The sequence below is a fragment of the Amblyomma americanum genome, chromosome 3 (genome assembly GCF_052857255.1).
Source record: "Amblyomma americanum isolate KBUSLIRL-KWMA chromosome 3, ASM5285725v1, whole genome shotgun sequence".
NCBI lineage: Eukaryota > Metazoa > Arthropoda > Arachnida > Ixodida > Ixodidae > Amblyomma > Amblyomma americanum.
This window is the reverse complement of record NC_135499.1, coordinates 210,338,625-210,410,713: the sequence shown is the minus strand read 5'-3', so window position 1 is coordinate 210,410,713 and position 72,089 is coordinate 210,338,625. Positions and strand designations below refer to the sequence as shown.

General features: G+C 45.2%; 1 protein-coding gene across 1 annotated transcript; it reads right to left on the bottom strand.

The window, feature by feature from the left end:
* Positions 1–18,080: 18,080 nt before the first annotated feature.
* LOC144123627 (oxytocin receptor-like) lies at positions 18,081–43,872 on the bottom strand. The gene is made up of 3 exons (XM_077656429.1): positions 43,584–43,872; positions 22,244–23,127; positions 18,081–18,768 (listed from the first exon to the last, which is right to left on the bottom strand). The coding sequence occupies exons 2-3, from the start codon at positions 23,024–23,026 to the stop codon at positions 18,343–18,345; spliced, it is 1,209 nt and encodes a 402-aa protein (XP_077512555.1). The 5' UTR covers positions 23,027–23,127; positions 43,584–43,872; the 3' UTR covers positions 18,081–18,342.
* Between the last annotated feature and the right edge of the window lie 28,217 nt (positions 43,873–72,089).

The window sequence follows — 72,089 nt, the reverse complement described above, 5'->3', positions numbered from 1 at the left end:
AGGCATAAGGGCATTTAAGGAATGGCGGAACGCTCGAGGTTTTGAGCTAAATACAGAAGTGCTACCAGTAAAATATCACGCATGCATTTCTCGAGGAACTGCTTTTCATCACTGTACACGACATCTTGGTGCTCCTGCTGCCTTTCCTGTCTCGCTTGAAATGTGAGGAGCGCTGAGAAGTAGGAGATAAGAATATTGAGAAAATATTGGGACTTAAGAATATTAAGTGAAGTCTCAAGTTGGTGGCGCTGGTGGCTTTGCGATTTCAACAAGGAAAGTATGAAATCAGTGACAGTTCGACCATGGATGCAAAATGGCCCTCCTCAACTGAGCCGCTGATTTTCTCCGAGGCGGGGACCGTACATACCGAATGATCTTTTGTATTCTATAGAAATTTTTATCTTACGATCATCAGAAATACGTCAGTGTAGTTATGCAGGTGAACTGTAGAGTAAGGCAAACATTATGCACGTGATAAAGCTGAAATAATGGACGGTTAGTTAATTGAAATTAAGTAATCAACTTTTTATTTTCGCTTTTTAAGGTGCAATATTGTTTTGAGAAATTGATGGCCGTGAATAACGAAGGCGAGCGTTGGTTTAAGAGCGCAGGTTCTGTGAATCGGCATTGTGGTTCGAAATATCGAGCCTGAAGAATAGGCTTTCGAAAGCTCATTGAGTTGGCTTTTCCGCGGTGCCCATTTTGAAAATGGTGATGCTGCTCCTGGAATAACCACCGACACCAGGTTAATTTCTATAACTTAAAATTGGCAAACTGTGTCTCCATTTAATGCATCAGAAATTCAAGCGACGTCCTTTTATCAATGAACAACGCGGGCAAGTGCACTTAAAAAGGCGCATTTTCCCCCTTCGATATTTCGAATCACGATGCCTATTGAATAATTTAAAAATGATTTTTGCGGAAAAGAAATGGCGCAGTAATTGTCTCGCATATCTCGGTGGACACTCGAACCACGCCGGAAGAGAAGGGAGGAAGGTGGGAGTTAAAGAAGAAAGAGAAAAAGAGGTGCCGTAGTGGAGAGTTCCGGAATAATTTCGAGCACCTAGGAATTTTTAACGTGCACTGACATCGCACATCACACGGGCGTCTTTTGCGTTTAGCCTCCATCGAAACGGGGCCGCCGCGAGTTCCCGGGTTTGAACCCGGGAACTCCGAATCAATTAAAAAAAATTGAAAAATCCGCACACCTTTTAAGGTGACAGCCTCGAATTTCGCAACCTAATTTAAAAAAGTGTTTTTGGTAAACTTACTTAACTAATCGTCTTTTTATTGAGCTCTGCCACGTAGAAAATGTCCGCCTTGTACACTTCATTTGCACGGAACTAACCGACGTACGGATTAAAATAAAAAAAGAAATCTGTATATATTAACAATTATCACTCGGTCTTTATGATACTGGCGCCGTGCGAACATTACAGATGGCCCGTAAGGCAAATGTTGGAATCAGCGCGCAGAACTTTGGCTGCAAAGTGCGCCACAAATCACTGGCTGTTATTCAACATACGTCAGAAGGCCAGCTGCGGCGTGTTCGCTTCGGGGCATTCACATGTCGTATTTTGATCTGAAGCACTTGCCCAAGAACAAAATCAGCATTGCTCCTGATTGAGCCGCGATGCTGCGAAGACGGCTTCTCATTAATTTCAATGGTCTGATTCTATCTTTTACGCTTTCGGATATTATATTAGTCAATAATCGCTACATTGCTTTCGTAAGCAGGTAAAACATTTGTTCTACTTTTTTTTCAGACGTGCATATTCAGTATCTGTAAAATGAATGGCTCATAAAGGACGTTTATATATTTATTACAAGTTAGTCCCCTATTTTCTTCCGTATCATACTTCACTATCACATACCAGGCTAGGATACGTAACTGGCTTGTATAAAAGCCTTCATTTAGAACAAGCCACTAGTCATCAAGACGCAAGTAGGAATAGGCAGTCGCGCAGGCTGCTTAACTGATAACTATAAAGATCTGTAAATAATTGTAAATAACATAAAAATCTCCATACGCTCCGAAAAAAAAAACAGGAATCCTTGCAGGCTTGGCTAATTTCGACACCATGGAGGATTTCTGCTTGTAGTTGATCAAGCACAATATCGAGGTTCGCTTTTTTTTCTTCCTCAAGAAGCAGTGATGGCTGAGCTGACAAAAGAATAATGGCACTAGAAACTTGATTCCGCCGGTAGTTCAAGAAAGGCAAATTTCGCTTCACGCACACAGTTATCTGCATAATTCTCAGTTATTTCTCCGAAAGAAATAAAAAAAAGCGCACAGTGATAGATATGTAATGCCGTGAATTGACGAATTCCAGAAGCGCCTAAGTTTTTCTGGGCCTTTCATCGTTTCTTTTGTTTCTTACACGCACCGGAGTTTTTATTTGTTTATTCCGGTAGAAAGCAGTGATGCCGGTGAACAGTAGGGCTGGACCGGGGCTGCTCTAGGAATAGAATTACAGCAGCAGAAGGGTGCGGATCGAAACCCCTTGTTTGTTTACATAAGGGAGGCGTTAGTCTCAGGTTAGAAGTATCACCATGGACAGAAATATGCAAATTGAGGTACACCGTAGGCACACAGGGGAGAGCAGTTTGTAGCGCTCGCTGCATAGATCAATGCAGAACACGGTAACTCGTATCCCTCTCTTGCAGTCATGAAAGGTTTCATGATGCCGACGTCATACCGCAGTTGCTGGTGTTTATTATAGACGGTTTGTTCTTATTACCGCTGAAAAACATTGGGAAAAGGCAAAGATATAATAAAATTGCTGTACTGGCTGCAGTGGTGGAAGCTCGAAGGCTCACAGTTTACAGAACGGGCGAAAAGAGTAAGAAAAAGATCAAGAAATTTGCGCGTAGCTTTTACTCCTTGAACTCAATCGATGTCTTGTGATCCCTTAGAAAGATGCGGTAGTCATTTGTGTCACGGCCTTCAGTTCGCATTCCAGTCTGAAGCTTTTAGGAGAGAATCGCTTGAAGGCACTTTGTTGTGGCGGCTAACGTGGCAGTTTGTGCTTCTCGGTATGATATGACATGAAAATGTTTGGAGCACCATAAGACGAGAACAGCTAAGAAAAACAGACTACACACGAGCGCTAACTCGCAACATTTTATTGGAATATAAAGGCATATCATATCCAGACACCACGCATGCGCAGCAAGCAAAACGTCAGTGACATAACAACTATTGGAGCTTCTCCCGAGATAGAGAAATAGAAGCCTTTGACACATATGTATCGCCTGAAATATGTACGCAATTTTGCGTGTTCTTTCGCTGTTGCTTTTGGTGACGATGGTGCAATTTTGATAGAGTAGTCTGCACTTGTATTCTGCACTTTGGTCGACAGGTTTTAAGCTAGGATCTGCACTGTATTTACATTTTCTGCCGCGCGTATCAAAGAACCCTTCCCTAGTGTCAGTCACGTTTTTACAATGCCCATGGAGGCGATCACACAATACCTCCCACACTGATTTACATACTTTTTTTGCGCAAGTTGTATGTATTATCAAAAAGATTGATTCCGCGCATTAGATGAACTTGGCCTTATGCTTCTTTCTGCGCCCAAGCTTTTTAGAAGCGCCGGGCTTGGTAATTCTGAGGAATATAGAGCTTATGAGGTGTGGAAAAAGCGACGTAGGTGTAGTAAGAAGCAGAAGGCCAAGTTCGTCGAATGTCCGGAATCAATCATCTATAGCATACAGACATGTACAAAAAAGTATGTAAATCAAAGTGCCAGGGACATGGGCATGGTAAAAGCATGACTGACATGCGCGAAGGGTTCTTTGACGCCCACTGCAGGAAATGTAGATCCAGTGCAGATCCAAGGGCAGAATTCAGTGCTGAATCTAAGTGCAGACCACTCTATCAAGAATGCACCATCGTCATCAAAGGCAGCAGCCAACTGACGCGCGAAAGAATCGAAGCGGAGATGATAGATACTTGAGGATTTATCTTTGTGTCAATGCCTTTTTCCTTTATCTGGGAAGTAGCTGCAATATACAAGGGATGCCACTGATATTTTTTCTGACTGCGTATGCATGATGTCAGGTCACGAAAGGCTTTCAAGTTCCCCTCTGCAGTTCACAGTAAATCGCTGATAGTTAGCGTTCATGTGACTCCTGTCTTTTTTCGCAGTCCTCATCTTTCTGTGCCCTATATATATCTTCATGTTGCTGCAGCACCTCGTTGCGTTATATTTTAGTTAGTATTAGAATTCATCGCAAAGAAAAAATAGTTCCACTTATTGCGAGTCGACAAGCGTATTGAGACGTTTAACGTATAGGTGGCCACAATAATTTCTGAAACATGAAAATTACAGATTAATAACTGGACACCCCACTCCAGTTGTAGCCAAAACAGTGCTGTGCGCGTGTGCGATTTAATTCCTCTAAAATGAACTAATCACGCGCACAACCTGGACACATTTCTTATTGTGTAAATAGTTTGTACACATTACTTCTCCCCCTATCCTCTCTTCCTGCACCTTCACCTCTTTCATTTCATTTCTCCATTCTGCCTGCTGTCCTTTATTTCCGCTGCCCCAGCTCAGGTGCTTCAGTATCGATGGCAGATGCCGGGGCTAGCAAAAATCTTTTCCTTCCTTTTTACTATTATTTTAATAAAAAACCACTACCACCACCAAAATTACAGAGAAGCCTAATCGCTGAGTTACCTAAGCATACAGCCACGAACTGAAGGGTTCACTCTGTAATACCTTGCGCAGCCTGCACATTGCGCCCCTCAGTGCCTGGCTACGCTTCTGGTCGGCGAGGAAATGAATGTTTTTCGGGATTTCTGTGTTCCGAAAACTTTTGTGGGCACTTGTAAGCGATTGGAGGAGAGTTCGAAGGGACACTAATTTCTATTACCAGTGTGATAACATTAGCAGGGGTTCACGCCTTTATAGGTAGGGACCTCAGTCCAGCCAATGAGGTTGCTCCTTGCTGGTGACATCACTTCAGCCAATAGGCTTCTTTTATGACTGACGACGCATGTGACAAAAATGACAAATGTGACAAAGGTTATTCGGGATGAAAAAAAAATCCCGGTTACTTGCTGTACCCAGCAAAGAAATAGCGGCGATAGCCGATGGGCTACTGGCTTGCTGCGTGCAGATTATACAAATCACACTGCCAGAACATATCCTCCAGCATTGTTTTAAATTAATTACCACACAAACGCAAATAGCATGCTTATGATAGCTTTAGTGTGCCACTAAATTTAGACCATCGCCGTTACGAAAGTCCGCCATCGTACTTTCCAACTACTTATAATAAGCAGAGGATCTGCATGAAGGGGATCCTAGAGAAACCGATCGCTCATTGCTAGAATTCAGTGAAGGCAAACCTTTGAGGATTGACGGATACACATATACACGGTTTGCTGCGTGACAGAGATGGAATTTACCGCTTTTCACAGTGGTCCGCGGCACGCCATGCACAGCAGAAATGCACTCACGTCTGCTGTTCTTCGCTTGCTCCGTGAACAGAGCGCACACGCTTTTGTGGGTTGATCGTACATGTCACCTATATGCCCGTAGCCATTGTCCAGGAACAATCTCCGAAACTCGGAATTTGCAGCTACTTGAGCCTGCGCCATGGCAGGTCCTGCTATCCAAGCGTACGTTCTGGTTGCTTTAAAAATTTCACCGTCCGGCTTTCCCGGCGTCACGATGCGTTTCGTGTCGTTTATGGCACTAAGCACGCATTGCTGCAGCGTTCTGCTGTCTGGCTGGTTGCTGTTGGCGCATGACTCTTTTAGCCGCTGCAGCTATCTTTTCGTTAGTTTACTGCGCGCGTCGATATGCCACTTTCTGTCGTTCTGTTTTCATGGCCCACTGCATACAACTAGTTTCAGCCTGCCTGTGCATAGAGAAACATACTTGCGTAAAGAGCGGACACTCCCGTAGGGCCCTGCGGCTGAGCTACTACACTGCCGCCAGCGCCCCGGGCGGGTGGTCAGACCGCTAATTTCGTCCTTCGAGATTTTAGGCGGTGCTCCAGCTCTGTTTCACTTTCGGTTTCGATAGCAATGCTTTCGATTCTGAATTACCCTTGGCTATTAAAATATTCAACTACATCGTGTAAGTGGAGCACAAGCTTGTTTAAATATTTCGTTTCTAAGCATGCCATACATATAGACGTAATAAACGCTCGGATCGTAGAATTTTACTGGAAATACCACCAAGCTTCTCGAAGAACCTACGCAAGTTGAATTAGTTCGTGTGGGTTGGAAAAATGCAATGAGAGCTGTTCTTACTTTAATTTCTTTCCGTCATTTAGCCGCCTCTTTCAGTTGCAGGCATAGAAGGGAGTGGCTTCGCACAAAGAGTTTGTTTTTTCTTTTTTACAATTTGAACTGTACAGGAAAAAAATACTGGATCTCATACATTTTATAAAATACATTATACAAAGAGCAACAAGAAAGAAGTTATGGTAAAGCCCGTGGCACCATGTCACGAACAAAAAAATATTGCTCATACGCTCTGCGGGTTTGTCCTCTAAAACATCGTCCGTGCGAACAACACCCCAAGAGTTGTGAACAACTAGACACAAGTAAAGGGTTAAAAAGGCACGCATATACACGCTCGATTCCTGCACATCAGCAGCTTTGAGCGATAGGTTCATAGGCTGTTCAGAAATACAAGCACAACTTATTCAATGCATCATAGTAGCACAATAGTAAGTTTGCACTCTTCTTAAAAGGCGATTATTTTGATTTTTTTGATCAAGGTGTAGACAGACACCACGCAAAAAAATCCACCTTTAGCGAGCTGACAATCCCAGTATCCTATAGTCTGAACAGTAGGAATAGCCGTCTTCTTCAGCGAAGTCATCCTGTGAAGTTATCTGCGGTGAAATGGTCCCCACAGATGCGGTAGTTGGCGTACACAGCTGGGTCGGCGACTTTTCTAAGAGGTCGCCCTTCTTGGCACACTCGATCCAAGCCTCCGGCCTGAAATAATTACGACGCAGTATAACCTCTGATTATTCGCCTCACATGCTGACTAGAAAAAAACATGCCCATAGTAGCCGGTTCTAACAAGAGATTGGCAGCACTGTTTTATATTTTCATTAAAGTACACAGAAAAGGCGTCAATCACCTGCCGTCATGAGGAATGCGGAAAAACGTCGTCCCCGGCTTCCTTTGTATTCGCCCGTTGTTCCCACACCATGAAACTCAGCAGTAGCTCCCGTCATTTAATCCGCTCCGTGGCATAGTAGTGTGGGCTTGTGTACACACTGTAAAGGTTGTTGCAGTCGTAAAACGGCAAAGAGAGATATATCGCAGAAAAAAAAGAGAAATAAACTCGCTGATGGCAGTTATTTATAATATGTTTGCAGGCAAGCATGTTAACATATCGTTCATGATAAATTCTGTCTAACTAGCTTCAATTCCTTGCGGAAGCGAGCTGACGTAAGCAGATTTTCTGCCTATAAAGTATTGACTGTTGTCAATGGTTGTCTCTATGGTTTCCTTCAAGACCGTACCTATATGCGGTACGGCCCAGTTATAACCTTTAATTTTACAGTGATCGCACACTGCCGTAGTGATTGCGTAGATCGCATTATCCGCTACGATTTTCTTATATCCCTTCACGTGGACACTTCCGATCGTGATGGAGCCCTCGACCGGCATCCGACTATCAATCGCGATGGAAAATGATCGCCGATATAGCGGTCCAGGGATCGGGAGTAAGAACAACCCTAGCGCCACAGATGTCACTAAGTAGGTCCGAAAGACCAAAAAAATTTTCCAAGTTGGCAGAAGAAATTCCTTGTATATTACTTTTCCAGAAAAAAAATTCAATTTGGTATTATGGTTAAAACCTTCCTATCAATGCCGATCACCTGAAATTCTCTGAAATATATCATGTCGGCGGTATTGACACAGATATGGGAAATTATGCCTGAATAAAACGCATTATCATTTGTTGTACTGCAGTCTAAAACAACCTTTCTTGTTTATATTTTAGGCTTCTCTCTTTTGCTGTACGTTTCCTAGCGCTCTATAACACATAAAAAGCACATAGTAGGTTTTCGAACGCTATCGGGCAGCTCGATTCCGATGCTCCGATGGCAGTCAACTACTCCTGATCGCGGCTCAAAACGCAATCAGGCAGCGTGATTCCGATGCTCCGATGGCAGTCAATAATTTCTAAACGCGGCTCAAACACGATCGGGGAATATTTAAGCCCGATTCGGATTTGACCGATCACGATCAAAACTGCCCGCTTCCCGTGTGACAAAGGTATTTTCACGGGGTCGATATCAAATGTGCATTACACTGTTCGATCCACGCCATGCAAAAGGTTTGTGTTACGATACGGGTGCGCCATCGATAAATTCTGTGTTTTTAACCGAGCGTGTCGCGAGTGACTTTTGGAAATTTACGCTTTCGAAGTAATTCACATGCTCTTCCGGAAAAGACAGTACAAGAACGAGCGGATGGCTCACGGCATATTATATGCTACATGCGCAAAATACGTTCACGCAGCCTAAAAAACGACTTGCTACAATGTTCTTAGCTGAAGAAACATAAAAATTAATCCTGCAGGCAAAATGAAACAAGTGACCGAAAAAAACGAGGCGACGCGTTGAAAAGCGCGGTGAGGTGGGCGTAAACCGGCGGCACATGACCGGCGCAGCACCAACTTCTACATGGAAATGGAACGCTTGGATGTAACCCGGTGGGCGCGTGATAAGCTGTTGACCTTCGAAGTAGAGTGAAAGCAAACATAGGCCGCCTGGCGGGTGGTCAGACCCTTTTTTGCTCGGCCGCGGAACGGCCCGAGTGTCCACTCTTTACGTAAGTATGTTTCTCTATGGCCTGTGCTTACTACCATCCTTTTCCAAAGCATCAAACTTATGTTTCATTATCACCGAGGCTGCATCCCAACTGCAGTTGTCTACTCTGTCCTTACTGCACACACATGCGGATGCTACAAGAAACGAAGCGGCAAACCCGCCTCATACCCGCAGGGATCACTGCTGGTCAAGGCCAACACTACCAAGCCCTGCCAAGCACACTGGGGGGGACACCTCGTCGCTATCGCCGCTTTCCGCCGCGGCAACATTTGCTGCTTTTCAATCTGCACGTTTCATCTCCCAAAAGACCCGGGTCTCCCGAGATAGCGCAGCCGTCCACTGCCTCCTCGCCACCTGAGTGGTAGGTCATGATGCCTATGCTTTTGTTCCCCTCTTCATGAGCTTCCTCTCCGCTCCTTCTCTCCCCCTTGTAGCTAGCACCGTGGCAGCGTCTTTTGCACCCGTCCCGAACTCTTCACACCTCTACCCTTCACAAGTCCCGGATGGAGGACACACAAACACACGTGCGTCCGCTTGGCTTCCTCGCCAAAAAACGGCATCGCCTTAAAAACTGCGACCAAAAGCCGAGCTAAGAGGGCTTTAGTGTTAGAACAGTATTGCTGCTATTTATTTCCCTGCTAGTGTTTTTTTCGTCTGGGTGTCCTGGCTGCATTATAAACAACTAAAAAGGCCAAAAACACAGGCCCTAGATGGACGACAAAAAGAAAAAAGTTCGTTCTTTTATCGCGGATGAAGATTAACTGTCTCAATTTAATGGCGATTTTCGCGCTTTACTGTTTTTAATGGCAGGACTAACAACTGAAGTGGCGGAATATGCAACGCTTTAGGAGTTTACAATCATTATAGATAGGCCTTCTTCATCCCATCAACGAGTGCTGGATTATTAGAGCTGAGGACAATTTTCGATGAAGTGCTTATAAGCGACGACAAATAGAACGGTGATACTTTCTTTGATTTGATGTGAAATACAAGAAGCACAAAAAAATAAACTCGAACAATCAGCGAAAATTTGAACAAAATGGAAATCCTTGCAAAACATTTACCAATATGAGCAAAACAGTTCTGCAGATTCCGAAATCCAATTTTTCGCAAGCGTTGACCTGATCAGTTCTGACACAATGTTGGTTTCTCCAAAAGCGGACATAAACAGATCATAAAATTTAAACGCTAGTGTAAACTGCAGGCGCAGTCACAATATTTGGAATCGATGCACAGATCTGTCATGTATGCCTTACATAGATGCAGGCACAGACGCGGTCAGTCCTGCTCCCTTGAAGCCTGCGCTTACATGCATTCGAAGCGTCATCCTTGGCTTATCAGTTCTGTCAGCTCGGCAGATTCAATTTACTTCAAGTACTAGCGTTGGGTGAATCCGCCAAGGTACAGCCGCCACAGGGGAGGAAACTTCCTATTTATACCATTGTTCAGCCAGTGCAGACGCCAGCGCCAACTACTGCCATAGCAGCCAGAGGAAAACCACCTGGAGCGTCTTATTGTCATAGCAACGTCCCTACACCTGGCCGCGCTTCGCCACCCGCCACTTGCACACACGGCGCATGACAGATTTAAAGTTGAGGTTGGCGGTTATGGTGATGGCGAGACATGAACTGTGAATGACTACACGTGCACTGGTGCATTACAAGTTTTAGTATTATATGCTTATACTTCAGAAAAGAAAAGCTCATAAAAGTTGTCCCATTGCATAGGCGATTTTCGCGGCCTAGAGAGGGCCCTTCAGGTGATCCAGTATAACGGCGTTACGGAGGTCTGCTTCTGGGATCAACATAGTCAAAATCGCGTTTGTTTTAAAAAATCAGACCCGCCGCGGCGGCTCAGTGTTTAGGGCGCTCGATTACTGGTCCGGAGTTCCCGGGTTCGAACCCGACCACGGCGGCGGAATTAGGTGGAGGCGAAACGCTAAGGCGCCCGTGTGCTGTGCGATGTCTGTGCACGCTGAAGATCCCCAGGTGGTCAAAATTACTCCGGAGCCCTCCACTACGACCCCTCTTTCTTCCTTTCTTCTTTCACTCCCTCCTTTATCCCTTCCCTTACGGCGCGGTTCGGGTGTCCGCCGATATATGAGACAGATACTGCGCCATTTCCTCCCCCCCCCCAAAAAAACAATTATAAAAAACAATTTAAAAAATCACAATACATTCGTGCTTGTTTCTATATAGCGGCTAGATCATATCAGCCAAAGAGCTCAATTTTGCGGAGGTGCAAAATAATAAACGAGAGGCAAGGAAGAAATAATAATAATAATAGGTTTTTGGGGAAAGGAAATGGCGCAGTACCTGTCTCATAAATCGTTGGACACCTGAACTGTGCCGTAAGGGAAGGGATAAAGAGGGAGTGAAAGAAGAAAGGAAGAGAGAGGCGCCGTAGTGGAGGGCTCCGGAATAATTTCGACCACCTGGGGATCTTTAACGTGCGCTGACATCGCACAGCACACGGGCGCCTTAGCGTTTTTCCTCCATAAAAACGCAGCCGCCGCGGTCGGGTTCGAACCCGGGAACTCCGGATCAGTAGTCGAGCGCCCTAACCACTGAGCCACCGCGGCGGTGATTGGCGTTTGAAACCGGCCGTTATGAAAGTGGAGCAGTAGACAGTTGACGCGCGCCTGGGAGGAGAAATAAAATTGGAGGGGACACTTTAGCTCCGCCTTAAGGGTATGACGCGATAGCTTCAATGGGTTAATTCCCATATATACAGAATTGGTCATTCTCTACTTAACATTCATAGACCACTGGGAGTCCTCATCCTGGCGCAGTGGTGCAGCGGTTAAGCGATACGCCTCTGGCCTGCGATGGCAGGTGCCGTGATCGGTGGGCTTTATGCGACACGGGTTGCTCTTCCCGAGCGACCAGTCATTAATTTAACTGCCACCTGCTCACAATCCGGTGGACATGTTGTGATGGCGTCACAAAGTCATGTGAACTAGGTTGCCAACCTAGGTTGTGTCTCCGGGCATTTTTTTTAGCTAACAACGCCGACGACGAAGCCGGATTTTTGTAGACCGGGAGATTTAACGCTGTCGTGTTATAACATACACGGTGAATACTTTTTTACAAATGGTCAGTATCTGTTATTACTAGAAGTACTAATTTTGGCGTTTATCGCTAATCAAGTTCCTGAGATTAAAGGTTAGAAAAGAAAAATGAAGTTAGAAAAGCTTGGTCACCGTTGCTCGAGATTTAACTTGTAAAGCTATAAATGTGAACATAGAATTTTAATCGTGCGGAAAGCGAGAATGGGGAGGTTACGTTTTCCGACCTACTGCATGTCTTCTTGAAGCAACTAAACCGTCCTCATGTTCTGAATTTGTTCGTAAGCAGAAGGCAAATAATTAATGTCAGACCATTATGATAAATTTTACTGCGCTAACACTAAAATGTGTTCTGACAAGAACTCTGACAACAAAGTCTGAAAGTGAGGGGTACACCTCAGGGAATGGAGCAAACGACGTGGTTCCGCGCGCTCCGATCCTTCTTGGACTAGTTCGCTGCTCCGCCGCTGCGTACAGTCGATTACGCGAAAATAGCCACAATAAGACCCCCCCCCCCCCCTCCCTGCCTGAACTTTGAGAACTGCAGATTTTATTTCGTGAGAGGGACGAGGACGGAGTAAGAAATCATCTCGTCTTCGGCCTTTTTGTGTACCGAGAACAAAGTATCACAATGAAGCAATTAATCCAACAATATTTTTTTTTAATAATTAGGCAACAGTGAAAAGCACGCAGTGAAAGACAACCCGCGAATGAAAAAAAGTGAAATTTTAATGTTACGTCTTTAATGTACGTCTTGAACCTGTAGCGATAGTTAGGAACATTCTAGAGAATGTGCACTGTGCTGCACATCGAGTTAAGAATCTTCAATTGGAAGCAGGCGAGCCGAAGGTCGCAAACAGTATCATTTGTCTTGCTGCTAGAAATTGAAGATTAGTGTCTTCAACTTTCCGCTACCATTTCACAAAGCCCCCTTTGCGAGACAGTAGACACTGCAGAAAATGCGTTACTAAAAAGTGAGTTGTTGCCAAAGAGTGAAAATGACATTGAATTACGAGCCGCATCCACCTTATTAGCCTTGCTTCGTTGACTTAAAGCTTCACGAGCGGGGAACAATCTGAGAAAAACGGCAGGAAAAGGAAATATAGGCGAAGGTATGACCTCTAACGAAAGGTTACAATGCGACCTTTACTCGATTTTTTTTTCGCGTTATGTGGAAAAGGAAGGAAGCGGGGCACAAAATGTTTTACGGAAGAAGCGGAGGACCGCAATTCGCTTCGAGTTCTTCAGTTTGAGATTGAACACTTCCGCTTGGTTCCAGAGCGACGTTCTCTTTCAGAATTGACGTCCTAAACAAGAACTGATGATTCTTTCTGCCAGGAACAATTTCTCCTCGTGAGTAATGATTCCTTGCTGATTGAAGGGGTGCTTTCATCGCTCTCTAATGTTGCAGATATCTAGCTTGTATCTGGAGCGTTAGTGCGGCTTTCAGAGATCCCCAGTTCCAATAAAAACCTCAAGGCCCGTCGCGAAAACAAGATGCCGGCACAGCTGTCAAAGCTACCATGTCTTCCATGTTTATATGCGGCTCAAAATTACTATTAAAATAAATAAAAAATGATAGCCGCTAACATGCGTACTCTGAGAGACACAACGCACAATAACCTCTTGTTTAACTACGTACATAGCGGCGTCCATTAAAATCACCAAGATTTCAAGGAGTGCGTTACGGAGATAGGCAGGTGTAGACTGTTCTGGTAAAAAGGAGTTTTTCAAATAAATTTATTCTTTGCTTGGTTGGCGATAAGATTACATTTCGCCCCAGTTTCACTGGTGAAGGATGCTGCAAGTAGCAGGAAATATTCTTTTCTTATTACATTTAATTTTTTTCCTAGAGTGAGGCTTCTGACCAAAATCTAGGAATCGTATTGTTTGGGAAAAACATGACACCTAGATTGGCGATATAATGTAACCAATGTTTCGAGAAGTGTTAACTTTAGTTATGTTAGTCTTCGAAGGACCACACACAACCCATGCCAAGAAATTACCTTTATGCCGAGTCTGCTGCAGCTGTAACAGGTTTATGCAGAGCTTTTGACTTTTGCCTTTCATCTCACGTTCACAAAAGCTCTTTAAAGGTATTGTGGTATGTTTTTTACAGAGCGGCGTGCAGTGAAAAGTGCACGAGAGATGGTTCTGAGGCTTTCACGGTTACTCCTGATCGACCGTGGCAAGAAGCAGAATACGGGGCTTTTGCCGTCCACTCCCTCTGTCGTCATTACGGTCCAGGGTATGAGCATTCCGATCAAGAAAGATATCAAGATCCTGGGAGCCATCATACCCAGCGGAAACACTAACACCACTACAATCAGACAGCTCCAAGCCTATTCTGAACAAGTCTCTAGAATGCTAAGCCAGATAATTAAGAAAAGAAATGGGCCAAGAGAGAAGGAGGCCCTAAGATTAGTTCAGGCTTTCATTCTCTCTAAACTAACATACGCCACCCCGTACTTATGGCTCAGCAAAAAGGAGAAAGACCAACTAGATATTATTACTCGAAAGGCAGTTAAGGCGGCGCTGGGACTCCCTTTATGCACATCCACTAAGCTCTTATTACAGATGGGGATCCATAACACCATCGACGAACTAATAGAGACCCACCGTGTAAATCAAAATATCAGGCTCTCAACATCTAAGCCTGGCAGGAAAATATTACAGAAGCTGAGAATCAGTCCACCCCGGGAAGTCACTGACTAGATCGACATGCCCATGCAGATGAGATCACGCATCACGACTCACCCCATACCAAAACGCATGGATGAGGAATACAACAGAGGACGGAGACTAGCCAGAGCTAGACACCTCTCTAAGCGCTGGGATGGAAACAAGGACACGATCTACGTCGATGCGGCTGGACCCGTTAACGGAGTCGCGGCAATTGCAGCAGTTTCGCCCCGGGGGGATATCATTGTAAGCAGCCTTATCCAAGCGGTGGATACCACATCGGCTGAAGAAGCAGCTATCGCACTAGCGATATCAAAGAACAGCGAGGCAACGGTTATGTCCGACTCACAAGCAGCGGTACGCAATTACCTCAGAGGCCGCGTTGGCGCTCCGTGTTGGGAAATTTTGGAAAGGTCTAATCCTTCCAACATCCGGATCTTCTGGACGCCAGGGCACCTCTCAACGACGGGCAATGAGGCGGCCAACACAGCTGCTCGAGCTCTCCTCCTCCGAGCATCTGGCACGCAGCCTCCCTCTGACACAGTGACAACCCCTCACCCTTACTAAGCTACGCAGAAATTACGGAGTACTATAAGATCACAAGAAGGAAATATCCTCTTCCTCACAAAACCATAAGTAAATAGGAAGAGCACATAATCAGGCGACTACAAACTAATACTCTGCCCAGTCCTTACCTGATGAGTAAATGGTACCCAGACACCTACGATTCGTCCTGCCCCTTCTGTGGAGCAGTTGGCACACTCTTTCACGCGGTTTGGGAATGTCAAGAAAACCCAGACTTGGACAGCAATCCCGATCCGACTTATGAGCGCTGGGAGGCAACCCTTCATAGCGACAGCCCCCTCGACCAGAAATCGCTGGTTGAGAGGGGTCGGATTATGATGGCGACCAATGGGTTCTCGTACTGAACCCACCCAGTTTTTATGCTCTGAATAAATGTTTCTCCTCCTCCTCCTCAAGCGAAGCAGCTGGAAGGAATTCTGCGACTTTCGTCACGAAATGTCTTCCAGTTGACTTCGTCGGGCCATTTGCGTCGGTATCTTCCACTAGCATAGGTAACACTGTCGTGTCGCTCATATGTGAACCCTCTTGACCTGACTAGCTCATGACGCCAAGGACTCCTGCAGTTGTCGTCCGCATGTAGTTGGCGTATAGTCTTACTAGTCAAGGTTGGATACGCAAAATTAGGTTTTTGTCGCCTTCCAGGATCGCAGCAGATAAATACATTACAACAGCCTTGGAATAAATAATTTAAAATTATCAGATTTCTGGTCATTCAAAAATATCATCGGCGCTACACAATTCGCGTGTGCACGGTGTGAATTTTTGAACAGAGGAATGCACGTTTGACGAATAAACAAGTTTATGCTTTTTGCACCCAAGGCCACTCTTTGAAACTACACTTCCCGCCCAGCCTCCCAAGCTGTGATACAATTTTGTTGCTTACCCTGTGGAATCTGGTCGTATTTGCAAACCGTATTCGCATTTGGTTGGATTGACAGACACGCTTGTGTGCGACGGTTATGGATGCCCTGCGTTTCACCTTCAGGGTGACCTCAAGCCAACTAAACAGGAGATACTTTTCGGAGGCTGTCATACTTTCAGTGGTATGAGATCTTTCTTGGCCCACAGAACCATACCACCCTTGCTACAGTACCCGAAGTAAACAGGCGTCAGGGCCCGTTTGCAGACTGTGCGCGCGTCGATTTGTGTCCGCTCTATCTCTTGCACTCTTTCCCTTTCTCTCCACTCCATCTTTTCGCTACTTTGTCCCCTTTCGTATAAAGTATTTATCCTTAACCAGTGCAGAGCAGCCAACCGCACATGCGCCTGGTTAGCCTGCTTGCTCTCTCTCTCTCTCTCTCTCGAGAGAGTCGTTTTTACAAAGCTAACATACTTGTTAACAGAGCAGGGGCAAGAAGAGCCTGTGTCAGTGACAGCTCCGGGCAGCCATTGATCACTGACTATGGTTGGGCGCCGTCAGTAAACTACTCGCCGGGCTGCCTCAGACTGCTCTCAATCATATCACTCGTAATCGGGAGTTATAGTCAGTCCACAGTGCGTAAAGTACGCGAAGGTCGCTCGAAGTGGCTGTGTTTCTGTTGACAGCGGCGTCCATGATTTGTGTGTTTTCAGGTTTTGACGCCTTCCTCTTCTACGCGAATCGTCAGTTAGACAACCGCGAGTTCTACGCCCATTAAAGGAACAATGTTGATTCTAAGCAAGTGCCTAGACTTCTTTAGACAGATAACTAGACAAAGAAAGAAAGAAAAAGAAAGAACGGAAAAAAGAAGAAATAAATCAATCAATAAATCATTTATGGTTTATGATTTATGAGGGTTTAACGTCCCAAAGCAACTAGGCTATGAGGGACGCCGTAGTGAAGGGCTCCAGAGATTTCGACCGCCTCGGGGTTCTTTAACGTGCACTGACATAGCACAGTACACGGGCCTCTAGAATTTCGCCTTCATCGCAATTCGGCAACAGCGGTCGGGATAGAACCAGCGTCTTTCGCAATCAATCAATCAATCAATCAATCAATCAATCAATCAATCAATCAATCAATAAATAAATAAATAAATAAATAAATAAATAAATAGAAAACAAACAAACAAATAAATGAATGAATAAATAAATAAATAAATAAATAAATAAATAAATAAATAAATAAATAAATAAATAAATAAATAAATCAACACGTACTTGCCTTTTCCGTCACATTCTAACATGATGCTCAGAAAAAATTGCGCATGGCATAGTGCTCATGTACAACCGAAGCTTAAAAGCTGTCGTAGGTTATTGCACAAACTAAGTGAAAATAATAATGAGAAAACAAATTATTCTGCTCTTAACTGCAAAGATTATTTGAATGCGTCGCGAAACTCAAGTTATTTTGTTCAGCTGTTGCTCTACCAATTGCTGCTTTCGTCAAGATCTCCAGTGTTTGAGACAGCAGCGCACGCGACTGCTAAGATGGCATCGCTACGTCGCACCAATGCTGACAGTAACAACACTGTCTAGCCGCCGCGGTGGTTGAGTGGTTATTGCGCTCAGCTGCTGGCCCGAAAGACGCGAGTTCGATCCCGGCCGCGGCAGTGGAATTTCGATGGAGGCGAAATTCTAGAGGCCCGTGTGTTGTGCGACATCAGTTCACTTTAAAAAAACACCATGTGGTCGAAATTTCCGGTGTCCTTCACTACGGCGTCTCTCATAGCCTGAGTCGCTTTGGGACGTTAAACCCCCATAAACCAAAAACACTATCAAATGAAAGCACCCGCAGAACGGCTCTCATTTGCTAAATATTTATCAGTCAGCGACGAAACTTTTTCCACTTTATTGGTTTGTTTGCAGAGCACTGACACTTCGCGTGTAGTAGGAAAGCCCTACTTAGTGGGAATGTTTTTCCTTCTTTTTTAATCCGTTTGTAGTTCTTTTTGTGCGTAAAACTACCCTGGCAAGGGTAATACAGGGGTCGTCTCGCGAGGGAGTCTCAAATATTCCGTCCACGACGCTTCTTCTTATGACTTCTCGGCCTAGTTAACGACATTCCTTTTGACTGTCTATTCATAGAGGGCAAGAGCCAGTTATAAGGGGCTGACACCCGCACTGCTTAATCACAGCTGGTTGAGTCTTGCATGGCGTGCTTGGCACCCATTACGTCCAGTGTGGCACCGCACAAGATGTCATTTTCTTTCTGCACCACGCCTGAAACGTTCAGATGAAGAGCACTGGGCCCGAGAAGCGAACCGTCATAAGCTGGTCAGTTCTGACTGCTGCTCTGAGGACGACTTTCGGCTGTTGTCTCTGGCCGACACGGTGAACACAGCCGAGAAGCGGCCCTTCGTTAAGCCAGTGTAGTGGTCGGCACCGCCGTTGGCGCAGTAGCTGCTGGAGCGGATCTCCGGAGGCAGGCTTCCCTCCACTGCGTCCCTGCGGAAGGGCATCACGAAGCGGCGCCTGCGCCTCGAGCGGCCGCTGCTCTTCTGGAAGAGGAGGAAGATGTAGGGGTTCACGGCGCTGTTCGAGGCCGAGATGACGCCGAACAGCGCCACCAGGTTCTGGTCGAGCGAAACGCCGGATCCGGCAAAGGCCAGCACCATCTCCAGCACCATGTACGGAACGTTTGTCACCAGGAAGGCAACGAAAATGGCTGCCGTGAGCTTGACAGTTTTCACCTGTTGGGGAGAAAAAAAATAAGATTATTATGGCATTTAGAACTACACTTGAACCTCGTTATAACGAAGTTGAAGGGGCCCGGCGATTACTTCGTTATAGCCCGTGTTGACCGAGCTTCCAAGGGGAGCCGTCATTCCTTCGTTATATCCATTATTTCATTATAAACAGTTTCCTTATAATCAGGTTCGACTGTATAACCATAAAGTTGAACTGGGCTCATCATGAAGAGAGCACATATACTAGCAATGTATGCAGTAGCGGGTGCCTCCAAATACGTTTCGATCTCGAGTAGCTCAAGTTACATGCATTTAACTCTTTAAGTTGGAAGATTATGCATTTCGCTCCCTTTAATATGCGGCCGCGTGTCGATGATACGTTTAGACCTCTCGACCTGGGCAGCAGAACGCGACTCACGTCGAGCAAGCTCGAGGGTTTGTTTCTTTAACGGTATACATTACAGCTTTACGGGCAATGGTGCCTTCGTTTCATTTTATGTACAACATTTCATCGCAACTTATGTCCAAGCGATCGCCTGAAAGCACCATGTCAGTAATATTCTTTTATTCGTTTGAAATACTTATCAATTTGTGCCGGTTTCTGATATTCAGCGCAGGCAAAGAAGAAATGAAAGGCATTACACAAGCACCGAACTGTGTGGTTGAGTCCGAAACGCGAATATCTGCAGTTGCTATAAGTAGATAGCTAACAATTGGGGTGTATAAGACAAACTAACATGCACGTCTCTCTTTTTTGTGTTGTTAAAACACACGAAACAATCTGGAAACTGAGCGTTGTATTTTGAACGCTATGTTGTATGTGCACCGAACAGAAGTCACCTCAGCCGACAGCGCAGCTTTAGGTTTGATGATGGGAAAACTTTTAAAGATCATAAATGCAGTATAATGTCATAACACCTGTGAAACGTTTGCAGCAAAGACGAAGAGTTTAAAAAGCTACTAAGTGTAATGAAAGGTTCAGTACCCTTATATCACCTCTTCTCTTCTTGATTTTCAGTTTGGCAACACTTTCGTATACAGGCGTAACATCGTTGGAAAGCATATACTGGATTTTTTACTGTAAACCACAACAAATTGCGTACAGCCGTAATTTCTCAAGGCTATACCAAATGCATTGAAAGTACAAAAATGTTACCTCAATTTAGCACTTTTCTTCTGTTTTACATGCAACCCATTTTCTTTTCGCTTCCTTGAGAGCAGAGTACCAGGTTAAAGTATGTTTGCTAACAGCTACTTACGTGCCCTTCCTGTAAATAAGCTTCAGACGAACTGACAATAACGATGAGTTGAGTACATGTCAAACACTTACAGCCTCTAAGAGAGCTGTAAGTTAGCCCCAGTCCAACAACGCTCCTAGCAAGTTTCGAATGCCGCGACTTTAGAATGAGTACAGTCGAGCCCACTTAAAACGAGCCTGACGGTCGTGCGAACTTCCTTCGTGTATCCGAAGTTCGTAGTAAGTGGACTTCCCATGTTATAGCCAATAATAAAAAAGTCGGAAGGTGTGGCCTTTAACTCTGTAAAGCAGGACCTTCGTAATGTTTTTCGGCATCGTCATCATAATCAACATCAGCCAGACAACGCCCACTGCAGGGCAAAGGCTTCTCCCATACCTCTCCAATCAGCCCTGTCCTTTACCAGCTGCAGCCAACGTATCCCCACGAACTTCTTAATCTTATCCGTTTATCTAACCTTCTGCCGCCTCCTGCTACGCTTGCATTCTCGTGGAACCCACTCCGTTACTATTAAGGACCAGCGGTTATCTTTCCTTCGAATTACATGCCCTGCCCAAGCTAATTTCTTCTTGAATTCTACTGGGTTGTCAATAACCAACGTTTGTTCACTGACCCACTCTGCCCTCTTCGTGTCTCTTAACGTTACACCTAAATTTTACTTTCCATAGCTCGCTGCGTTGTCCTGAATTTCGCCATATCAGGGCCGAACTCAGCAAGTCCCTTGGCGAACAAATCGCCTGTCATAACCATAACTCCTCTAAGCTTATGCCTAATAGCCCATTTGTCGAATGCCCATCGAATGCCCTAATAGCCCATCGTCCAGGCCTTTGTGTCGTGCCTGTAGGGTACGCGAATGTTGATTCCAAGCCACTGCGCCTGGCGAGCCTTCCCGATGACAAATAGCAGCGACCGGCCGCTACTTTTCATGCCCGTGCACAGGAAGGGTGACGTAAAGCTTAGGCATCGTCTGACCGCCGCATCTGGTAAAAAAATTTAGTCACTGTTCCATACATCTCCGTTTTGCATTGCTTTTTTTTTTGTCATCGCGTTCTTTTCGTACGTAATGGAGGAGGGGGTGTCACGGAGGCTTGGAGTTGCTCTTCGTTCCAGGAAAAAGCGGGGTTCTCGACTGTGGGGCCCAATCTGCAGGGCCTCTTGGTTCGCACTAATCGATTTGTGGGGCCACAGTTGTTCGTTGTAGCAGATCCGCAATGTCATTGCCCGAATACATAATTTGATGTTAGCACCACGCTCGTTCGTAGTAAGCGAGCGTAATTGCGGTCGTTATATGTGGGCTTGGCTGTACTGGCTTTGCGTTGCGCGTAAGAAAAAACGCGTCCAAAAAGATGGAGGCCTCAAAAGCGTAATGAATATATACAGGAAAAGACTCAGAATTACTTCTTTCTAAGGTGTCCGTTGCCACCTTGTTTATTTTTTCTCATTTTGAGTATAAAAGAAGGGTCGGGGGAAGTGACTTTGTCAATAAGAATACTTATTCAGTAATGGTTTAGAGTTAAAGTTTAACGCATATAAAACTTTACAGGCGTGATAGCACTGCAGAGAATGTGAAGATTCTGAAAGGAAACGAAAGGTGCAAGTACTTGTGCTGTAAAAATTTGAGGCAGTAGGTGACATAAGAATGCAGCAGCCTTTCGTGCTTGTGAAAATGTTTGTCACTGGCGCGTAAATAACCCGAAGATATATGGCCCACACTACTTTGATTAATATTATTAAATAAATTTTAATCGATAAAATGTTCGCTGCCTTGTTTCAGCAACCTCCTGACACTAGGTGGGTACCAGGCTGGTGGAAATTTGCTCGTGTTAGTCCAATCTTTAAATCTGGTGATCTGTTCGTACTGTGAAATTTAAAACGCAGTCTCAGCTTGTTCATCCATTTTTTGTTTTTGAATTCGTACTATCATATTTAAGGTATAATATTTGCTTTCTATGAAATCTAGCCATGTAGATCCTCTCACCAACCCTATCTATTGACCAAAAAAGGTGAGGGTATGTGAACAATATAAAAATGCAGATTATGTTGTTTTGTAATTTTTTATATTATTCTTGTTTTCAGAAGTAGGGGTTTTATCTGCACAGGCTTCATAGAGAAGCACTGCGGGCCTTTCTGAGCTACGACAATGAGCCCGTGATGAGCTTAGTAACTAACCTGGCAAAAACAATACGTCAGCGAATAGTGAGATGATAGCGTAACTGCGATACCTTGGCTTTCGGGAAGGGCGAAGCTGTCTGGTGCCGGTTTTTCAGCGCTGAACTCTGCTTCCAAATCTCGGTCAGGATACGGCCGTAGAGGACGACCAAAAGGATCAGAGGAAGCACGAAGACTCCGAGGAACACAAAGGTCATGTATAGCTGACGAGGAAGCGGCGAGTCCGCCTTTCGGGCGTAGAACACCGACGCGCAGTAGTGAAGCCCCGAGCCGGCCTCCACAAGGCGGAACATGTACACGTTGGGCAGTGAGGGAATGAGAGAGGCGAACCAGGCGGCTGCTGCCAGATGGGATGGCGCCAGGCAACTGGCGAGCGGGTACACAATGGCGAAGTGCCTGTCCAACGCTATGCTCACGATCATGTAGGTGGACGACGCGAGCGCGAAAGTCTGCAGCATCTTGAAGAGGCGACAGAACGCGTCCCCGGCGATCCAGGCGCGGCCCATGATCTCCCAGACCGTCTGGGAAGTCATCGTCACCGTCGTGACCAAAAGGTCGGCCACAGCGAGGTTGAGGAACAGTACGTGGGCTTTCTGGTAGCGGCGTCTGCGGTGGTTGCGTAGCAGTCGCCAGCAAACGACGCAGTTGCCCATCACCGAGAAGGCGATCATGATGATGATTACAGTGATGCGGACTTGGCTGTGGTATTGCGGCCCGAAGTCGGCCTCTGTTCCAACACTTCGTGGAGTGGTATGCGGGGAGGCATTGGTTGTGGCGTTGCCGAAAGCATCAGCTACGGCGGCATGGCTGGATAGCCTTTGGGTTGTGTTCGGCATTGCTGCTCAAGGTCTGGTCAGGTAGCTCACCATGAGACCACCAACTGCGACGCCCGGCGGCAGCCCTGTCTGTCCTGTTGGTCACGTTATCGATGCAAAGTCTGAAAAAGATGAACAAATTTCAGCGCCAGTTCAGTAATCATGTGATGGTCTCAGAAAAATCAGATCTGCTGCTGAACATTTTCAAGCTGCCTTACTTAAAAACATAGCAAAAGAGGGCAAGCAGTTTGTTGTTGACACAAACAAATTGAACAAGGGTGAAGAAAGCCTCAGAGTGCTTGCCAACGTTTCGACAAGAGGACTTAGTCGAAATGTTGGCAAGCACTTTTATGCTTTCCCCATCCTTGTTGACCTTGTGTGTTACTCAAAAACAGTCAATTTCGCGTTCTGAGGGTACAACAACAACAGCAAGACGACCACAAAAACGACAACAAAAACAACAACTACAAGAACGGCAACAACAAAAACGACGACGACGACGACGACGACGACGACGACGACGACGACGACGACGACAACAACAACAACAACAACAACAACAACGACAACAACGACAACAACAACAACAACAACAACAACAACAACAACAACAACAACAACAACAACAACAACAACAACAACAACAACAACAACAACAACAACAACAACAACAACAACAACAACAACAACAACAACAACAACAACAACAACAACAACAACAACAACAACAACAACAACAACAACAACAACAACAACAACAACAACAACAACAACAACAACAACAACAACAACAACAACAACAACAACAACAACAACAACAACAACAACAACAACAACAACAACAACAAATTCGTGTCATATGTTAACGATCCAAAATGCACTTTGCCAGGCTATCATCATTTCGGAGACAAAAGTCTCCAGGCCGCCCGAACCGATATCTAGGTGCATAGGTAGCATATCTGCCAACGAGTTCGACCTCCAATAGTATGGTATCGAGACTCCGGCCGATAACATAGCTACGAGCTTCGGTTGCGCCCACGGGTCCAAAAGACTTATTTTGCCCTCGCTTTCTTTCTTTCTTTCTTCCTTTCTTTCTTTCTTTCTTTCCTTATTTATTTATTTCTTTCTTTCTTTCTTTCTTTCTTTCTTTCTTTCTTTCTTTCCTTGCTTCTTTCTTTTCTTCCTTTCTTTCCTTCTTTCTTTCTTTCTTTCTTTCTTTCTTTCTTTCTTTCTTTCTTTCTTTCTTTGGAAAAAGTTTATAAAAATGGCTGCGGCCCAAATTTTTGACGATAGACATTAATGTTTTAGGTAGAGTACATTTGTGAATCACTTCCAAAGAAGAGGAGCGCCCCAAATTTTAAAAATAAAGCCTATGTGACACAAGATATCAGCAAGCGCATCACGTTACTTGATTAGCTTCCGCCGCATCCGCACTGCGTATACATTTTGCAGCCCCAAACTATCATCGGACTAAACAGCCTAGTTTTTCACAAAGAACGCGGGAAGCGTGGGGAACTGAACAGACTGGGTCTTTTTTTTTTGGCCACAAATTTCTTCAGTGGTGAGCAGTTCAAAGAAGACAGACCCTATATAGCGGGCCTCCGTGCCTGGCTGACGACGCACAGACGTAGTGCAAGCTCAAAATAAAAAAAATCAAGCGATAGAGAAGAGAGGGAGAAAAAGAAAATGAAATAACGCTAAAGCTAAAAACGAAGAGCGATGTGACATTTGAAGGGAGGCTTGAAGATCATCCGTAATCTACAGCATCTCTCGCGCAACACATTCCGGCCAGCGAGGCATTCGAAGCATGCTCTTCCTTCAATACTGGCATTAAATTGTATTTCGTAGAGGGAGACAAAAGAAGGAATTTCTTCAGTCTATATTCTACCAGTGCTTACACAAGAGACGAGAAAGAGAACAAATATCAAAGTAAATGAAGAAAAACAAGTAAGTTTAAACATTAGCGCTGACAGAAAGAATAAAGCCCGTCTCAATTCGCATTCAGAAACTGTGCGTAAGTTGAAAGGAGGCTTTTTTTGTTTGTCTCGCATGTCGCCCATTGACGCCTGGAAACCCTTTGACGCCAAGTTCACGGCAAAGACTTCCGTGTAACAGAAACGTGCGCAAATGCCATCCTAGTCGGCACCCATTCATCTCTCTTGGCGAGAAATGCTTGAAATGTACTTCTTTCAGCGATTTTCTTTGCTGTTGCGGGGCTCCCGACGTGCCTAGCCCACCAAGAGCAGTTGCGTGGGAATCGATTGATGTGAGCTCGGAGGCCCGAGAAACGGCCGCGTTAGCCTGCAACGTGCTTGGACGTCTACAGGCATGCGACGTGACCATTTGCTGAAGGCATGGAATTTCTTAATGGGGGAAAACTGATAGGCAAGAATTCATGGTTCGAAATTCCACCGGAGAATCAAGAATATGCGTGCACCGTAGGGCTGTAATGCTGCCATAGAAAAGCTATTTATTTTGCAGTTTTGAAAATACTTTTCGGCTCACTCCGCCGCGATAACTGATATAGTGTGAGCACGCGTTTCGCTCTCTGAATGTACGCTTACTGCTAGCAACAACAATAAAAGGATCGACTTGGTGGGGCAGGGTACGACACGAAATATTACAATGCTGTCTTCGCCGCATTTTCCTACTTAAGAAAAATTAAGGAGTGAATTCAATGATGTATGATCGGGGTGTAGGCCTTGTCAGGAGGTATGCTTGGTCTACCTCCTTTAGCCTCACCTCGAGGGCATATTGTATATAATATGGCCAAATAAACATACTACTACTACTAATTCTATTCTTGTGGGCGTTGTTGGATTCACTCACACTGCCCGCCTAGTGTAACTGCAGTATTGTGGTCTAGAAAATTACATAGTAAAGCTGTTGCTTGACACGAGCAAATAGCGAAGAAGAGTTTGGTTTGGTTTAAGGGGGTTTAACGTCCCAAAGCGACTCAGGCTATGAGAGACGCCGTAGTGAAGGGCTCAGGAGATTTCGACCACCTGGGGTTCTTTAACGTGCACTGACATCGCACAGCACACGAGCCTCTAGAATTTCGCCTCCATTGAAATTCGACAGCCGCGGCCGGGATCGAACCCGCGTCTTTCGGGCCAGCAGCCGAGCGCCATAACCACTCAGCCACTGAGGCGGGTGCGAAGAAGAGTGACGAATAACAGTGACCTCAAATAAACTCAGTGTGTTGGGTTTAAACGACGATCAAGAATCTTTATTACACCGATGGAGAGGGGCTGCAACACTGTCGCTAGGTCTAGCACAGCGTTGGCATGGTAACAGAGCCATTATGGTGCCCAAGTGAAAAGGCGCACTTAGCGCAGCAAATAAATTGGCTTTGAGGAAAACAAATACGACCCGCCGCGGTGGCTCAGTGGTTAGGGCGCTCGACTACTGAGCCGGAGTTCCCGGGTTCGAACCCGACCGCGGCGGCTGCGTTTTTATGGAGGAAAAACGCTAAGGCGCCCGTGTGCTGTGCGATGTCAGTGCACGTTAAAGATCCCCAGGTGGTCGAAATTATTCCGGAGCCCTCCACTACGGCACCTCTTTCTCCCTTTCTTCTTTCACTCCCTAATTTATTCCTTCCCTTACGGCGCTGTTCAGGTGTCCAACGATATATGAGACAGATACTGCGCTATTTCCTTTCCCCCAAAACCAATTATTATTATTAGGAAAACAAATACGCACGAACTTCCTCACTTCTATGCGTCCACGTGTACCACGCCATGGGGGAAGGTATGGAGAAGGGAATGAAAGAAGAAAAGGAGAAATGCGCCTTAGTGCCCCCGGAATAATTTCAACCACCTGGGGATCTTTAACGTGCACTGACATCGCACAGCACGCGGGTGCCTTGTGCGTTTCGCCTCCATCAAAACGCGACCGCCGCGGTCGGATTGAACTTAACGCAGTCCGCCGCTCGTGCCTCACCCCACATCCTCCTGGGAAGCAGGTCCTGAGAACATCCCCTTTGAAGCCGGCCGACAACGGCGTCGGCGAGTCGACTGCAAATGAACCAGTATAGCAGCCGCAGAGTAGCACTCCATGTGTTCTACACGCGGAGGCTGCCTTTTCCTTCCGAATTCGCTCTTTCGGGAGTGCTGGGAAAGGGCGGAAGAAAGAGGGCTCCGAAATTCTCGGGATCATTGTATGTGTGGTATGGAGCGAAAGAGCTTAGTGGGAGAGGGAGGGGTAGTGGAAAAAGGAGGGCTGTGCAGCCTTCTAAGACATTAAAACATGCAGGCGTCCGGCGGTGGTAGGGCGGAAGGCACGCTGAGAACGCAGACCCGTAGACTCTCCAGGTGGGCCTATGTCACGATAGCGGGTAATTTATGATGCCGCGTTTACATTAATGCGACAGAAGTCGATTCCAGTTCACTTTTTTTGAGGGAAAGTGCAAAAACGTTGACGAAGAGAGTAGAGGACCAGTCACGCTTTTCCTTCTCGAAACCTACTCTTTCTCTCAAGAAGTGGACTGGAGTCGGCTTCTGTCACATTCATGTGAACGTGGCCTATGTCAATGTATCGGTTACTGCGGTTACTGCTTCGTCCGTCTGCTCTCGCTTCACGGATTGTTGTCCGGCGCGTAAGACGCTCTGAGCTGCAGGTCCCGTGGCGCCGGCGACGGGACTGAACTTCTGGCGAAAGTGACCTTCTTAAAACAGCTTTTCCTTGTAAAAATAGGTTAAGACATAATTATTTGGTGGACGTTTACGTTGAAAGCTGCACCATAGGACTATGAAGATCATCGAATCTGGAAGAGGCTTGGGAGTTTAATTTCGACTTTCTGGATTTTTATTACGCTCCGAAATCTGGGCACACAGCTACTTCTTGACTTCGGTGTCATCGAAATGCGGCCTGCTACTGAGCCCATCTTCAACAGCATAACGACGCGGCTTCCGAGTAACCGCGGTGGGTTAAGCGCACGTTTACACAGGGATGGATGAACGCCTTGGAGAAGATGCATGCGCACCAAATGCTGCATACTGCCGGTTAATAACAAGATATATGGAGCGCATCAAGTTTAGTTGCAAGTAGTTTTTTACCGCTGTTTAATTTAAAATGACCTCAAGAAGGGAAATATTCTCTTCGAAACTAAAACAAATGGTCAGTTCCGTCTTCCAGGACGAGTCGTAGATGGGAAAGCATTGAAAATGATATAAGCAAGCTTCTAAATGAATTGACCTCACACAGTATTATGTAAAGAACAATAAACCAGCCAATTTAAAGATTTCTGCTGAATTCTGACTACATGCGGGTGCAACAGATTACTGTTTAGTGTCATGAATGTTCGGTCATTCTTAAAGTTCTTATTATTGTTCATCCCACTGTTTTCCTTGTGATGCTTATTCGAAATTGTTTTAGTGATTGAGCCTGTGATGTTTTTTTTCTGTGCACTGTATGCTAACGATGAGCAAGGGTTGATGTAAAGCTTTCTCACTGGCTAGTTGGTTCATGAACTTTGAAATTAGTGTATACTAAATTGACGGATATATAGAAAGGTCATTAAAGCTTTTTGTCTCCATGCCATGAATATATTTTGTATCAAATGCAGAAAATAATATTTGATTTGATTCAATTGCTCTGTAGGCTGTCTATTGGGACGAGAAGCGACTTAGAAGCTCGAAGTCGTTTCCTACACAGCTAGGTAGACTTGCGCCAAATTTGACAAATTCCGAACGCTGCACAGTAGATACCCGTTGCTTCTTTTTGGTGGCATCTGTGTGCGAATGCTTTGCAATATTTACGACTCGAATGATGTAAGGGTCACAAGAGCACCAGAATGATAAAAAAGTACATTGGGGAAAAGCTCATCAGTTTATTCGGCTAAGATTTCGGTCAAGTGACCAATTTCCTTTCTATACAGCTGTGCTGCCCTTCAAGAGTCCAACACTATTCGATCAGCGCAACTTTTATCGGCTTTATAATGAGCGGCAGTTCAAAGCTCAAGTGTTACCCGGGCAGAGTGCGCAATGACATTAATACGAGGGACTGCATGAGGCATTCTGAACGTCTCACACGCTTCATCTAAGTTTATCAAAATGACGTCATAGAAAGCGATGCAGACACAGTGAACATGACTATTTGCTCGTCCTAGGTGTACCGGCAACGTTTGAAGATTAAGCCTTAGCAGATCATGCCGTCAGAAAATATGATCCTGCCTGTATATTACCGAAGTAAAAAACCGCAACCACACATGGTAGTAAAGGTAGACACAGCAATGAGGCTGTCTGCTCTCTCTGCCATCATTGGGCTGTTGCGGCTCTTCTCTTGACAAATGTCTTGCCAGCTGGCTTACAGATTTACTCTGATATGTTCAGCTCTTTTCCATAACCAAATAGTTTGCTAAAATTGCAGACAAAGTAAATTTTAGTGTTCGTAACTAAGCTTATGTCGTGTATATAACCTGTGGACACTCCGAATGTAAGCGAAACTTGCCGTTGTGCAGTACTCTAGAATACCATGCACATCGTGCAATTCAGTCTTGTGATACCTCATCTTCCTTCTTTTTTTCGAAGAGTTGCTTGTTTAGAACGATGGGTTCACTTCTAAATGATGCGATGTTTGAAGAGCCTTCATCCTCAATCATAATTTGACTTATTTTTTCTAGCGAATGCCTGGTTCCATGGGTCTCGGATTACTTCATGCTCCTAATCAGAGTCACTTATAGATATATACATACATATATAGATATATACATTTTGAACGAAAGAACGTTGCGTAGCACCGGCCCCCAAATGCAATGACACTCGATTCCTTGGTCAATAAGTGGGGGTGAGCAAACAGGAATGGGCTCTGTGCCACTGAAACGAAAAGATAGGTCACCGCTCCGATTTCCTGTATGCCGCATTCGCTAGCCGTTGCACTTTTTGTGGCGAGCAACTTGGATCGAACAAAACTACAAGTGTAGCAAGGGGTCGTCAGGCGTAGATTCCTTTGTCGATTTGGCTGTACAGCGCTCTTGCGCCGCGTCATATCAGTTGAACATGTTCATCACCATCACAAGCCTCGTGCCATACCACGGAGCCCCAGAGACGAGCAGTGGGCGAATCAACTATTCTGTCGTTTGTTTCACTCGGTAACGGTCGTTGCGGTTCCAGGGAAGCCATCCTTCTACCGAATGGGGCCCGTCACTAGGCCGCACACACGCGGTGATTGCAACACTGCCGTGGTCAAAGGAACGTCATTGCCTTTGCTGCGACCGCAAAGTCCGCCGATTGCAGTACCGCGTTGCCGACTCACTCGCGCTTCTCTTCTCTCTTTGCCCGCAAATCTATCAACGGTCGTACAAAGCATGACCACAGCTTAACAGGCCTCTTGGCGTTCGCTCACAGCAAATCACATTACGCCACCATGCGGGGTTCTAATACTCGGCCCTGAGCCCTTAATAAAGAAAAAAACTAAAGCAAACTACGGCCGGTCCGCATTGCAATGCACCTTTTGTAAGCTTTGGTTTTTGCCGATTGGATCTTGTGTATCCAGCTGAGCAAAACCACGCCGATGCGGGCTGCGCAGCCCGGCCTGCCCTTATCCAAATGCCATCAGCACAAATGACTCCTTCGTGAGAACAGGAAAAAAGAAATCTGCAGATGGAGTTGTTCCAAAGGTTTGCCCTTCCCATTGATTGCAGGGCCACTGCACCATTGCATCTTGCTCCTCCATTGACAACGCAGCCTTCGAGCAGTGCATCCAGTTCCCATGTTTTTTTTTTGTGTGCTCGAAGAAACGTGTTTCTACCAGAAACACACACGCAAACACGCATGCCTATACACACAAATGTTGGCATCTTCAAGTTGTAGAACAACTCTACGGCTGCTGTCAATAAGCTGCAAGCGAGGGTCAAAAATACAGAACCGCTTGCAAATATTTGGTGGCACTACGGAGCCGGATCACAACTACGCCGCAAAACTTACTGAGCACCAGCTGCAGAAAATGCAGTAGCAATATATTTCAGCCGCTGCACTTTCAGTTCAAAGTTTGATTGGGAGAACAGCTACAAGAGCAAGCGTCGCTGTTTTTTTTTGTGCTTCTTTCAGAAAAAAAACGTAAGTCTCCTTGTTTTTCAATTGTCAGACTTATTGCCTGACTCGCAAAAAAAGAAACCATTGGCCTTTATTTTAACCCCGCACTTTGCTAGAACTGACACATTAAAATTTTTCTTTTTACCGCGTATCATCAGCGAGTGGAATTCACCGACACGATGAATGTCAGCGCATAGCCATTCTGCAAGCCCTCTTGTTTTTCCTCAGTTATTCTTTTATTTGGTGCCCTTGTATCGGTGATATCTACAAATGTAATTGTTCTGCTTGGATCTGTAAAATGATCTGCAGTATGAATTAAAAAAAAAGTGGCTATAATTGTCAATTTTTTTTACAACTTCTAAAGAACTAGCTCTCCGTGCTGCCATTCCATTTACCTGAAGCTCGAATGTGACGTAGCGTCAGGAAACTAATTGGATCCTGGAAGTAGCTGCAGACATTTAAAAAGTTAGTTGATGCGCAGTCAGATCAGGCGACAGCGGGCCCTTTGGAAAGCTTTCTCTAGTAATCATTAACATCGTTGCCAGGCATCAGTGACAGGAATTGATAAGCCATGACATTTCCGTGCGAGGCTCGACGCCATTAATCACGCATGAACCACTCACGTGGAACTGCGACAAGCAGCTTAATTTCGCGAAACCGGCCAGTTTCGTATAGGCTCACTTATTAAAAACGCTCACTTCAATCTCCAGGGAAGCGCCTGAAATTGTTCTCAAAGAGGATTTTCAGCTCGCAAGGTTAAGCCTTTGTTCAGAACTGCGTACTATTAATTAGCGGAGCCTCACTGCACCTGCCTGCTTCGTTCGGTTACCAGATCCTCACATCGGCAGCGATCAAAGTTGAGAAAACTTAAAAACTTTAGGAAGAATAAACGGAGGCAGGGCACGCTGAGAGCACTGTGCGAATCAATGTGTTCGATCACGTGCGCCACTCCTCGATAATTACGACCATTCGCACACTAAACGGAAGGTATCGATTGATGAGCATACAACCGGGCCGTCTGCTGTTCTTTGCGAGCGCCAGTAATATCTAGTTAGGTCCGACGCTAACGTGTGTGTTATATCTGTTATCGTCCAAGTTACAGTAATGGAGTCTAAGTTTACGACGGTTCATTTACTGCGATGACAATACTAGGCTGTTTGGCGAAACCTCTCGCTCTTAGACTTCAAATAGGGACTTTTAAGGGTCTATTTCGGCGTTTTTGCCTGAGCGTGTGGCGCAGTCGTCAAATATTCCTTGTAAAGTTTAACCATAGCCTTACTTGTTTCCCTTTAAATGTGCAAATGAAGAAGTTGCAGCGAAAGTTTGCGCGCGTTTTTGTTGAAACACTCTCTATTGGCTCAGAACTTGGTGGTCGGTATGCGGTTGGCGGTTGGTTTCTCATTTCGAGGGAAACACCTGTGCGTGCAAGTGAGCATTTGCGCGACGACTTTAGTGCGTTTATTTGTTACCTTCTGGGACCAGCTAATCATGAAAATACCGGAAGGTGATAACATTTGTGTCTTCCTGGTTTTTGTTTTAATAAAGATACTTTTATTGACAGGGTAACTGAAATGAACGAGAGCGTGCGAAAGCCTGTACAAAGATTCAAATTACTTTTAGCAAACGCATGCTGAATTCCTTTTTAAAAACCGTAAAATCAATACTAACGCTTGAAGAACTCTTTATTCCGCGAATCACGCTGATCTTATTGAGTGTGTTGTGTTAAGTACATTTGGCCTTCTCACCTGTGGTTTTTCTTCATGAAGTGGCGAATTTCAAACCGACAATATGGAAAAATTGAAGTTGGCCTGTATTCTAACGACATTTTAACCTCAAAAAAAAACAATTCTCGCCAACAGTGAAGCTTTTGTTAGCTAAAAAAAAAACCCAAAAACGAAATGTAGGTGGCGCTATCGTCGACACCGGATTTTTTTCGCGCGAATCCCCGATGCCATGCTACGCCACCGTTCACTTGAAAACGGCGGAAACTAGTCTTTCTCGGTGTTGAGTCTACTAGTCCTAGTCGAATGGGTGAGTTTTTAAATTCATGTTTCTAAGCCACAATTTTTTCTTTGGTGCCGGACAAACGCCAACATAACCCCTAACAGCCAGGCAGTCAAATTTTACCGAGCTCAATAATCGGCATTGCGTTCTCCTCAGCGTCTCTTTAAAAAGGCTGCATTGAAATTAAAGGTTCTACTATAGTGCACAACTTTTATATGTGTTCTATGTATTGTTTTCTATGTATTTCTATGTATTAAATGTAGAGGCATTGCACTTATGCCATCAAAGAACTTTTTATGCTTTTCATTGTAGAATCATTGCAGCTGTAAATGACACTAACGACGCATTGCAATGGTGACCTTTGACTTCACTGCATTGGTGGCCAGCGCACGCAGCCTGCAGATGTTGCGTCGTACGCCAGATAGCAAGAAATTCGAAGCCGCAAAGTCCTGGCTGCGCCTAAACGTTATCGGCTGATGAGAATTTAGACATCCTCAACTTTCTTTTTTCACAACTTTCGATTCCATCACTTAAAAAGTAAGAAGAGCACTTAAGACTACTTATGTTCTTTGAATGCGAAAGCATTGTGTCATCTTGAGCTCTGTTGCAAGGTACATTAAGGATTATTTTCTTTCTAATCACCCACCTAATCATTAGCATACAGTCGCAAGGAAGCGCATACACTAAGTTTACATTTATTGGCCAAGAGGTAACGCGATTTTGTGTTCTGTGGGATGCGTACTCGCCTCGCATTCTGATGTTCCTGGGTTCAACTCCCGCACCTTCGGAAGGATATTTTATTTTTCTTCGCTGTAGACGTCACTATCTTATCGTCTACTGCTGACATCATGCAAGAGGATGGCGACGTCTCAAGAGGGTTTTCGGACCACTGCTATCTCAAAAGTTTACTTCCTACCGTCTTTGTTTCGGGGACCTGCAACAGAGGTATAGTTTGCTTACTAGCAATTCAATGTTCTAAATGGCCGTGAAAGACATTCGCCCTATGTATTCGCAACTTTGTGACACTAGAAAACTTATACTGCTTGCAGTGTAGGTCCCAGAAGCAACCCCGCTGGCGTATGAATTTTCTAAAAGGACGATGCAGTAGGCTTTTTTAAAAGCTCTTTGTGGGAATGGCTACTCCAATGCTCAGTGCAACACAGCACTTGGTGCAGATTCTGGGAATAATGCGCTGCTTGTGCACGATGTCGCCAAAAAGATTCGCGCCGCGGAATGGAGACACCGTATACCCGGATAAGAGGATTCTGTCAGCAAGAGACATGCGCAGGCAGGGGCCAACTCATTCGATCCTCACGTCTTCAGTAGAGCCAGCCGCGCGTTCAGCTTACCGCTGGAGAAGAAGAGGGAATGCAGTCAATAACGTTCTTGAGAACGGCCAGACATGGTAAGTAGAACAGAGGAAGAATGCATTGTTCGCTGCTGTTTTGTGCAGTGGGCGCGTCGTTCAGTTCGCTCTTTACGTTCCTCTAATTCCAAAATACGTCTATGAAAAGAGATAAGACTTTCCTGCGCTTTCACAAAATGTATAACAAGGGTTAGAAAGGGATGAGAGCGTCTACTTCCGTGTGCGTAGCAGTCGATGGTATATGAACGTCGGGATTGCTTCATTACCTCCCATTATCGCCCGAGAGTGAAAGACGCGGCGAACCCGCCCCCTTTACTCCTCGAAAAATATTGCCAGCTACTCCATCGTAATTGCTACAAAGATGCTGTCTTACTGGATGTGCATTTTTCTTCCGTTACTCAGCGTCAAAAATTAAAGTTGTTTCACCTCTCTTATCAAATTAATTACTTCTTGCTTAGAGTTTACGCCACTAATAAATAGGGTGGCTAGAAATTTAGTTTCGTACAAACCAATTAATGAGCTGTGAAGACGAACGTGGTATGTTGAACGTGGCAAGATAAAAACGGTAGTCCTCTTCGTTACGAGGACTAGATGCAGCCTCGGCTTTCGTTTACATTTATTAATACGCAGTGCATGAAGAAAAATAGCAGTGCTAATGCAATATGAGCGACGTCACACGTCTGAAAATGCACTTCGAAAGAAGTGCCACCGCTGGTCACTTTCTCAGTCCAAACTTTGGGAATAAATTGAGAATACATTCAGCGGCGGTAGCGGCGTTAGTTATTAAACCTACCGGTGTTATGCATTGCAAAATAAAAGAGTGGGCAGGACGTCAGTTACTACAGTAGCGTTACCGATCCATGGTCATTGCCTTTCTGACTTTTTTATAGAATACTTCCTTAGCTTTCCGTCGTCTTTCAAGCTGCCGAAACAGCTACCTATATGTAGATAATTCATATCATTTCATCCGAGGCTGTCGCCTGGCGCATTAAAACCACAGTATCTCTGCCTTTACTTACGATTGGAAGGTATGCTAATAGAAACTTTCATGTAAAATTCTGTGCGTTTCAAAAAGAAGGTTGCTTTAGGCGCTCGGGATGTATTCTGGCAACAATTCCAGGCCTTATTCGCTAATTTTATCGAATAAATCACCAGGTTTTTCCTTTGAATTCGATAGTTCATGTTAAAGTGGGTCCTTGTAATTATTTGATCGGTAGATCAGCCGGTCAATCAATCAATCAATCAATCAATCAATCAATCAATCAATCAATCAATCAATCAATCAATCAATCAATCAATCAATCAATCAATCAATCAATCAATCAATCAATCAATCAATCAATCAATCAAATATGTCCTCGAGATAATTAAGTTGCTTACGTATTCATAAAGCCAGAGGCCGAACCTGAATCTTCGATGAAGGAATTGTCACTGTTCAACTTTACTACTGGCGACAAAGTGAGAGAGATATCTCTATGAAAGACACTCCTTTTCCCAAGAAGGCTTACAACCTAAATCACATTACAACTGGTGGCATATATTCACAGGCCAGCAATATCATCAGACACTAACACTATCGAGACTCTGAATTCCATTCATTCGCCAGGGGTGGCCAATGGGGAGCCAAAGATCTGCGTTATGCTCACCTCACAATGACGTAAACATCGCGAAGAGTCTTGACGCTGCTATTTCAGAAGAAACAAGCAAACAAAAAACTCCCCAGGAAAAGGCCTCAGCCCTGAGCTGGGCGCATTCCAAGCGACGAGAGAAAATACAACGCGGCTTTTGTGTGATTACCAACTCAGTGTTTGTTTTGCTATTCAAGAAAGAAAAACAGAAAAAACGAAACAGAACGGCAAACAACGCAATCCCGGCGCCCAGCTGCCGGTATGAACAACGACACGGCATAGCTGATTCTGCCAGGCTCTAGGGAAAACGAAAACCAAATCAAGAAAAAGCATTGAACAACCATATTTTTCCGTCTTTATTTTGCTATCTGCACACCGACGGCCCCTTCCGTTTCTGCGAAGATTTTTTAGGACGCGGCTCATTGTGCACTGTTCGTCTCTACGGCGAAAATATGTCCGCTCCTGTAGGACGGGATTCAAAGCGCAAACAGCGTTTTGTGTTCTGGAAAATCACCTGGATATTGAATGGGATTCGCATTTGCGTCGGTAACGCAGGGTATTCCAGCGGCACCCGGGCTTGTTGCGGCGTGTGAAAGAGAAAGAGAAAAAGAGGGATTTATGTTCGCGGCGGCCCAGCCTTCGCCTGGGTTCAAAGTATGCCGAATCTTGAATCACAAGAATCCTCGATGGAAATGGAACGTGGAAAATGTAGAACAGTAGGCTACAGTGCGCCGCATGTGGGTAGTAGGCACACCTTGAAACAGAAACAGTGAGAGAGATGTTTCTTTCGTCGCTGCTGTTGAGATGCGAAATGTCTCATACCCAAAAAACGGGTATCAGCACAGAAATGGGAGGCGCAAGGCTGCCAGAAAAAGCTCTAGAAAAGAACCGCGCGTACAGTCCTGTATATCTTGTGGGAACCTGCCCTGCAGTACCCTTTATAGGCTTTCCCGCGATGCACGCTGCAACAACAGCATCGCCTCAAGGGAGGGGCGCATTCCCTGGTTAGTTACCGTAACAAGGAAGGGCGCCACAGAGACTGCTTGCACGCGCGCGGGGCGCATCTGACAGCATCAAAGATCACTCTCTTCGGCTGGGATCGTCGGCGCGAGCGGACGTGTCGATCGTGGCTCCGCTCTTCGCCAGCGGGGCGAGGAAGCGGCGGGGAGACTTGCTCCCGTATCTCGTCCCGTCCGGCCTCGGAGTATCCCTTGCCCTAGCGTGGGCGAACATTCGCTCGTAACCTTGCTGGTGAGTCGGACGACCTCGCATCCTCAGCGTGTTTTGTTGCTAGCTGGCGTTATTGTTGCTGTAGCAATAAATGCCTTGCTTGTGTCAGTCAGTGTGTTGTTCCTTTGTTCCCTCAGAGCAAGGCCCACCGTGGTCGACGTGCGCTCGGTAGCGTACGTACGCGATCACGGGGTGGGGTCTGACGGTTTTGAACTGTGTCAGCCGCGGTTAAGCGGGGAGAACGTATTTATCTCTCAATTCAACCCCATAATCTTTTGTACAATTTTTTTTTGCCTTGTTCCCCTGCACTCGTTGCTTCTGGCGCTTCTGCCGCGAATGTAAAGTACAGCAGTTCACAATCAGCTTGAGTCTTACGTTTAGCACTGACCGTCAGGCAATCCATTATCACTTTGCCATTCACGCAGATAATAAAGATGAACAATGACACCATTTGTGTGGAGCAGATGGGCATTATGAGAGAAAATTAAAGCGGCTCTTAAAAAGAGTGAACCGTTGACCTTTGCCATGCGCCGCTGTGCTGGAAGAAGCCAAACGACAATCGTGTTAACAAAAACGCAACAGCAGAATCGTTCGACAGGTCCATTAAATATTTACTGCGAGAATAATGCGACGAAGCCTACGCAGACATGCACGCCAAAGGCGCCTCATTAGCTGCAAACATCTGACGACGTCATTTCGCAGTGCATTAACGACGCCCAGGGACTACCATCGGGGCTTCGACGACTCTCCAGAGCGCGATAAAAAGGGTCGCACATAATCCGTTAAATATAGCTTTTCTGATGTCCGAGCGCCAGCCGACGATGCGACCTGTTATATCACTGTGGCTCGCTTTATCTCCCCCAGGAGATGACCAGGGGATCATTTTCTATCCTTTGTTAGTGTCTTAGCTTGTTTGTACATCCTCGGCCAGTGGTGCGGGCAGAGTTCATTATCATTCGGCCTCGCCATACTATGTGTGCAGCTTCGGCGCAACCCGTTGCCTCTGTTTCTTTTTTTTTTCTGCAGGGGGAGTTAGCTTTTGTACATTCACTCCGATATGACTGGACAGCTAACGACACGACACACAGACGTGCCAGCCGAGCACGAGAAAGTGGCGTAATATAAGCGAGACTGACTTATGAAGGACGTAGGCGCCTTTCCTCATAACGCAATCATCCCGAGAACCTTGAGTGGCCTCACAACGAGAGCCATATACGCATGTCTATTTTCATTTTTACTCTATTGTTTAGGAACCTGTCTAAGATTTCGCTGTTGAGCCTTCATGCTTCAAACAGTGTGATGCACTCTTGACTATTTTGAGTACATGATGTACTTTATGCTAATATTAGTTGCGCAGCGCTTATAAGGAGGTCAGTAATGATGATAGCGTAAGAAAGGTTGCTGACTTGCGCTAAATTCAGCATAGCGACCTTTTCTTGAAAGGAAGGGAGAGGGGAGAGAGAGTGAGGGGCCATGTAATAAAAGAAGACGGACGCTACGTTTGGTTAAATTTTTGTTTATTACTAATGTTATTAGTTTAAGTTCGGTTATTGTACGCCGTGCGTGAACTCAGTGAACTGTGCTTATGCTGTTGATGTTGTGTGCTTTTGTGTAAGAGGTTGTGGCTAGCAGCAGTGGAATAAACTTTATACACGTGTTTCTGTCCTGTTTTATATTACCTTATCCTCGTGGTAGTTTTCTAAAGTTTGTTGCACTTGTTTCTGACTTGTGTACGTAGACTTAGGTCGTTCCTGGGCTTAGATATTAGGTCGTTCCTGGGCTATAATATTTGAGTTTGTGTGTCTAAACTTAACAAAGAAGGTAAATTGATACATGATCTCTTTTGCTTTTATTAGGAAATGCTTGTAGACTGCGTTTTAGCGGTGTGTTTACCGCGTCTTGAAAGGCTTAACGATGCACGCTATATGCTTGAGCATTTGTGCGCTAGAAGTTAGAAAGAGGAATAAAATAAAGTGTACAAGAGAAAGCAGTAAAGGAGAAAAATAGAATGAAGGTCGATTTTTTTTTTTTCAATTCATATGCCCTGACCTTCTCTTCGGCACGAAAAATGGACCCAGCTTCGCTTTCAAGGACACGGCCCCTTTGGCGTCCCACAACAAGGGCATTAATAAAAATATACAGAGAGAAAAACAAATGATGTGATACGAGCCCAGCGCTTGAGCGCTTTGTGGGTCGAAGAACGCTTTATTTATGCGGGAGTAGAGCTGGGTTCCAGTCCTTTGCGTGGCCACGGATATTAAGCCGCATCAAAGAGCTGGGCGAAGCACTCCTCTTGCGCTTGTTTGAATGTGAGCGTAAGCAAGAAGAATAAAGGAGTAGGAGGAATAAACCGGCGCTGGCTGGCGCCGAAGTTACGAGGAACATCGAAACGAACAGTCGTTTTGCGCAGTGCTTTAGGAGCCCTTGTCTTTTGCCTTAAATTGACGCAACACGAGGCCATCAGCCGATTGCCCATTCTAGAGAAGCTGCGAAGAAATCGGCGAGTGAATTGACGTAACGCGTGACTAAATCGAGCGTTCGCATTCGACGACAAAAATTGGGCAGCCTGAGACTTCGACACAAAATGTAGTAAGATATGTTGTAAGCAGTTACGTTGACCTCCGGAGATTGCAGCGCAAAGTTTAGAATCTTGAGCAAATAGCCGATATAGAGAAACGGGGGCTGGAGTATGGGAAACTGCGAATGGCGGTGATAAAGGTAATGGTTCTCTGTAGGGCGCTCTCCTGTTCCATTAAAGTTCCTCCTCCTCCTCCTCCTCCTCCTCCTCCTCCTCCTCCTCCTCCTCCTCCTCCTCCTCCTCTGTAGGGCGCATGCATCTTTATGTGGAGAAAAAAAGAGAAAAAGATTAACGACCAGTTTCTACACGAGATGTCGCTATCTCAGGGAGGCAGTTTGTTTTTGCAACCGCTAGAAGTGTCGATACCGCTCTAAGCAGCGGCATTTAAAAACGTGACGATTGCCAGCTGGCGCCCACGGAGACTGTTTTCTGTCAGTGTATCTCTTACGCAGTATAAGAACGAATCAATGTTACATTGCTCATGTATTCAGAGGGATCTCAGAACACAGAGGAAACTAAAAAATAAATGAGAAGAAAATGCTCGAGATAAAACAAAAATCCGCGAATGCGACAGCCGCTTGCAACACGTTCGTGAAAAGAAACTAGCCGATGCTTTTTAATAGAAAAGGCAACATTACAAGAATGACAGTTTAGAGCCATCTGAGGGACTGAGACAAATTTCCGCTCTTTATTCCTGGTGCAAAGGGGCTTTTATACCCGAATTAAAACTCTAGGTACTAACAAGAGAAAGATTCAAGAAACCAGGAAAAATTCAGTGAAAGAGTACAACTTATTTAAGAGGAAGCGCCATCTCTGAATGAACTAATGAACTAACTACAAGCCGTTTCCCCATGGCAGAGAAACTTGCCCCAGGCACATTGAAAGATGACTCAATTACGCACGAAATTAATGAACCAAGAGCAAGTCTGCAAAAGCGCTGGGATATGCCTTGTATTTCCCCCCTCACTGATTAAAACCGTGTGCCGTGGTGCAACATTTAACGCAGGAATTAGTATTTCAACCCGCAGCTGCTATAAATAAACGCGCTTTTATTAATAAAAGCGAAGGGCCGAGTACTCGCGCCGCAAATCATGCGGGCAATCACATATGTGTAATAGATGGCAGACTCCTACACAGTTGCTCTTAGGCTTGCGTATTTTTCAAGCATCGAAGCAATGACAAAAGCCTCGCGAACCTCTTAAGGCCGACGGAGAAAGCAGTAGAATTAATCTTTGTGTCGCAGCAGGCTGCTTTTGAAATGGAGATCTGATTTCGGCGCCCGTGCAATGTGGTGAAAAACTGCTTGCTCCAGAAGGCGCCCCTGAGAATTCACTTGGCGGAAGCAAATCTGCCACGCAATCTACGCCAACGTATAGGAGTACTTAGGGGACACTCTAGCTAATGCGCCTTGTCATTAAAAAAGTAGCATGAGAAGAATGGTGATGAGACAAAAAAAAAAGAAAAGGTGTAGGTGAGGGAGCCATGTATTTGTATAAGACGTTACAGGAAGAAAAAAGTGGTAGGGTTTTTAACGTAGTTAAGCCGAGTAGACATGCAAAAGGATATGTTTAGCCTAATTAGATCATGGTTGTGCTTTGCTGGGTAGTCGGCACGTCTGGCGACGGTATTATTTCGATAGTAGTATTAGTTAATGAAGACGCCGATGTGCAATGTATAGGGCTAGATTGTATTGCAATTTAACATAAGGCGTGGTCGACTGCGGCGATAGCATATTGCTCTCGTGCAGCGACCAGAGAAGCTCATCTGCTCTTGCCGCCGTGGGTTTGAATTTCAGCCGCAGCGAGATTTATTTTATTTATGGTTTGGCCAAGGTCATCCTCAATGTCAAGCCGCACATGAACTCGGTGAGCCGGTTTGGGTGATGTAGTCCAGCCAAAAGCACGCAACAACCAGTTTTTTTGGAGAAGATTCAATGGTGAAAAATAAAATTAAGTCTGATATCTCACTCACTTGTTCTCAACCGGTACAAGAAAGATTTGTGTTAGCAGTCAGACTCGTTTTCCAATACCATTTGCAGCTGCTGCGTCCAAAATGGATAGTTAGCTTTTACGTACTGAAGACTTCGTACAATTTTTGCTTCCAATAAAAGCCGATTCTATGTCTCTTTCCTAGTATGCCGATGTTTTACTGGCAGCAAAACACGCATTTATCGCTGAGAAAATTCAATTGAAGAATTTTCGCGCCACTCGATTCAAACCCGTGACGCATACGCTAAAAAGGACTCCGTGATCACCACTTGGAAATGAACGACCGCGCAGTGAGCCTCTGAAATCCGCGACAAAAACTGTCTCAGTGCACCGCTATTTTCTTGTGAAAACCGGCTTTCGGATGGCGACACGTGTATTTCTTTATTTTAGAATTATTTTCAGGTTGTAAAAGGTCCGCATTTAGTGAAATTGCCGAGATTGAAATTGGCTAGATACGATCGATACGCAGGCTTACTTCGATTTGTGCCTATTGTCCCTTTAATGTATGAATATGCTCTTTGTATGCGGCTTGACTGAGGTGCAGTAGCGCCTGTCGACGCCTTCGGAATATACCGCCAAGTTGTGGCAAAAATGAGTTTTGCCGTTCTCATCTTGCAGAGATAAGTGAAACCGTACTTGTGAATCCACAGGGGCAAGTACGCTTGCGTAAGGCTTATCTAATCCGGTGAGCTGAAATATACAAGAACGAAGATCAGCCGTAGTTTTAAATAATAATAATAATAATATTAATAATAATAATAATAATAATAATAATAATAATAATAATAATAATAATAATAATAATAATAATAATAATAATAATAATAATAATAATAATAATAATAATAAGTGATTTTGGAGGAAAGGAAATGGCGCAGTATCTGTCTCATATATCGTTGGACACCTGAATCGCGCCGTAAGGGAAGGGATATAGGAGGGAGTGAAAGAAGAAAGGAAGAATAGGTGCCGTAGTGGACGGCTCCGGAATAATTTCGACCACCTGAGGATCTTTAACGTGCACTGACATCGCACAGCACACGGGCGCCTTAGCGTTTTTCCTCCATAAAAACGCAGCCGCCACGGTCGGGTTCGAACCCGTAGTTTTAACTCGACTAAAAGAGTACGCGATAGGCAAGGGCCCGAATGCCATCAGCTGAAATAAAAGAAAAACAGATTTTGCAACTCAGATACGGATGAAGATGCGCCTGTAATAGCTCCGAAAGCTCACTGTTTTTTTTCTTTTGCCTTGGTCAGTCACCGTACATATGCCTTTTAGCGATTCGGTTTCAGCTGGTGAGATAGTACGATAGTAGACGCTGTGGGGCCGCACGCTTAGCGCGAATCAGCGAGTTGAAGGTGTGCAAAAATAAAACGTCGGCGCTGTTTTTCGAAAGCGAAGGTAGTAGTGTTCAGGCCATGTAAGAAGACCCCATTGAATTCATTCCTCGGTCGCCAAGGAGAAGAAATCAAATCAACAGACGCGAAAATAACTTTGTTAGGAATAAAGCAATAATTATTAATAGCATGTAAGTGGAAACAGATTCAAAGAGGAATACAGACGAGAACACAAAGGAGGAAAATCAAAGGAAGGGGAAATACAAAAATGAATGAGCAAAGAATGAATGAAGGAAAGAAAGAAATGAAAGAAGAAAGATGGAAAGAAAGAGAGAAGGAAAAGAAGAAAAACAGGAGAGAAAATAGAAAGAAAAGAGGAAAAGAAAAAAAAGGGAAGAAGGAACGAGGGCTCTCACCTTTTCACAAATCACTTGCACTCGCTGTCTTGCAGAACATTTGGCATTTGAAATCCGCCATGTGTACGACACGGTTTGCCACCCGCAAAGCTGCTCTTGACTGCGTCTCGTAGCAACTATTGAGTTTCACACGCAGATAGTAAGCCACCAAACTATGACTCCGTAGGCAGATCACCGAATCTCAGCTGCGGCCGCCTCTTCCCGCGTTTCTGTCATCACCGACCAAGAAGCGCGCGCGCGCGCAGCACAGCCCGACATCGAAGCGAGCGCGTCGATTCGAGCCGCTTTGTTGGCTTGTCGGACAGCGCAGTCCGCTTAAAGCGCCTCCGCTACGGCGTCACCTTTCCCGTTTCTCCCTGCGCAGACTCTCTCCCTCTTCTCTCCGCTTCGGCGGAGCTAGCCACGTGGGCAGGTCACGTGACGACAGGATCACTTGGCGGTTGGGCGCGGCCTGTCCGCACGTGGAGGGGGCGAAGTGGCGGGGGAAGGAGGGGCGTAGCATGACCAGCGCATGGAAGAAGTGGGAACCAAGCCACGTGGCGAGCTTGAGAGAAGACACCGAGAAATTACACGCCCAATATTTTTTCCTCCCTCCTATTTGCGTTCTCTTTTATTAAATATATCAGAAAAAGTTGCGCTTTTGAGACCGCTCGGCAGACGCCCTTCGCAAGATCGCCTCCTTTGTCCCACATATTCCAGAGGTGCTTGAAAAATGTGTGCACAGATTTGCGGCACGTGGCGTGCTCCTCTCCTGTCTCCGTTAGGAGAGGGGTGGTCTATCTGGGCAACCCAATACCAATATTGCTTACTGCTTGCAGTGAAAGTGGAAGTACTGTGAACTTGAGCTGGCGCCTTCAAATATTCCATAATATCTTGATAGATTTCCAGCTTTTCTTAACGACAAGACTTCGTTTTTACTGCATCGGGCAAAGTTTCCGACCCACTGTTTTAGGGCTCGAGGATTGCGTAAAATACACATGTGCAGCATTAACTGCGAAGATTTAAATATTTTATTCCGACGTTCTCTGCCTTTCTACCCTCTTTTTAAGCAGCACTTTTATTGGGTTATAAACCAATTTCCGTTTCGAAATGTGAAAAATTGTAAGGTTTTGTTAGAAAGATGGAATTTGAATAACTTCAAAGGAAATGTGGTCATTTACATCAAATTGCTTGTCTCAGGAGTTTAGTAAAAGCATGTTGCCACGCGCCTTTACGAAAAAAAAAGCATTCAATTGTTTTGTATTTTCCTTCCTTGTTCGTTTGATTTCACGTTCACGATTCTCTGATGAAGGAAATAGAAAATTAACAAACGAATGACGTTTGATAGAGTATGAAAAGGAAACATATCAAATCACATCAGTTAATTTGATTACATTACCTTTATTAATCGGCGCTAGGAAACATGATTATAGATTCGTTACCGCCTGTGCTTCAAAGCTTTCGTAATCGGTAATGTTTGGCGAAAGAAAATTACACGAAGGGGCTAAATGTAACAACAAAGGTGGATGTTAATGAGAAAATATTAAATGGTTTAGACTTTTGAGCAGTCAATGTGTAACTCTCGTTCTCTTGCAGAACCTTTAATGCGGCGTAAAAGTTACGCGCTTTGAAATATTGTTTTTGTGAGAAACTATGTCCGTTTTATTTTATACCGCTGTTTAACTATAACCGGTGCTTTCATGTCTGGTCTGTTGAAAACGACGAAATTAAGTGAAGGTAGAAAGAGATGTAATAACAGCTGTTAGAGAAACGTTTCCTTCTGAGGGAATCAGCTTGCCCTCACGCGTTGAACATAAACCAAACAAAAATGGTTTGGTTCACGCCTAAACCTTATTTGCTTTGTTTTGGAATTGATTCAGAACTTCCTTACTTACCGACAGCAGTTTGTTTCAGCTAATAAGCGTACATCTTCTTATGCTTCTGTTCTGTCTGGGGTGCCCCAAGGCAGCATCCTGGGCCCCTTCTCTTCATTATCTAGATTGATGACTTACCAGCTAACTTATGTTCTAACATGCGCATGTTTGCTGATGACTGCGTTATTCACCGCCCAATAACCAACAGTAGCGACATCCAACTCCTACTATCTGACATTGAGTGCGTAAGAACCTGGTGTAACAAATGGCTAATGTCTTTAAACGCGAAGAAAACATCTCTCTTATCCTTTCATCGACGTCACTCCCAGCCTACTTCAATCTACTCAATCTCCAATTCCAAAATCACTGCTGTAATAGAATATAAATACTCGAGTGTTCATTTAACCCGCGATCTTAATTGTTCACATCACATAACGCAGATTATTAACGATGCTAATCGAGTTCTCGGTTATTTCCGCCGAACCCTTCGGCCAGCTCCTCTATCAGTAAAGTTATTAGCTTATTTAACATTCATTCGCCCTAAACTGCAATACGCATGCGTGGGTTGGGACCCTTATCAAAGTAACCTTTCTATCTTACTGGAAGCAACAGAAAATCACGCAGCAAGTTTAATTCACTTGGCCTATTCCTACCAAGTAAGTGTCACTGCACTAAAACGTAATGCTCATCTTACTAACTTGGCAGACCGCCGTACTATTGCAAGACTATGCCTTTTTTATAAATTTTACTATCACCCCATGATCAAGTCTATCATCAGCCCTGCCCACCGCATCTCCAGCCGCACGAACCACCAGAAGGCCGTTTACCCTCCCTCTGCCCGGACTAGTGCTCATCTGTCATCATTTTTTGTCCGCACTGCAAAGGATTGGAATGTCTTGCGTCCTGCCCAACGCCGTCGTACTTCACTCCGACCCATCATCATTCAAACAATCCATCGAACCAACTATGTGCTCTGAACTCCATTCCCTCATGTAATACCCTTTTAATGGGGCTTTTGAGGTTGTAATAAAAAATAAAATAAATACAGCGTCTAGTCCTGAGGCATTTCTCTCGAGCTTACAGCCAAGGGAAAGTGTTCACAAGTGTTTTCAGGGGACACAATTCTAAGACAAAAAAAATATGCAGGGACACCTACTTATTAATGTGTTGACAATGCGGTCATCAGCAGCTATGGTGCAGTTACCGGAAGTAACGACACTTCCGGTTTGGTAACGTCACTCCATCCAGAAAATGGGAATGCTCCCCTCCGGTGACGTCAGTTCTTTTCAACCAATGGCAATGCTCCGGCCGGGTGACATCACTTCTTTCGAGCCAATGGGCGAATTTTGTGACCGATGACGCATTTTGGTCCCATGGGGCTACTGATGCTATTGCAGTAAAAATGATGAGCCAGTTTTAAGAACGGAGATAATTAATCGAAGCTCGGACTGTCCAGGGAGATATCTTTGTACTTTGCTATTGTTTTATTTTGCTTAGAAATCAAAGCACCGCAAAAGCAAAGTTCTGCAATGTCGAGACCGAGGCCACGTGGAGGGAGGAACGCAGGTATATATACCACTGGCACCTAGTGGCAATGCTCGTTTATTTCGATTGGCTGACGCAGTACGTTTTATTCTGTTTTCTATCGCGTTAAATTTTGACGCCTGAACATTTTTCCCTGCAAGGCACAAAGAGCGTGGATGCCGGTCTGCGAGCGACAGCTACTGTAGACGACTTATTTTTCGTGAGCTGAGTATTTCGCGAATGCGGCCAGCAGAATCGCATATTCCAGTTATTTCGCGGGCACTCAATTTCCGGAAGCAAGAGTGGCTGGCCCCTTAGGGTTCCCTTCCATCGTGGGACAGTTTTACGCTGCTGCACGCTGCGCGCATGCGCAATGGTGCACTTGAGAACAAGCGTAATGAAGCACATTCACGCAGTATTGCTCACTGACATGGGTTGTGCACCCCAAAGGTGCAAGGGTGCAGCGTAGAACTTATATGCTGCGGCAGGTATTGCGAAAAAAATGCATTTGATTAAGCGTAAATTCCGGCTTGCGACGTTTAATTTGTATCAAATACACGTTGAAGACACTTACAACGCACTGTTTTAAAATAATTTTTTTTGTTTCGCAGTCGTTAGTGGACATTTTGGTCAAATAATTTGCTGGTGAATTTTTCGGAAAGTTTACGCGCTTCGCGAAAAACGCGGATTTAGGTGATGAGGAAAATTAAGTCGTTTACGTTATATCTCGTTCGTGCTTTTTTTCGTACTGTCGGAGGGTATGATCTAGAAGAACAATAACACCACGCGAGTTACAGAAACTGTAAATAAATGCACGGATATCTTCGTTGGAAACGAACCAGGCCCTTTGTCATGCGTGATACGCCATCCTACGTCCCAAAATCTCTCGTTCACACCGATCCTTGCAATCAAATCTAATAAAATAAAATAAAATTTACTGTATACACATAAATAGAAAAACAGTGATATGCAGAATTGGACTGCGTAGTTCATAGACAGTACCGGGACCCCGAACGATTAGCATAAATCAGAATGCAAAAAAAGAAGCGCGTTTGCTAATTGTGCAAGGACTATTATGATGGACAATTCGGAAAGAATAAAAGAAAAAAAAAACAATTACATTTCAGAAATGCGTTTGATACGAATGATTCAAGAATGTTCAAGAAAATTGAAATTGTTCAAAAATGATCTAAGAAAATAATTACCATTTAGAGAACTATACTTCTGACAAAGACATTTTGTTGGGCTAGTCGGCTTGGCATTACTTGCGTAACCTCGCAATGCGAGGAAAGACAAAAAAAAAGGACCTACGAATTGTTTACGCAATGTTCCATTCACAGAAACGGCGGCTTGGAAGGGAAGGCTGAAATAACATTGGCGCTGCCGTACGTCGGCGCTGCCGTACGTCGGCCCTGTGCTCAATGTATGCTGTCGCTTCGCGAGTTTGCGTAAGCGTATTTCTGCGAGTAATTCCAAACGCACGCTGGCATTGGAACGAATCCACCGCTTTAATCTTGCATTGCAAGCATCTATTACTAATAGTAACCAGCTGTCTAGGATACGCGTATTTTGCCAGGGAGAATTGCAGGCAGCAAATAGTTGCTAAGCCTGCGTGAAAAAAAAAAGTAAAGTGGCTTATGCGACACCACGCAGATAAACGCAGACGAAAAACTTGGCAGCTGTTCAAGCCCCGAAAAACCTTCACGAATGGTTTGTGGAGCACGAAAGCAATGAAAGGTGTTAAGGAACAAGGAGACTGTAAATGGCGCTGAAGTTGTTGAGGAAAAGAATTTCGCACCAATTTCCGGTCGTGTATAAATGGGCGAACTTAAGCGAGAAACCGGAAAAGTCGAAGCGTTTTTTGCTGAAGTAAGTGCATATGGGCGGTGGTGCGCAATACGGGGTAATATCGTTTGACCGGTGAAGCAAATTAAACAAACCTTAAACAAGAGATGCATGTCTTAGGAAAAAATTCTTAATGTCCGCATTTGCACTAAAGAAGGGCTGTGTCTCGGTATGCACAAGAAGGCGAAATGCAATATCTCTGGTAGGCTTCCGGTACGTCGGACATGGAGAAGGCTACAGAGTATAGGACGAAATAAGCATTTGATGCTCTAAAAAAAGTGCTGTTGACTAATAGTGAACTGCAGTACAGTAACACAACGTGCTTTTTTTTATCAGGACTTAAAGTTGTCATCGGGCTAACGAATTTATTCTAGAGGCTACGCATTAATGCCTGTCGTAGAGTTTTGTAATAGCGGCATATCTCTATTGAGTCCGGAGCCTGCGGACGCAACTGACGGCACAAAGGGAATTTTTGTGCCGCATTGTTCCTTTCCTAAAGCGCTCTGGTTTAGGCTTTCTAGCACGCAAGACGTCCGACTGAAAAAAAAAGCAAATTGTTCGCTTCGGCCGCTTTCAGAAGGCACCGTTTCATTTTAGCGTATTCAACTCGTCGTTTTATCAATTCATGTGCACGAAATCCTGTAATATTATTTGGCTGATTCCTGAAAAATGCCTGCTCTCTTCTACCGCTCACAAAAAGGGCTAGATGAAAAAAAAAAGAATAGAAAGAAAGGACAGAACGACATGTACGTTCGGAGCACATATTTAACAGAATGCACGCAAAGTTTGCTGCCGCTAGGCCATGGCTGCTTTCAAGTTCTTCAGCGCTTGAAATTGCTCGCGCGGAAATTATTTTCCTGGCACCATCCTTCGTACTCCTGAGCATCCCTCCGCCTTTTTTGCCTCCTCTTTATGCTCAAAAATGCTCCGCTTCTGCGGCGATCTTGCCCGCAAAAGCAATATCTGTGGCAGGCCGCGTATGCGTCCCGTCTTCTCTTTTTTCTTTTTGCTTGAAGAAAAGACCAACAAAGCATGCAGATAAGCGGCCTTGCAACGGACTTTTTTACAGATATGCACCGGGCTACGTGAAAACGAGAAGGAACGAAGGATGAATGAAAACAACAAGAACGAGACAGAAAGAAACATTGAAGGAAATTTCACTCGCGTCGGACGAGAAGAATGCGAAGAGAAGTTAGAGAACGGACAGGAGGGGCGTAGATTTATGTCCATCATTTGGACACGTGCACCGATGCGAGAGCATAGTGCGTCGCGATAAGACGGTGCCCCCAGCAATGGAGCCAGCGGGCGGAACGAAGAAGGGCATGGGAGCGTCGCGAGCAAGGCGCGTTTGCGCCTTGCTCCACGCCGTTTGCTGTTGGGGCTGCAGCGTTGGCGGCGAGAGCTTCTTGTGGCGCAGAGTGACAGAAGAGATAATGTCTTTAACTAAACTCACAGGCAGAGGCACTGAAAGCGTCAGCAGCCTTCAAGATGAAAAAAAAAACAAACATTAGAGAGGCAATGCGTCGACGTTAGGTGAACGGTGCATTCTTCTCGAGTATAGCGTATGCGACGCGCATGCAGGGTCGGTTATCGGCAGAAAGTAATGAAAGAATGCGGCCTTTCAATGCGGCTGCCATGGCGGCTCGTTGTGACGGTTCTACAGCGGTCACAGGTTCGCGCCACCCGTGCTTAGAAATATGCGTTATTTTCGTGCAAGACATTCACTGAGCGATGTAGGCAAATCCGGTGTGAAATTTGATCTTCGCATTAATTTTAGCCACCCGAGCTCATTTAACTTATGGAGAAAGCTTGGCACCCCCCCCCCCCCCCCCCCTTTTTTTTTGTTCCAGTTCCGTCTTCTTCGAAACGCCGTCCTTTCGGTCCGGTGTCAAACCAGGCGACGTTACGACACACATGCAGCAAAGGTCTGCAGTAGGTTACTGCTTATTCTGTTTGTGCGCCTGAAATAGAGGTGTAGCAAAGCCACCATTTTCCGTCCAGAGTAACCAGCGATAAAACGACTTCTTGATCTTCAAATACTTAGCGTTATACAAGATGAAGCCAACAAAAAAACGTAACCTTTTTGTGTACCATTCACTGGATTAGGATACGGTATTTTGGGGTGAAGCAGGAAAGAGGACTTTGAAGGGGGATGAAGCTGCAGAGATGACTGTGCTTCCTTGTTCAGAGCTAACAATGCTTGCCCTCGGTGACACGTCCCAACTCGCGCAGGGACTTGTGTCCATCTCTAGTGACGTAAAGTCGATGTTCGTCTTTTACAGCTAGTGCAGAGGGCCTATTTACCCTATTCACGAAACGCAAAAAAAAAAGAAATACGGGCAAGTCAAAATAAACATCTTCCTTTTATAGCTCAAGCAGCGCTGAGGACACGCTGAACAGAATGTTGACAATGGCGGGATATGAGCAACAATCTTGTTTGGTTTGGTTTATGGGGTTTACCGTCCGAAAGCGGCTTAGGCCATGAGGGACTCCGTAATAGATGGCCTCGGGTATTTTAGACCGCCTGCGGTTTTTTAACGTTCACTCAAAACGCATAGTACACGGGCCTCTAGCATTTCGCCTCCATCGAAATGCGACCGCCGCGGCCGAGATGCAACACGCGTCTTTCACGTCTGCAGCCGAGCATCATTACCACTAAGTCGCCGCGGCGACCAGCAACCTTGTTTATTCGGCCTTCTATGTGGTCCATTGAGGTAGAAAAAAACAATAGTGGCTCTTGGCAGGAATATTATGATGGCAAGAAATAGTAACAATAGGACATTTTTGCAAACACGGAGACTTCAGATAGAAAGCTGTGTTATCCTTTTACTGGGGCCCCAAATGTACCATAAGGCTGCAGTAAATGGGGGCTTCACCCGAACTGGCTGACTGATGTTTCTGAGAGGAAGAAGGAAAAGTAAAGAGCACGGGCCTGCCTACTGGCTCAAGCCGAGCCACGCTCGCTGCCGCGTGCTGAATGTGGGAGAGTTAAAGGATAGGAGAGCAAAGATAGAAAGAAAAGGCGCGCCGCGCTAATAGTCCCCGGGCCGATCCCGGAGGCAGTGCAATACCGGGCCGACCCGCGCCAGAGTGCTTCAAGCCAAGCACTCCCCCATATTTCAAAAATAAGTTTAATAACTTCGGTCCAAGGACCCACTGCAGATATTAAATCGGGTATCAGGTATCAGGCTTCACCCGGACAAGTGCCAACTGTCGGATTGTTTAGCCACCAAAATCGCAACGCATGTAATGGCAAAGATACGGGAGACTGACGTATTTTGTCTGGCATTTTGTTGTGAAGAACGTTCCATACAAGAAGTTGAAAGCACCGACATAAGATCTTACGTAACTAGAGATTAGTATGCGAGTGTAGTTAGGTGAAACTACATATATCTAGGACATAAACTACAGAATACAGATATTCCACGGTCGCCAATACATTTTAGTAATTAATTTTCCTATTTTGGCTTGGCAGCGACTTACGACCGAGTGTACTGTGGCTGAATTTATAGTTAATCAGGCATCATTTTCTGTACGAAAACTAGGCGCTCTTATGTGCCTAAAGCCGTACATTAAGAGAGAATCCAGAGTAAAACAACTCATATCTTTGACGTCCCATTGTTAAAGAATCTTCAGAGAGTGTATTTTTAAAAAATATATTCGAATCAGTGCGAAGGCATGGATTTGTGCTACGTAGAAGACAACGTTGAGCGGACAGTGCCGCATGAGCGCTCGAGCTAGGCCAGCTTCTCGGACATATGCTAGACAATTTTGGTATGCTCTGAACATACGGATTAGTGTTTTCGCTCTAATATATTGTCACGAAGTGATGACTGCAATCTGGAGAGCAGAAAGGCTGCGAAAATGGTGTCTAAACAAAACTCTTTATTTGGGCTGACTTGCGCCCACAATGGACTGAATCACTCGGCGGCGACGCAGCAACAAACGTGCTCGGCGGTCGTTGAACAGAATGCCCGCCGCTGTCGACCGTGCTCAATTTAAAGCTGACAGCGAACTTTCGAGATAAAGCGTGGAAAGTTACTAGAACATTCCGGATCAACGTAGAATCAGCTCCGCCCGGCTGCGATCAATCAGTCGCGTCTTGCATTGCAAACAAAGCGATAAAGCGGCGTGCAGGCAGCTTTGAAGAATGAACAAACAAACACTGCAAAGGCTCGCGGCATTACTCCCCTCGCAAAGAAGCATAAACCCGATGCATTAAATCAAGGCGACTAGCAAAAAAAAAAAACGGATCGTGAAAATAAACACAGTTTGAAAGCACAGCGTCCTTTAGTTTGCATAATACGGCTTCAGACGGACTACATGGGCAACTTCTGGTCGTACGCGACGTCGCTGGGATGCAGTCATTGCGTCAGAGATGACTTCATAATCCAGTTCACCCAGCCGACGAAGAACCTTGTACGGGCCGAAATAGCGGCGCAAAAGCTTTTCACTCAATCCACGGCGGCGAATGGGCGTCCACACCCAGACTTGGTCTCCTGGCTTGTATTCCGCGTTGCGTCTTCGTAGGTTGTAGCGTCTGGCGTCGGACCGCTGCTGATCTTTGATCCGTAATCGGGCAAGCCTTCGAGCTTCTTCTGTGCGTTTAAGGTAGGCGGCGACGTCGACGTTCTCTTCTTCTGTAACGTTGGGCAGCATGGCGTCTAGCGTGGTCGTGACCTCCTTGCCATGGACGAGCCTAAAAGACGTCATCTGGGTGGTATCCTGCACTGCGGTGTTGTAGGCGAAGACGACGTAAGGCAGGATGACATCCCAGGTTTTGTGTTCGGCATCGACATACATGGCGAGCATATCGGTGATGGTTTTGTTCAGGCGCTCGGTCAGTCCGGTGGTCTGCGGATGGTATGCAGTTGTCCTTCGGTAGCTGGTTTGGCTTTAACGCAGGATGGCTTGCATAAGTTCCGCCGTGAATGCTGTTCCTCTGTCCGTGATGAGCACATCGGGGGCGCCGTGTCGCAGAAGAATGTACCCCACGAAAAATTTGGCGACTTCTGCTGCTGTTTCATTCGGTAGGGGTTTTGCCTCGGCGTAGCGGGTCAGGTAGTCGGTCGCTATGATGATCCACTTATTTCCAGATGTTGACTTTGGGAAAGGGCCAAGTAAGGCCCCACCGATCCTCGCGCATTTTCATGAAAACGCCGATTTTGAAGTTCATACCGACGCAAGCAGAGTGGGACTAGGCGCCGTCTCGTTCAAAAAAAGCGACGGGCTGGAGAAAGTCATCGCATACGCTGGCCGTTCCCTTTCCAAGGCCGAGGCTAACTATTCGACAACTGAGAAGGAGTGCCTTGCCATCATCTGGGCTACGTCAAAATTCCGCCCCTACCTCTACGGACGACCGTTCAAGGTGGTCAGCGATCACCATGCGCTGTGCTGGTTTGCCAGATTAAACTACCTCTCTGGCCGCCTCGCTCGATGGAGTCTGCACCTCCGGGAGTTTGACGTCATCGTTGTTTTTATGTCCGGACGCAAGCTCTCTGGCCCCGATTGCCTCTCAAGAGCCCCGGTAGATGCACTGCCGCCGAACGACGATGAGGACGTCTTCCTGGGACCCATCAGCCCGAGCTCTTTTGCCCTGCAGCAACGCTCGGACCCCGACCTAAAATGCCTCATAGATTATTTGGAAGGCAAGGTTTCTTTAACCCGCACCTCCGCCAGATGTCACCAACTGGTGACTGCAGTCCGGAGAGCAGAAAGGCTGCGAAAATGGTGTCTAAATAAAACTTTATTTGGGCTGACTTGCGCCCACGATGGACTGAATCACTCGGCGGCGGCGTAGCAACAAGCGTGCTCGGCGGTCGTCGAACAGAATGCTCGCCGCTGTCGGCCGTGCTCAATTTAAAGCCGATATCGAACATTCGAGATAAAGCGTGCAAAGTTACTGGAACATTCTGGAACAATGTAGAATCAGCTCTGCCTGGATGCGATCAATCGAGATAAATCTTTTTGCTGCTTGCATCGCAAACAAAGCGATAAAGCGGCGTGCCGGCAGCTTGGAAGAATGAACAAACACTGCAAAGGCTCGCGGCAAAATAAAGGGATGTGAAATCATTTTTGTGATTCACAAGCTTAAAAAAGCAGAAAAAAATATTCTCGCAATTCAAGCAAGGGAATATAAAGCTGGATAGCGCCAAAAATAGGCGTAATTTAATGGAAGGAGATTTCAAGGAATCTTCTTGCAGAAAGGAATCACAGGAAGAGCGGAAAAAAATTATTGGACCTAAATATTAGACTTTTGTGTTTGTAGAACGTGTGGATATTCGCGTGCTCAGCAGCTCGTCGTCATTTTTTGCGGAAACTGCAGCAGTATATTTTGTATTCAATGCATCAGAGCTTCATATGCGCAAATTTTTTTTCTCAGATCTGGGCTGGGAGATTACTTCCCTCTCCGCTATCCTCTTTTTCCGCTTTCATGAACGTTGCGAAACGTTCGCGCCTTTAATCGATACTCGTTAGGCGCTTTGAAGAATTCTATTCTAATTGCGAAACACCGGGAATATTACGATAGTTATCTGACTTGGATGCAGGAAGTTTAATGAAAGCTCCTAAAGGCAAAAAAAAAGGGAGAAAATTCAGGACGAAAATAACGTGCTGTTCTTGACAAAAAAAAAGAAGTAAACACACGTAAATACGCATTATGACGTAGATGAAGTTCGCTCTTAAGCCGTGAAAGCACAGAAATAAAGAAAGGAAGGAAGGAAGAAAGAAAGAAAGAAAGAAGGAAAGGAAGAAAGAAATAAAGAAAGAAAAAATAAGGAAAGAAATAAAGAATGGAAGGAATAGAGAAAGAAAGAAATAAAGAGAGAGAGAGGGAAGAATCTTTATTGGTAACAAGAAAATTCAAACAGCGCGAGACAAGAGGGCCAGAAAGAGGAGGAGACAAACACGGCCAGGAAGATGGTGATATTCTTGGGTCACTTCAGCCGCTCCAGGTGGCCGGCAGTTTAAGTCTGTCGGCGACCTCCTGCGCTCTTGCCGTGGCTCGGGACGGAACGTCCGGGACCGGGCTGGCGAGAACAGCTTCCCATTTTTCAAGTGTGGGAGACGTGACTAGATCTGCCGGAGACGGATCCTCCGTGCAGTCCCAGATTGTGGGGTCTAAAGTGGCAGGCTCGCCGCACAGCTGACAATACGGATTTACCAAATCGGGAAAGGTATTGGAATAGGTCCACGGGTTTGGCTGCGACCGCGTTTGCAGCCGCCTCCACATGGTAGTCTGTTCGCGGCTGAGCGAATCGTGCGAAGGAGGCAGGCTCGCTCTAAGCTCCCTGTAATAAAGAAAGAAATTTAATGACACCTTGTGATTACCCGGGCGGTTCGCCCAGGTCTCGGAAACCATTGTTATAGACGGCCCTCGAGGCTTAGCAGGTCAGCTATCATTGAAGGGGAAGCTGTGTGTGAGACAGGCTCGTGCAGAAAGACGGCATGCCGTTTCTAACTGAAAAAGGCCACTAAGTCAAGTACTTTTGCTGAATAGAAATACGGATCAAAAGGGGCACGTGGTTAAAGTTTCAGTCCTGAGGCTTATTTCTCAGTGGTCTGAATTGCGCTCCCTATTGACAAGGGTCGGTGAATCAGGCACGTCAAGGTTTTGATTATTCTGACGAGGAAATGAACGAATAGAAAGGATTTCGCTCGATTTTGAGTCATATGCACGTAGATGTCGCGCGCAGGTGGTTTTCATTCTTCCGATAAACATATTGTCGTCCACACGTTTGATGGCCGTATATATTAGACGTCATCGAACTGAATGAAAAAAATGGGGACCAAAGGAATTGATTAATGGTTGAGAGGGAATAATAATAATAATTGGTTCTGGGGGAAAGGAAATGGTGCAGTATCTGTCTCATATATCGTTGGACACCTGAACCGCGCCGTAAGGGAAGGGATAAAGGAGGGAGTGAAAGAAGAAAGGAAGAAGAGGGGCCGTAGTGGAGGGCTCCGGAATAATTTCGACCACCTGGGGATCTTTAACGTGCACTGACATCGCACAGCACACGGGCGCCTTAGCGTTTTTCCTCCATAAAAACGCAGCCGCCGTGGTCGGGTTCGAACCCGGGAACTCCGGATCAGTAGTCGAGCGCCCTAACCACTGAGCCACCGCGGCGGGGCTTGAGAGGGAAACGGAAATTTGTTTTCTAATCCTGCATTTCAACCAACCGTTTAACTACAGGTCGCGTACAAAAAAAAAACACAATCAAAAGCACAGCATGCTTCAACAAGGCTGAGAAATCACATTCTGAGTGCGTTGTATTTGTTTTATTTTTAATTCTATTATATTTAGCCCTAAGTTTATATAATGCCTCGATCAAAAGTTTCTATTTGCACATTGTTAGGGCTGGAATAGACGGTTCCCAGTCACAAAAGGAAAAAGAAATGAAGCCTTATACATATTCTATGATATGCAAAGGCCGTTTTGCAATTCCGTTTGGTAGTTTAGGCCAATGAAAACGTTATTCTATTCGGACGTGCGTGTGGAGAAATGCTTTGTTTGAAGCATTCAGAAGGCAAAACGTATCCATAGGAACCTCTCACTGAGCATACACTTTGCGCTTAACATTCACGGTATTGCTTGTTAAATAAAAAAGTGTTTTTTTTATCGATTTCATAAAAAAAAACCTTGTGATACGTAGTGATTCATGTGATGCAAGAAATCACTAAGATTTGTGAATCAGCTGGGTTTAAAGAATATTTTGTAATTCACCTGCTTTTTCAAAATGTTTGCGCGAACCATTAAAGACCACATGTCTTCAAAAAAAATAACGATAAGAGCGTATTCACAGGTCTGCGTTAGATGTATCGGAGGAAAATGAGGCTGGCAGATTTTCACAATTATGTACAGGACAGTAGCCAGGCTTACTTTCTGGGGACTAGTTCAGCGAAAGAGATGAAATAAAAGAAGAAAACTCTCACCAACCTATCTATAGTTGTAAGTTTCACAGAAAGACTAACTCGTGGCCTCCGATAAAACATCGCCAGTGTTTTAGGTACAGTTGGGCGTGGGCGGAACTTTATTCGTCGAGCTAAATAAGCTACTTTGTGAGTCTACATGGATGAAATCCAGAGGTTACAGATGTCAGCTACCGATACGTTATGTCCTGGACCATAACCTGCTGTATTTTCTATGCCCTGTCGTATGTGCCCCGGCGAGGCCGTTCAACGCTCTCTCCTCGCTCTTGTCGCACCTCGCCCGCAAGGAGCGCTCACATCGCAGAATCGCTTTCGCCGAGCGCTTGCGTGCGTATGTTAGTTTACTTACATTCCAAGTACTCTTCCGCATCTATGGCAGAGTCTATGCGGCAGTCTATGCAGCAGTCTGTGTTAACGCATTGCGCTGGCATACGGTACTGAGAGAACAGTAAAATAACGAGAGTTCTAGAATATATTGCGCTTGCGACCTAACCATACAGAGTGAATGAATAAAAAAAAGGCTTACGAGGAAAGAAAATCACCCGAATGAGACTTAACACTTAATCTATAGGAAGTCAAAGGGGAAACTGAGACAGGCGGGTGATCTATACTTCCCTGCGCATCAGAGCAGGCGCGGTTCGCCAGCTGTTCCAGAGAGACCAGTCATGGAAAAACACGACTGTAGTCATAGAAAACCAGCTAAGGCAACCTCATGGACTGTCGTACTCAGGGTTTGCTGGCCGCTGGCAAAAACTGCAAGCAATTTTGATGTTCTTGTACCTGTTATAAACTTCTCACGTCGCCTTGGACTTTTGAAAGTTCTGAAACCTGAACCTCAGATGTCATAATGGTTTTCATCATTATCAGCAGGAGTCTAACTACGTCCACTGCAGTACACATGGCACACCAATATCCCTCCACTCAACCGAGTCCTGTGCAAGATGCGGTCACCTTATCCCCGGAAAATCTCATCCTAATCTCATCCGCCCACCTGACTTTTCGCCTGCCCCTTGCTATGCTTTCTTCCTCTCAGTGGAATCAACTCAGTTATGCTGAACAACCGTCGGTTATCTTGCTTTCACATTACATGCCCTTCTTATGCCCATTTATTAATGCGCTGGCAAGAGAAGCCCCACCGAGAATAAAAAGTGTACGATGTACGGCGGCGTAGTCTTGTGCACACAACCTAGCTGCCACTGCCGCCAACCCCCTGCTATCTGCACCTGCCACGGTTGGTAGGAGGGGAAGTGGAGAGAGAGATTCCTCTTTCCACTTGTAAGGAAGGCCAACGAAAGGATGGAATGTGGCTGCCACAGGAAGAAGCTAAAAATACAGAGGGACACTTAAATACATTGAGTTAGCAATGCGACATTATTAGAAGCTTTTTGATGCCTTTACATCGACTTGCGCGCCTTTAATGAGTGTGTTTGTGGAACCCTGCACATCTGTCTGCACACAACCACGCATCTCTTCAGGTGGTGGTTTCCCCGCAACGCAACGAAGATGAATCAAAACGTGCAGTTCTCCCTTCCGGTTCTGGGAACTGTGTGACCAGCGACGCATTTTTTTTCTCGAAGGACTCTATGCTATCGCACTCGGAACAAAAATGATTAGCAATGAATGATAAAAAATGAAAAAGGCTGAGAATCACTCAGCAAAATGTGGCCTGCCACGAGCCACGGTTGACAGAGTAGAAAATATCCCCGTAGATGAAAGAGCTTCTGACGTGGGTGGAGGAATGCCCAACTTGAAGGTGTTTGTCACGGGAGCCCTCCGTGGGTGGCTACAGTACGTGGAATGTGGAGGGTCAAGCAGCCAACGTTGATCAGATTTCGATGATTACTGCGCTAAGCTGGAAAGCTTAGATTTTCAAGCAACGAGAAGACCTAATCTTAACGCACAGTTATCGCATAATGATAATTAAGAGTTTTCATAATTTTTTCCTTGATTTGGACTAGGATGACATTAACTAGATTTAGCTGGAAAATTGAAAATTGTTTTTTGGGGAAAAGAAATGGCGCAGTATCTGTCTCACATCTCAGCGGACACCTGAACCACGATGTAAGGGAAGGGATAAAAGAGGGAGTGAGAGAAGAAAGGAAGAAACTAGCTTTATTTCTTTGAGCAGTTCTGACCTATTCCTATTCCTTTACATTACGCCTATAGTTTTCCTCTCCAAAGCTTGCAGCGTTGTCCTCAATATAAGTTCAACCCTTTTTGTTAGTCTACAAATGTCTGCTCCATTGGTGAGCATTGCCACGATACAGCTGCTATATACTTTCCTCTTTAACCTCCTGAGAGTTTTTAGTAAACTGCTATTCAACACCTCAGAGGGACTGCCAAATGCACACCACTCTTATTAATGCGAGAACATTGCTAGGCTATGTCGGCAAAAAGGTATCCGCAAAATGTGTCCGAAAAATCTAGAAGCAAAATGTAAAGGCGGGGTTGAGGTGTCCACAGAGATGTCGAGATCTGAGAGCTACTGCGCCCTTTATTTTAGTAAAAACGTTTCTTTTCTTTAAAGCACATGCTTTAGCATTCATCCACGTAAGCAGATTTAAGTGCCCTCAGAATTTTTCTCCTAGTTATCTCACTCTCATGGTCCAGATCAGTGGCAACTATTTGCCTTAAGTCGATCTATTCTATTACCACCTTCAACACTTTACAACCTATCGTAAACACCTGTTCCCTTCCGATAGTGATTTTATATCAAGTGTATGTCACACATTGCCGCTAAACGCTTGAACGGAATGGGCAGGTGTAGAAAGCAAAGGAAGGCCATAAAAGGGCTAAATTAAGTGAAAAATTTCATAATATGCTTCTTTTTAGAATATGCAAAGCGTTGTAATTCAGTTGTAAAAACGCCGAGTATTTTTCAAAGTTCTTGCACTAAGTACACTGTGCTTTCGTAAAAAAAAAATTTGAATATTTTATTTTCATTTTCTGAATGCAGGAAAAGTGTACAAAGCTGCCACAAGATCACGCTAATCATGGCTATGTTTCCTTCATTAAATACTGTAACAGATTGATGGGCCGAATTCATGTGCCCGCTCTAAAGCAAGTGTCGTAAAGTAAAGGTGAGCGTAATGCTGCGCAGCCGCATATATTAATATGAACGTACTAAATAACATACAAGAAGTGTTTAATAAAGGTCACACTTGGGCCGGCTGTAACTTTTTCTATTAAGCGATAGAATTTAGAGATGTTATGCTGGAATGCAGGCTTGGAATTTCTGGCTCCCTCAGCAACAGATTACTTTTCGATAATGTCTTCAACAGCACCGATGTACATCCGCCACTCTTGTATTTTTCTTTACACTACGCCGTAGAATACGAGAGCGGTTTTTTTTTTCCTGGTTGAAATTAGAGCCCGAACCTCGCTTCATTGGACTTCTGGCGATTTCCGAACACGAGCGAGTATCTGAAGAGTTCATGGGCTTTGCGTCGACGAAGATGTCAACTGCGTTGTGCGCCGCTCACGGCGTCAAAAGCGGCCCTCATGTTCCTACGTCGGCGAGCAGGGACTCATAAAAAAGCGATATATTCATAGGACAGGGGACACTTCAAGGTTTTCTTCCAGTGTTACATCTTTCAATTTCATTTCTTAATGAAAACGTTAGAGCGCGGTAGGCGAGCCTTATTGAACAGCACTTGCAATAATAACAAAGGCCTTCGTATTTTGTTCCGCAATCTTCATACGCGAAGCTCATTCCACTCTTCGAGACTGATGTGACGGTGCGTCGCCAGAGAGTGGCTCTGAGTTTTCGTCCCCAATGTCTCGCGGGAACCCAATATCTTTATTGTTGCCGTGGCTGGGATGGCGGGAAATTACGAACATGCATTTTTGTATACCTTTACTACCTCCATTTTTTTTTGCGGATGAAAAAGGCAGTTGAGTGTCTCATACCACAAAACCTGTCATTATAATCAAGATGGATGAACCAATTTAGGGCAGAATATTGATGTTAAGAGATCAAATGGGAGCCGCTGTGCGCTTTTGTTCTATGCATTTGCAGTTTCCTCTGACAGCATGACTTCAAAGAAAAACAAACTGAGTTTGAAGCGTTTTTTTTTCAGAATGCTGGGATTAAAAAAAGAATCCAAGTGACAAAACAGTGATAGAGGAGCCGATCAAAGCAGTGGCACTGAAGAGTAGAGTGCCTCAATTTTAGGTCTGGCATAGCGCGTGAACTATATATGCATGACACCGAAAGGCCACGTGCGGCGCTAAGATTCGAGGTCACTAAGGCGCTATCTACCTTAGTATCAGTTTTCTTCTTTTCAACATGGTACACAATAATATAAATAAGAATATGTTTCCAGAGGTGAATGGAAAGATTTCAGGACAAAAGCTGGTATTTTAGCTTTACTAGTTTCTTGTTTTCTGGCGTACAAGCACAGAAAAAATAACTCCAGGCAGATCATCAGAAAGCCGCAACTAACAGTGATGATGTAAAAATATCATTTTCTCGAATCTCCGGTCTTAATACAAATAAGGAAAAAAGTTGTATACACGAATACATGAAAGCCAGCAATATTGAAAATGCAAACCATAATAGCCTAAAAAGAAAGCGGAGGGCTACTCAGTACATTTCGAGCATACACATGAATTACAAGAATTACTGCAAGAATAACTATGACTGGTTTATATCTTTTAGAATTGCTATCATAATATTTTCAATTTAGAGGTGCCATACTACGTACACAAATCACAAGCAAAATACGGGCGAAGCTCATTACATGAGTCAAAATTTAATGCAGAAAAATTAGATTCAGTCATGATTTCGATATCATTTCGGGAATCCTACTCTGCCTATAGCTTAGTGCGTACTGTTGGGTTAGTCTGTTGCACATTTTGTATGAAAAGGCGCAGACAAAAGGGGAATTTAGACAGCGAAAAACATGCAAGGCGCACACACCGGAGCACTAACAACTGTCAGTTTAATTCTTGTTTGCGTAGGATATGTAACTGCGGCCAAGCTACAAAAATCCGCGAAATCAGTATATTCAGACATCAGATGTCAAACCAAGGCGCATATAATGCAGCCACACTTTTTCTTATTTCGGTTATTTCCACCCAAGATAGGACACCTGTTTCACCTATAAAGACACTGAGGGCTCACTGATGCGGGTATCACTACGCTGGCTGAAACGCTGCTCTTAACGCTGCAAGCATAGCTGCTTACAGCTCTGCTTCTGATTCTAGTGCACACTTATGCTTCCTGCAACGCATAATTTATTGCGCGAATTCTGTTTATTTTTTGCGTATAGTACTGAGGTTCATACAGCATAACATTCAAACACCTGCCTGTTTGTTCAACGTATATTGACCCACAGGACAGCGGACCGGAGTAAAGGACTCTCTTTACGCAACTCAACATTCTGGTCATGCGTCTTGCCATAATTATGTTCTGTCATTTCTTATGTTCCTCATTCACCATTGCACACATCATGCTGAGACGTTTAAGAGGTGAAAGTGTAACTTTTACGACAGCCTATCCTTCGACTTTTTATGATTGTGGGATACGGTGCGGATATAAGAGATGACTGCACATTTTTTTTTCTGGAAATGTCGGCTTGAACAGGTCTACTTTTTTTGGGCTTTTCTAGCGTTTAGAACATTTTTATAAGAAATATGTGATGATGTTTGGAGGGTAACCCCTTTCACTTATACGACGGATCTGACGTTGGAAGCAATTTGCAGGTGATGTACACATGATTTGTAAAGGGCGTCTGTTAGACAAGATTGGAAAATGAAACTTTTTACCTCCTTAGAGTTGAATGAATTGAGGGAAAGGATGGGTTTACTTTGACTTGGGTGGAATCCTCAGCAAGCGAGTAATGCTGAGAAATGAATGCCCAGACCTAAGTACCTAAAGAAAGTTCTCGGTCGCAAGTTTGCGAGTCAGAATTAAAGGAAAAAAAGCAGTTTAAAATAAAGAGAACAAATGCGACGACCAAATTGCCAATTCCTATTGTTCACAATTTAAATGTACGAAATAGTCATCAACATACCTGAAGGCCTGCATTACATTTGTGTCTGCGAAGATTTTTTCGAGCTGGTGGTCTTTTCCGGCTATGAAAATATCGCTTTAGAAGGGGGCTATTCATAATCCTATTGAAATCCCCTGTTTTATAGAAAGGCGTCGCCCTTCCCTTCTACCTAGGTGCAATTCAAACATGCTGATCGCAACTTCAAAAACAATCTAACAGCTAAACCAGACGCATTATGAGAAGCTACTGATCCAAATCTGTCAGTCCAGCCAGCGATGCAATAAATCAGTTCACTCTGTGGCAATGAATAACATAAATCTTTGATATCGACCCAGAGTGCCGATAAAGGGTTTCAGTCTGTGCCAGGTGGTTCACAACTTCTTCGGAATTCTTCACCCGAAACGGGGTGTAAACCGGTAGTTCACTGAGAAGAGCTACCTGTTAAAAATGATTAGCCGCACATTCTCGCGGATCCTACTGTCAGGTAGAGAGCCCACAAATAAAACTTTCTACCTCCCTCAAAAGCACGAGTTAATGACTTTTTGTCAAGAGAAGAGTTTCAAGAGCACGGGAATGATGCACACCTACTAATGTCGCTGAGGGAGGTGTGTTGTATGCCTAGTCTGTTCTAGCCGTGGGCATCAACTGCGTGTTTAAACTATTTTCGGTGTCTAACACCCCTTATACAATTCAACGCGTCGTCGACGAGTCAGACCAGAAGTATGGAGAGCGACGCCTGCATTGGCCGCAGTCTGTTCACGCCAGCTCCGACTGCTGCCGTTGACGAATCCAGAGTCGCTGTCGTCATGTGGAGAAAAAAAAAAGAGGTTAGACTGTACGGATGTAGAGAGTCGCCTCGCTGAGTGCACACGGCGTTGGGATTCCGGCGGGTGACACTCCTTAGATCTATTCGTCACCGCACCCTAAGTAATTGCAACGACTCGCTAATTAAGTACTGAAACTTTCCTGAACGTCTCCGTCTCGTGTTTCTCGGCTTGGCCCAGTAATTTTGCCGTCTCCGCTACGTTTGCAAGGAAGTTTTTCTGGCGTTATAAGGAGAGGAGGTTAGGGACGGTGGCATCCGTAAGAAGCGCTGTATTCCAGCTACGCGCAGATGCCTGATAACGCGGCTTGAACCGCCTAGCGCGCGCATAAAAGCGATTGCTGTTAGTTCAAAACTGTCTCAACTACCAGCCGCCTAGTTCGCTGCTTTTTTCGATTGTCTCTATAGGCCGCGCTAGCTGCAGGTCAACTCCAATCCTTTTCAGTTAATTACACGCGGAGCTTGGGAGCGCTCTGTTTAAGGAAGCGCTGCACTGCTTTAAAATTTTATTTTTCTTCATCAAACCGTAAAAAGTGAAGTATAAAGAGCGATGAAACCTCAATTCAACTTTAGTGCTCAGGCATAAACTAAAGCTGGTGAACGATTCGACATTTTCGGACTATTAAAATTTCGGTTTAAAGCTCCGTAACATCGCAGCAAGAACATACTTTCAAAATTCTGTGATCATGCAACATTGTTCATGATCATTATCGTCATAAACGCTGCGTGATCACTCTGAAATTGTGAATATTCGTATCAGAAATTTCACTTTGCGTTGCGGTAATATTTTAAAAACAAAGAAATTGAGACACTTTTGGAACCAGCGCGCCACTTCACGTACGGTGCAATTCAAGCAGCGAATTAGAAGGCAATACGGTAAAGTGAAATTGGAGATGCCGAATAATATTGATATCGATTCGTCGGCTAATAGACTGTAAGGGGATTCGCAAGAATTCTACAAATACTACTCGAGTCGGACCGTCGGACTGGAATTTACCTGCAGAGTTCATGCAAGCACTACCGGGTCGGCCTGAGCGATCGCGTAGTGGTGCAGTCTCCGCCTATTCAGCGGCAGGCGCTGGTTTCGAATCACAGTGGGTTTGGAGGCCAACCAGTTCTTTAATGAGTAGCACGACCAGGTGCACAGATTCCTGAGGGATAAGATGCTTGAAAAAGGTTACACCGTTTTTTCAGCGAGATAGGCAGTCAGTCGATAAATTAGTCGATCGGTGAAGGAACTTGATAGGCCAGCATCAGGAACTCAACTCTCTATTGCTCTACAGACGTGACTGCACGCGCGCAGATCATACCATCGAGTTTTTTTTTTTTGCACGGCCATGAAAGGGCTCTTGCGCACAACTACTGTTATGTTTTCGTGTTTTCTCGGAGCGAGACAATGTCTCTCCGAAAGGGCATTGAAAACATTGCAATATTATACGTTCAAAGAACATTGAAAATAGCTGGACAGCTTGGAGATTTAATATGAATTTCTATCTGACTTTTCTAACGTAAATGATGACTGAACATCGCCTTTATGATCGGAAGCAAAAAAAAAAAATGAGCGGACGTCTAGACAATGTTTATCCTGGTTTGGCGATAGCACAAGGATCTCGCCAGGCAGGACCCAGCACGATCACACATTGACCACAATCAAACAAAAATTTATTAGTAGTAATAACTCACTTCTCGCACTAAAAAGTTGGAGCGCAGCAAGCTCGCACAGCCCACACGAAGCCCCCAAAGGCGCCAATGCGTCCGCCAAATTTAGCAGCGGTACTCTGGCGCAGCTGTACTTGTTGCCATACCAAGCGCTATACAGCGCACATCAACTTGGCAAGCCGATGAGCATCTTACAGGGAAGGTGAAATGTTTTGTAGCGATAGCTACACCACGCCAGACACTTCGCGAGGTCAGCGTAGCTGCGCGCTGAGTCGTGGCACCACCGCTCTGCCAGCTGTGCACATGCTCGGAGTGACGTCATAGCCCGCAGCTGGTGTGCGCGCCGCGCAGCTCACCACTGCGCCGACGGCGGAGCATACGCCGCCCACCTCGTAAGTTGTGCGCATGCGCGGAGTGATGTCAGAGCACGCAGCTGGTATGCGCGCCGAGCGCCTACACTACGCTAGCATTCCAAGGTTTCAGCGTGGCGGCGCCGTGGCACGCCGGCGAAACCGAGTGGGGGAGGAGTGGAGAGGGTGTTGTGACTTTGAGGTGGTCCCGTAACGCTCGCCACCCGTTTTGTGACAGAGCGTCGCCAGCTTTCAAGTCAGTAGCGAAGACTCCCGAGTCAGGCGTCGGTGAGAACAAAAGGTATTTTATGCATTATGTACAGAGCATTAAACAGGACGAGATCGGCACGGGGGCCGAGAACTAACAGCAAACGCGACTGTTCTCGCACGGCGACGTCCGGCGAGGCTCCAACGCATCACACATAACACTCCACTCGTGAACGGCACACGGCTCACGGTAGGTTTCTCCACAACGGGCTCGGTAGAACGGAGGCCGCAGTCTGTCCAGGCGGCAGCGTTGGGGCTTATATAGCCCCGAGAAACAGTCGTCACACAAACGGACCAATAAAAAGCGAGCGCTTGACAGCCGTCCGAGAGGTCCAACCAGCGACCGCTCTGGCCACCCGCTTCAAGTTTGCTGCGCGCGGTGACTCTCAGCGGGAAAGGGGAACCGGCGCCTGGCTGTCTAGCAATTCGCGGCACGTTTGAACATGTCGCTCGCCGATGCTTCTTAATAGGGCGCCGCTGACTACAGGCGCAGCATCATAGCTTGTCAAGGGAGCGTTAGGGCGCTGTTGCCTTGCGGCGCAGCACCGGGCTTGTTGAAGGGCGTTCGCAGGAGAAATTGTCCATCCTGAAAATGTGAAGTCCGGGCTGGTTGTCCGGGCACAACAAGGGGGAGAGAGTGAATCCACGTACAGGGACGAAGATGAAGAAGGAACGCCCAGCGAGACGCAGTAGCGAAAGACTGACTTTGCAATTCGACTGAGTGAGTTCCACTCGGCCAGCTGTAGGTATCGCGTCACTCCAGGTTTAACCAGAGCTAAACCACAACCATTTTTTTTTGAGAATTTGAGGTTCTTCAATGGCTCGAATGAATGAAGCTTTTAGTCGAAGCATACCAGGTAGTTCTGCGCTATCAGTTAAAATATTGACATAATCGTGAATAAAACAATGACAATGTTTAGGCACCTCCTCACGCGTCGGGGAAATGCGGATAAACTTTTGGTGACGTCAGTGCTGCTGAAATTTTAAATTTCCGCTGTCTTCACCCACATGCTGCCCTGCGTCGTACGATGCCGCCAAACCGCGTGTTGTGGACTTTACATTCGGTGACGCTGCTTTTATTCCTTAAAGCAAGCGTTTATCTGTTTTAAACGTAGCTGTGCCGTACATGACGTCATCACTGTGAGCCATGCCCGGCGCTGTGCACTGCGCAGAAGCCTGTGCACCTGCACGGATTCATTCGCCGATTACGACACTATTTCAAATGCTAGAAAAAGATTTCACAGGCTTTACCCGCGTGTCTAACACATTCGGAAATTTTAAGCTCTTTGAATTCTAAAACTTCTTCAATTTCTCTTTAAGATGTCGCAAGCAGATAGAGGAAAAAGAAAACCATTCATCTGCAGACTTGTGTGAATAAAAAATAGCGATCAGACAGAGTTGGGAGGTGTTTGTAATGTGTGTCTGGAAAAAAATACAACAATAAAAAGAAAACAGTGAGGAACAAGGAGACGAAATACTGCTGGAACAAGCACCGATAACTAGAGCATTCGTAAGAACGAAAAAGCACCGCAATATGCAAAGAGATTCGCGCCATCTCGTGGCTGACGAAGGAGGTGACGCAGGTGCCTCAGACACAGAAGAAAGTTTCGAAATGCTCTAACACCAAGAGTTGAATCGTCGCACTGAAGCTGATTTCTACTCTTGCCTGTGGCCATTGCGTACTATGTCGGCCTTTGTCAAATAAAGGCTCCGCGCAGTCACAAACAATTCTGAAGGCAGCCTTGAGGATTAAATGTTTGTACTGCAAACTTCGCTGACATTAGAGACGGGAAAGGGAAAGAGCACAACATTCATGGCAACGCCCACAATTTAAGCAAAGGCAAGAGCACAAAAAGGGGTAGTTCACTTTCTTTTTTTAAAATTAATTATACGAGTGCTACAGAGCGTATGACGACAGCTTCATTTTTTTGGCAGTCGCAAGAACAACGCAAGAAATAACAAACTTGGTCTGTAGCAGCTTAATCAGAAAACCAGATTCGCGGGGAAGCGAATTTTTGTCGTTTGTAAAGACGCGAGAAACTACACTGTCATCGCAGATTAGGTCCCTTGTGCGCTTCCGGCTGTTCAATTCTGCACCACAACTGGAGCACGAACAACGCGCAGGGATGAGGGGCCCGTACTGCAAAGCACGCATGCGCTACTTTTAGATGACATTTTTATCCGCCTGAATGTTCCCAAGTACGAGTATGAAAAGAAAGTCGCGCTTGGCTAAAAGAAATAATAGCAGAGTCCCTCACAAAGGCAGGCGGGAAGAAAAAAAAAAGGCGCTTCGGATTGCATTTCCTGCGCCGGCAGGTCAAAAGGGAACGCGTCGTTGTGCGCCGGCATTGAACAACGCTGTGAGAGGACTACACTCGGAGCTGCTGTTCTTAGCCTAACCTAACGCGAGCAGCAAGACTGCGCGCGACGGGGAATAGTACATGCCACACAATGGGAAAGTTTTCGAAGCGTTCTGCCTTGGTACCTGCGCCATTGCAAAGCGCTGCTGGTTTATACATACCATTCTTAACGTGTCTGACTCGAACTGAGTGCTGATAAAGTTACGTGTAATGGTACTTTTTACGATTACTCTAGGCATTTATTTTTGTGCGCCTGGTCATCTATTTCCCTGAAGCGACAACGCGAGCATGGTTTGAGTCGCGCCTTGCTTGAGCACGAGGCTGTGCATGACACTCCGTTTTAAAAAGCGTCGGTTCACACTACTCATGCATATGTCCTGAAACTTCATCAATTTGAAAGCAGTGCCTATCTGTCATAAAACTCGTGCTTCGTTTTATTAAGAGAAAAAGGGAATTGTGAAAATGCAGTAAAAAAATGTCACAACAACAGTAGTACCAACTGCATTTCATTCACCTTTCTTAATTGTGCGCGGCATGCACACCATGTGACTCCACCCAAAATGTTCGCTGTTTCCAATTAATAATGATCACATGTGTCCATGCAATTAAAAAAATGCTTTTCTCTGAACGATGAACTTTAAACTAGAGAACTTGACATCGCATAGGAAGGCATAGATATAACGCATTTATACGTTATCGAAATTACCGTACACAAACGGCTAAGGGCAGCGCTTGTTTAGAAGCCGCTCCTCATAACTTGGGAGCCCATCATTTGTGCAAAAAATCTGCCAAGAACAATAGCAACTGTGATTACGTGTGTATAAATTTCCGTTGCCTGAAACGCTACCCGGGCATCTGCCAAATAACGACAGCTGCCTGACGCGATCATTATTGGCATCAACCATCATGCAATACTCTGCAGCTGGAGTGTAGGAAATATGCCCATGGAAAAAAAAGGCCCTGTAGGAAATGTTTTGAGGGGAAAAAATGCCCCAAGTGAGAGCATGTCGCGCAAACACTTTTACTAAAAAAAAAATCTAGAAAGAGTGCTAAAACCAGAGTGTTCACCCTCTTCAATTTCTGTTGTTCCGGAACTGTACTCCACACATAAGTCGTGGGGACAGCATGGCATGGCGACAGGCTGATGCTATCACCCTTTTAGACCATTTTTTCCATCTTTAATCACCCTTTCTTTCGGGACCAGTTATTCCTGGACAATTTCTTCCGACGACGTTTCTTTTTTTTGTTTGAACCATTGCAAGTGTGTGCCATGTTAAGGAAAACTCAGACGTCTGTATTGAGAGTGAATTGCAGCGGCCGAAAACGAACAGACGCCGACCGACAGGATAGCCAAGAAAAGTATCACATCAGGTTGCCTGCTCGAGAATATTCAATTCGGGTCCTGTGCTCTCGTCTGAAATCTTTTATGAATCTTTTAAAGTTACAGGAATTTTCAGTGCAATAGAATGAAAAAAAAACCATTCCATTTTCAGAGATGAAAAGCAGCTAGGCCTGAGAAGCTGCGACACTGATAGCGACTAAGAAGTATAACGGTATCGCCAACTAGGCGCGAGATATAGTCTCAGGTTATATGTCCAATAGGTTATATGTCCAATGTTCGAGCCAGTTGATACAGCATCTTAGAAAACGCCGTGCAAAACACGGGGGACGTAAAGAGTTCCGAGTCTCTCGTCTTTTTCACTGTCTTTTCCAAGAAACAGTTTTCTCGGAATATAGTTCGGAAATTGAACTAAAAAACGCCGCTCTCGTGCAAGGGCCGCAGAGCGCCAAAATCACTAAAAAAAGAGCGGTCCTTCGAGCAGTGTATACGGTATCACCCACAAGTGCTTGTTTACAATCTTGAGCGACGTCAGAAGACTGCGATTCTATTTGTAAACCTTTTGCTGGGAACTTGGGAGGGGGGGGGGGGGGCACATGGAACCAGGGCTAACTTACGGCTTCGGTCAACGTCGTCGCCGACCGCTTGTCACTGCGCGCTCACTGATCAAGCTAACAAAAAAAAACTCGATGAAAATAATGGTAAAAACAAAGACTAGCTGCCTCGCCTAGCCGCTAGTGAAAAAGAGATAAGGCGATCCAATCAAGAAGTTCTGCTTGCTTCCTTTTTCCTGGGTTGGCGTTCCTTGCAGTTAATAGCAGGGTAAGCACTCCACTGGAATTGTGCAGCAGTTGGGTAGCAGCCCAACCCAAGTGACATGTCGTGCTGACAGCTGAATTTCTTGGCCTCTTTTTCTGCACAGAGCGTACTGTCGGCCAGAGTGTTACGTCGGGGCACCCTCCGCTGAATAAAAAAAAAGAAAGAAGCAAGGCAGTGACTATGCGGAAGAAATGGATGCCTGCTGCTTTACTTTCTTCATTCCTTAGGACGCGCTCCAATTGCTATTGGAACGGCAAGGAGAGGGGGATTGATTTCGATTTCGTGGGGCACCAGCGAAGACTTCCCCAGCTGGTTTTTTGCTCTGCTCCTTTTTCACTTTATCACATGGTGTGGGAGTGCTCGAGCCCTGAAGAAACCCCTACCACCTCTCTCTACCGCCCTTAATGAAACCAATGGCTTCAGCTGAGGCACGAGATGATGGTTGAACGCCCAATCTCGACATGTGAATTAATTGTTTTCCCCCTTAAATATGCTAGACAACTGTTTACGTCAATCGAACTGTTTCAAAGAGAATTCAGACAGAATAAATAAGAAATGAATAATGAAATGCTAATTACATAATTATTTAATTAAATAAGCAATTTGATATTATTTATTTAAATAAAAAGAAATAAAGAACTAACTAAAGAAATCCGTCCGTCCGTCCGTCCGTCCGTCCGTCCGTCCGTCCGTCCGTCCGTCCGTCCGTCCGTCCATCCATCCATCCATCCATCCATCCA

Excerpts from the sequence above, each read along its gene's own strand:
- LOC144123627 (XM_077656429.1), bottom strand. The coding sequence starts at position 23,026 with ATGCCGAACACAACCCAAAGGCTATCCAGCCATGCCGCCGTAGCTGAT. Across the intron at positions 18,769-22,243 it reads CGCCCTTCCCGAAAGCCAAG|GTGAAAACTGTCAAGCTCAC; the intron begins GTATCGCAGTTA and ends TCTCCCCAACAG.